Raw genomic sequence first — 72,089 nt, forward strand, 5'->3', positions numbered from 1 at the left:
TTGGGAAGATCCGTATGTCAGATTCTCGATCCGTAAGTTTCTATGGTCCTCAAATATTACGTACTATAACATATTAAAGTTTGGTGACGATCCAACGGTCGGATCGTCGATTCATATCTTTACCAAGTAACGTAGGTCCAAACGATCAACCACAATATACAATTGTCAAAACTAAATTCAAGACATCTAATTTAGCCTAAGGATAACATTGACAATTCCCTGGCTACGCGTCGCCGCGGGTGGCGGTCGGTCACCCCGACTCGCCGGAAAATCCAACTATATCAAAAAATTACCAAAATTTACAGAAATGAAGATCTCAATAAGTAGAGTAACTTTCATACCTATGACCAAGGCCAAATAAGCCGGGAAGAGCTTCAATTTCATTAAAACCCGTTGGAACCCCATACTTAGGTGTGCTCGATTCGACCTTTAAACCTGCTCTGATGCCTCCACCAATGCCTGGGCTTTGTTCCTGGGTTCTAGGGGGTGCTCTAGTGGTGGTAATTGGCTGAGTTAGCTTCATGTTTTATGGATTGCCCTCGTACACCTACACACACCACCGGTGCATTTTCCTAAAATTACCACCAAATTCCTTCTAATTTTGGATAGAAATGGAAGAGGGAGGGCTAGGAAGTTGTTTCTAGGTGGTGGTTTGCTTTGATTTGCCAGAAAAAATGACTGAATTTGGTCGTGGTGCTTGTCGGGTCGAGCGGGTCAAGGGGAAACCCAATTTTCCCCTTCATTTTCTTCTCCCTCCTTTACCTCCTTTCCCCCTTCTCTGGTTGGTCACCTTCTCCTCTCTCCTTTCCCCATTCTTCCACCCTCTCTCTTCTTTCTGATTGGGCAGTAGCCCTTCTTTTTTCTCTTCTCCCGTTCCCCTCCTCTTCTTTCTCTTCTTCCTCATCTTTAAAAATAACTAAATGATAAATAAAAAAAATAAACATTATAAAAAAAAAATATATATATATATATAAATAGTGACTAAAACAAAATATTTCTCGAGTTTACAGTTCTGTAAAACTTTAACCGTATCCCCAAATCCTCTTCTGCTTGCTCCTACGAATCCGTAATGTCGAGTACTTTAGGAAAACGCTAAAGGATTAATTCATACTTATTACTATACGCTGATCAACAAAAGTCAATACCCTTGCCTCTAAGGGCATTTTCGTAAATTCACGCTTTTAAAATTAATAAAAATGTAAAATTTGGGACGGGTTGTCACAATATGAGTGAGATGTCTTATCTTCAACATTAATAGAACCAACTATGCTTGAGCAATTTTATCCCTTCTCTCTCGACTTCTTCAATTGGACTACTTTTAGCATGCCACCTAGGGCACTCCCTTAACTTTCGGGCTAATTCTTGATGAGAATTCTCATCAAGATCTCGGTTCTCTTAAGGGTCAAAGTGTATCCAATTCCTAGGAGCATTAGAGACGTTTGATTATAGCCAACATTTCACCCTGTGGTGGAGCCTTTTGTTCTAATTACATGAGAAGCGCTTATCTACTTAAGCATTAAAAAAAATATCTTTTGCAACTCTCGATAATTTAAGCCATATCACTATGCACAAAAGTAATATATAAACATTGATATATATTAACTGCACATTTTTCTTATTTATTTCACAAGTCTTCATTAAGAAATATGAACCTATCCTATAAATTAAGATCGAATAATATGCTAAGTCGCTCGTAATTACCACTCAATATTATATTGGAAACAAATATTTATTTTTGAAAAGAATTTGTCCAAATATTTTTCCAAACACATTTCCATTTCATTTTCATGCTACATCCAATTGAGCACAAGAAAAAAAAAATTACGGGCAAAAGCTTAAACAATCATATAGTACTCATGCATATAATAGGCCTTTCATTGGGATTAAATTTGAGTTTTAGACAATGGGCTCGACAGTTAGGCCTCCGTAAGTGTGGCTAGGTAAAATCCCGGAGGGGTGGTAGCGCTAAGCTTTTAAAACTCGACCCTCTTGGACACCCAAAGTGCCTCCTTAAAGATTTTTCCTAGACACAACATCAAGTAAGAGGTGACTATTAATGAATCCCAGTCCATGTTTGATGAACATCCTAAATATGGATCATTTTCCCAAATGACATGCTCATAATAAGCCCAACAACAATATTCAATTATTCGTAATTAAATAATGAAAAATAAACAATCATATATAAATTAATTAGAAGATAATCACTCAGATAATCAATTTTAAAAAAAATTAATAAGGAGATAATCAATCCATATTAATTCAAGAGATAATAGGATAATTCTAATTCTGGTTTGATAACTAGGGTAATATGAAAATCAAATCACCTAATTAGATTTAATCTCATGAAATAATATTCTACAAAAAAACTCCATTTAAATGCTCAAGTCTCAAAAGGAGAAATTAAAATGATATAATATCCTGTGTGAATCTCAAAATATTAGAGATTATCTTCCTCCGAGACCGTATCTCACTAGATATGCGTCTGTTCAATGTGTATCTTATACCACTGGAAAGCCCATATTACGAGCTACAACTTCTATTGCAGGAATAAATTCCAATAACTGACACTAATAGAATGAAAAAGAGCTCCCAAATCTGAACATAAAATCACGTTTTTTTTTTCCTTCATTTTTTTTAGCAGAAATCCCATATTTCACAGATTCGCTAAGGCATGTTTGCGAAGCCATATGTTCTTCAATATTCGTCCACATCAGGGCCGGTCCTGAAAAAATGAGGGCTCTAGGCGAGCCTTTGAGTGGGGACCCTAAAATTCTTTGACACCCAACTCATTGTACATTTATATGTATAAGAAAATGTTTCGCTAAATACATGAAAAAATTCATTTCTACATAAAAAATCATTAGAATTCATATCCAAAGAAGAAAGATATGCAAAAATTACTTAAATATTACTCGTCTCGCGTTTTTAGATGCAAATGTATAAATTAAGTTTACATAACTAAAATTCAATATTCTGTAAACAACAAATTGACAAAGAAACAAACTAAAATTCAAATTTTACCTACTACCCAACACAAAAGTTTGATACAAATGACACAACACAAAAAGAGGCGCATAAAAAATATAGTAAAATTTAATATCGAAACTTCGAATTATCTTGAACCAAAACTAGTTAGGAAGCAAAAGTAAACAACCTTGTTAAGTGCCCCCATAATCCATTTATCTTCTCGAAGGGATTTAACCACTTTATTAAGTGCATCCACAAGTTTGAATACTTTGATTTCGCATAAACAATATGCATTAAAATAAACAAATCATAAACCCTAGAATCGAAAATCCTAATTATATTTACATACACAGCACTCACAAATTAAATTATAGAAAAAGAAGCAGGAGAGAAGAGAAGCATTGATCGGGTACCTGACCTTTGTAAGTGGAGTGGGAAAGAACCGATTCCTAGGCGTAGACTTGCTACCAATATGCTGTGCGTTAAATTCCGGAAAAAAAAAAGTTGAATTGGTGCTGAAGTTTCACCCCACCCAAGACACTTTGTACGCCAAGTTTCAAGACAATTATGTGATTTTATATTTAAATATTTTATTAAATTCAAACTCTAAAAATATATTTATATATGTTATATATATACACACATATTTAAAAAGAAATATTTTTGGGGCCTCCCCACCCAAAACGCTGCACGACAAGTTCCAAAAAAATATTTATAATTTCATATTTAGATATTTTACTCAAACTACAAAATTATATATATATATATATATAGAAAATTATGATTGGCACTCTAAAATTTTCATTCTACATTCTAAACTTTCTATATTTAGAAAGAAAAATACACTTGTGAAGAGTGTATGATGAGATTTTTAGAGTGCCAATAACACTTCCCTATATATATAAAAAAAATTTGGAGCCCCCCCCCCCCCCCCCCCGGAAATGGGGGCCCTAGGCGATCGACTACTCGGGCTACCCTCAGGGCCGACCCTAGTCCAAATGACGTGTATTTTATATGTTTTTGAAGCTTATGTGGCCAACTACAAACCCCAATAAAAAATTACAGAAAAATCAGCTCCATGCACCCTAAATTCAGCCCACTAAACGGCTGAAAAAAAACTGAAATTTTCAAGAAATCACAAAACTAGGATAACATATTTCTCAAAAGAAATCCTCAAAAAACGCAACGAATCAAAATGTGATTTTTTTTCGGGTTTATGCAATGCAACCATGGTGGATATAGTGGTTCTCGTAATTTACATCGAATTGTAAGGCAAGGAACGAGCCCTATGGCTCTAACACCACTGTTGGGAATTTGTACTAATAAAACAAAGAATTCGATATAGGACATACCTTGCGGAATTAACAAATTCTGGATCGCCGTCTCGTTTCTACAAACCATTGCATGAACCACAAAGGAGAGCCCCATCCTAGGGAGGATTCAGTTGCCTCTAGCCCCGTGAGATTGCCTACATACCTTGTGCCAATACACATGGATCAAACCACCATAGTTCTTAGTAGCCTCATAATCCTAGGATCAATGTGATACCCTAGAGGCTAAACTAAGATAGAAAAAGGTTACTGAGAGTGGAGAGCATTATCTCTCATCTTTAGAGCTAAGAGAATTGTCTTTGTTGGTGTGCTTTCTCCCAAAGCCCTCATTATATAGTGGCTAGGAGGGAAGAGAGAAAGGGAAATGTCAATGTGGGATAAATACCAATACGCACCCTAAATTGGGTGTATAAATCCTACAGGGGGACTTTGTCAAAATACACTGACTCTCCAGTTCCAGGCCACAGGCAATCAAAACAACCTACGTACCCCTTTAAATAGGGGGCACGGTTTTGAAGCCAAGCCCAGCTTCCCCTCTCTCAGCTGCCAAACTCTCAGGCCAAAGCCATAGCCAATCAAAGCAACGCAATTAGCCGCCACCTTCAATTCTCTTTATTTCTCTTTTTCCCTGGGAAGAAATCGAAGGAAAAAGAGAATCGGGAAATACCCATCCCACCGACGGCAGCAAGAGACAAAATTAACATGTCCTCTTCTGTCTTGACCAGTCATTGGCTAGTATATCGTCGTAATTTTTAGGGTAATTAGCAAGAATAATCCATTTTTGACATTTGATTGTAGAAAGATCAGGTATTGTTATATCATCATTGCATCGTCGATAACTAATCAATGTGTCACCATTGTTAAAAAATGATCATTTTGCAACCAAGTATCAAAACGTGATTATTCCTGCTAATTGCCCTAATTTCTATTTACCAAATGAAAGAATAGTACTGATAGTCGAACTCGAGTATTGCAAGTGTACAAACAAAGGTCAATGGTAGTATCTTACAGAATAGGGCATCATAATCTGCTACATTGAGACATTATTTTTGAGAGATGAAATCTACTCTTAAAGATAGTGTCTAAATTGCCTCAACTTACATTGTTGTTCGAATGAAACATCGACAAAGAGCGATTTTTACACCCTAAAAGATAAGTATTTAATATATTGTTGATTTCATTTAATCAATGGTGGCAATGAAAATTATCATTAATTTGTATTGATCTTATGTGCATTGTTGTAGAAGAAGTAGCATCAACGTCGCTAAATTTTTCAACAACAAACACCACTTGTAAAAGCATCCCTTTCTGAATGAAAATACGAAAGCTCAATAGGAGGACTAGTTAAACACTTCGTAACGCGACCAATGCTTCTACATGAAAAGGACTAGCAGTACCCTTTGAAGAGTTGTGATGAGTCGATATTATACTATATATTTTACCCTATTCTTAGTTATAGTTTATTGGTTATTTTGGTAGAATTTTGGTACTTTGGATTATATTTTTAATGTAGGATTCCTCTAGAGCAAAAAGTGATCAAACAAATGAATTTTGGAGTGATTCTAATTGAAGGATATTCGTGAGTCTTTCAAGATGATTGTATCAAAATTTCAAATTTTTCTACCAAGCCATTTGACCGTCGCAATGAAAAGAAGGCCCAGTGAGTAGCTTTCCCAAATTAACGTTTTTGGACGTTTTGGGTATTTTAGAGGTCAAAATGACATATTTTGAGGAAGATTCCTTCTGAGGATTTGTAGGGGACGTCTCCATCTTTTTTTTCTTTTTCTTTTTTTTGTCAAAATTCAAGTATTATTAAAGATGAATTGAAACGTTTACATCAGAAGCTAGAGTGTTAAACAACCACTCTGGCTCAAAATGATCCCACATATGAAACCCCCCCCACACGCGTGACATAAGAAGCCACTTGATGCGCAACCCCATTACAGGCACGAGGAGTAAACATAAACTCTACTAAACATAATTGTTGTTGAATATGGTTCATATCCCAAGGGATACCTTCCAAATCTGCCTTTGGAGCCAAGACCCCATTAATCATATCCACCAAGACCTTCGAATCCGTCTCGAATTGAACAAACTCGAACCCAAATTCCACACAAGCCATCAATGCCAATCGCAATGCTTTCGCTTCCGCCATCAAACTAGAACCACATCTTATATCTCCCAAACCACCAGCGGCTCTAAAGATCCCAGCAAAGTCCCTCGCTACCCATCCACAACCCCCCACACTCATTTGCTTACACCAAACTCCATCACAGTTCACCTTAATAGTACGAAACTGGGGCTTCACCCACCGCACCTGCACCTCCCCTCAAGGCTTCGCCTAGGACCATGTTGCCCCACAATCTACCCACCACTATCCTCAAGCTCCCGCACCTGTTGGCTCAAAAGCTCCAGCGCTCCACTCGGTTGGTTGGTCAAAAGACTGATTTTCTGAGAAGTTTGAATTTTAATTCAAATAGGAAACCTTTTATTTTCTATTTTATTATTTTATTATGCTTCCTAGTTTTATTCTAAGACTTTTTAGGGTTTTATTTTTGTAGTAGTATAAATAAAGATATTTAGCCATTAGGGTTGAAGAGGTGGGAGAAGAAAGCATAAAATTTAGGCACGCACTACTTAGAGAGCTTTTGACAATTCAAGTTTGTATTCAAAGTGTTTTTTATTCATGTTTTTAATAATATTTTGTTTTATGGTTGTTAGTAACTAGTTTCATTTGTTAGGGCGAGGTCACGAGTCTTAGCAAGAATATGTAGTTTCTTTTCAATTTACTTATGATATTATGCATGCAGGTTTTGAATTATTAATCACCGGTTTAAACTATCTAATTGTCTTGATGATTAGCCACCATTAGGGTATTTAGAAAAGTAAATTGATGCAATTTTGGAATAGGGTTGTCCCTAAAATTGGCGTTGGCTTCTTGTGATTAATATGTGTAACTTCTTAGGATCGACGACACGTCTTAAGGGTTATATGGTTTTTCAAAGGGATTTCACAAAACTTAATGAGTCTTCCATGTTCACATTTGATCTGGACGCCACATGCGGGTTGCATGTTAGATATACGTTCTATGTTGGAGGTTCCAAGTATGACCTACTTTAGGAAAACCTAACCTTTAAAATATGCATGGGTAATTCATAAGTAATTGGAAGAACTACGTATGATTGTTAAGGTGACGGCGGAACCCTAGTGCTCAAATTTATTTTCAAAACTATTTTCTTTTGTTTTATTTACTTTGCCAATTTATTTAATTGTGTTTAATTAAATTCGTTTTTTATATTTTAGGCAATAAAATCAACCTCTTCCAAACTTTGTTTTCAAATAATTAATTAAGATTTGATTTTAACATAAATTATTCATTCAATCCCTCTGGAGAACGACCTTGCTTGAGCTGCTATACTACAATAACCTTGTACTATTTTTATGTGTTTTTATCCATACTTTTACAGGTGGTAAAATCCCCATCAAGAAATTGGCGCCGTTGCCGGAGATTGTTTTAATAATGTGTGCTTACCACATTCTTAGTTAATTATTATTGTGTGTGTGTGTGTGTGTGTGTGTGTGTGTGTGTGTGTAGGCTTTTTATATTAGCACCTCACAAAATGTTGAATACACTCCACGTTAAAATTTAATGTTAAATGTTTTATTAAACCTACTATGCAATGGCAATTTTGACCTTATAAGGTAAAAAAAAAAAAAAAAAATTTCTATACACACCCTAAATCATTTTTAACATATTATTTATTTTCTTCAATTATCAAAATCCCTCTGACCCTCCATTGTTGGACAAAACCCTAACTAATGAAACTACAAACATGTTGATTGAGAAAAATTATTTTTGATAAATGAAACACGAAATCGATTTTTTAAAAGCTTCAAATGAGGTAAGACTTCATATTTTTTATTGTTTAGTGATTTTGACGATATCGATAATTATTTAATCTTACTTTTCCTGTGTTATTCAAGTTTCTATGTTCATATTCATCTTTTAGGGATCATAGAGATTACATAAAGAATTAAACATCTAAAATTACCACAAAATATTAAAAACAGATGACATGAGTTTTAATGGTGGAATTGAAAACAACCCACATATGCTTTAAATCCCAAGCGGCACCTGTTGTCAAAATTCCAGTCTGCCTTTTTTTGTCCAAATTAAAAGCTTTATAAGATTTGAGAAATGTGGGGTGTATAGAAAATATCGGGTGCATGTAGAAAATGTAAGGTGTATATTGAGAATGTAAGGTGTGAGGGTATTATGGGGAAGTATGTGGGGTGTATTAAGATAATTATTCATTGAAAAAGCAAATGTGGATGTGTATTAAGTATATGAGATTTATTCAACAATTTATGGGATGTTAATATAATAAGCCTTAATATATATATATATATATATCTATATATTTAATTGCTAATTTTATTTTATAAGTTACAATTTGTTAATTTTGAGAAGAGTGCAACAATGGCGTGGGAATTGCCATCACCAGCAGGACCACAACCTTTATGGGATTCTTTAGCAACAACAAATTGGTTTGGATTCCCACAAGAAAACACCTTGTTACAATCTGTCGATTTTGGGAGCAATTCAACGATGGGCTGGGAACTACCACTACCAGGAGGACCACCTTTATGGGTTTCTTTCGCAAAACAAGGTTTCTATGGATTTAAACCTACAATTTGTGCTCTTTGCTGTCCAAATACCCATGAAATTTTGCAATGCCCTGAAAGGAAATATTTTCCTAACTATGTGAAGGAGCATATTAATACGAGGAAAGACTCACAAAGGCGTAGGGACAATCCCACTTTTGATTACTACGCTCTAGATTTGAAAAAGCATTCCAGTTTTAGATGGGCAGGTACTCAACAGCCTTTTGAGCAGCCTAATGTGCCACAAGATTTTGGAGGAATGGTGTGTAATTCAAACACCCCAATGTGTAGTGAGTTATGACTATATGCAGAAAGATGCCAGAATTGAAGAATCACCAGGTGATGACTCTAACCCAATGGAGGAAATTACTGATCCTAAAATATCCCCAGAACCCATTCCTACCTAGATCTATACGCCACACATAAAATATCTCGAGGCTACCAAGCAACCAACAAAGCTGCATGAAGGCATTGAAATTGACATGTTCAAAGGGGTTATTCATACAAATTCAAAATATGATCCAACATATGAACAACACTTCACAAATCTACCAGATTTCGATACAGGGCAAATAGCTAAAGATAAAATAATTTTTGTTGTTGTAACAGACAATGCACATGCACAGGCAATTAAACTCGAAGAAATTCAAGATGAGTCCTACGAACATCATAAGTTCTACATGGGCACGAAGAACAAGCATAATGGCAGCCAAATTCTCCATCACGAAATTCAGCCAATGTAAAAATTGTGGGTATTAAATATAAGATTGAAGTCAGCTAAAGGGAAACACAAGCATTAATTAGGTTTTTTATTTGTGATTGCAGACTGCATTTGGAACTAATTCGGGCTAATCTCAACTACTCGTGGATTCATACATTCATCCATTCATCCATTCATCTCAGTAATATGCATTCAACCATCCATTTATCGCAACTTTGCATTCAATATCAGCATTAAAGTGCAGAAATTTAAAAGGAAATCCAACTGGAGTTTGAGTTTCAGAAACGTTACAGTGGGTTTGCAAATAAGACTCTGTACCTACTTGGACCCACTCTTCTCATTCGCTCTCAAATTTTGTAAAACAAATATATACTACAATACAAGTTTGGGGGTGAGATCCAAGTAGCACGAAGGACGTGGTACTCTAACAGAGACCAGATTTAGTATCAGGCACATAAATTTCTCAGACATTCATCAAATGGTACATGAAAGCACATGGGAAAGCAATACATAAGCATATAGAAATTCACTGATCTAACACATGCAGCAACAGATAAAAAAAGAGGGAGTCGAAAATTATACCTTTGGCTTTGGATCGAGCATTTCTTGTTTTGTTTTCCAGTGCATCGCCGGATCTGAGATTTTGTAGCAATTCCGCAGTCTCTTCCATGGTACTGACGTTAGCTCAAAGTTCCTTGCACAGAGAAAGACCACATGCATGTATTAGTTTTGGTTTATTTTCCTGAAATGCACAAATCAAAACTGAAACAAAGAAGTTTGGGGGAGAGTTCTTTCTTTATACCTTTAAGCTCTTGGATAGGACGGAAATGAGGCCCTTGCTTTTCCGTTTGCAGGCATGATGCACTCCATGATCCTCTTTGCTGTGTTGATGATGGTAGAGAAATGAAGTTCAGATGGGCTAAGGTTTGAGAGCAAGATGGAGAGAGCCCTCATGGCTCTGGGCTCGAGGCTAGAGAGAAGCAGCTCTAAGTTTTAGAAATGGGAAATTAAATTAAATTAAATTTATATATACTAAAACCAAAACTCAGGTGATACTGTTTTATAACAGTAAAATGACGAAAATGCCTTTCAAAAAAATTATTTCTCAGTGTTTTCTATCAGCTTCTCTACAATAAAAAGACGGTTGTGCCCTTTGTGTCCACGCGTCTGCCATCGCCTGTTCTCTTCGTGCGTTGGGTGGCGTTACTCACTGTTTCCCTTTTAGGCTAGCCACGTGTCATTCATCGTCGAAGGCTCTGCTTCCAATTCTTCTCGACATTTCCTTCCGTTTCCACTTCTCTCTCTCTCGACCTCTCATCTCGCTCTTCCCCTGAGGCTCTGACTCTCCTTCCCTACTGAAAGAGCCATGATCTTTCATGTTCCGCTCTTCTATTCCTTCGGGTAATTTTCCAGTACACTTTTCCATTTACTTCCCACACTAATCTCACCCTAAAACCAAACACCATCTTTTCCGAAATTTTTGAATTTTTCTCGGAAATTCTCGCCTATCCTTGAGATTTTCTTGGTGGGTCTTCGTTCTCAGGTCCCGTATGTAAAAGGGTTTTGGCTTTGGTAGCAGATGAAGATCGGTGACAATGATCGAAGTTCGTCGCCATGTGGGTGATCTCAGTGGCACTGGTTTTCAATTCTGGTGATTTCTATGGTTTTGTGTTGCGTAACATTTGGGGATTTGGTTTGGTTCTGTTGGTAAACAATACTCAGGTTAAATTTGGTTCCCTTTATTTTCTCAAATTTGTTTCACCGCATTATTTTTTGATCCTTTACTTAATCTTTCTTAAGAAATTTTAGAATCTTTATTTGTTTTGAATTTATTTATTTTTTATATTTTATTTTCAAGCCTGGCATTTGTTTTTAATTTCTCTGTTGATAAGTTTGAGGATGAAATTTATTCTTTCTTAACATTATTTAACGCAACATGCTCGATTCCAATTCTTAATTAAGGGGGATGATGCAAAACCCAGAATTTCTTTGTAAATTGGCTTCTCCTTAGACTATACAGGTATATTTATTCTGGGTGCCTAAGGTTTTGAGTTTTGAAGTTTGTGTTTGACCAATTAACCATCGAGATAGCCGTCATATATGACATTGCCAAGATTCTCAATTCTTAGTCTTTCATATTTACAATTTGGTTCGTGGTCTTTTGACATCTCTGCTGCTCTACCCATTACCAAGCACAGCTCGCCAATCCCCAGCATTAGCAAAGCATTAGCAACTATCAGGGTCCTGCAAAAATTACACAGTATGTAAGACTAAGACATGAAACCTAATTAAGATTCACAACTTCTACATGCAAAGTATTTAGAAAGAAATTCCATACAAACTCAATGCTCATCAGTCAATTTCTTTCTCTCTTTCATAATTTAACTTTTGCTTCTTATTGCCTTTGTTTTTTCTTTTCTATCTTGCAGATACTCTTTAATTTGTAGCAATCACTTCTGTCGCAACTGGTCGGCAACAGTAATAGTCAACCCTGTAAGAAGTGACATAGATTTTTCTTTGATATGTTTGATAGATATAGCCTGAATTGATATTTCTCCCTTAGCTCCCTGCGGAATCCATGTTGATTATATGGATTAATTATGCAACTTGATTGAAGTTTGATGTAATTTCATATTGTTAAACCCCTTTAAATGGATGAGAAAATATTGTTAAACCCCTCAAACTTTATTTGCGCTCTACTTTCAATTTAATTTCATATCAGTGAGACAATATAATTTTGTTTGAAAGGTTGGAAAAAGCTAATAACTCTTAGTAAAATGTCTTTATGCGGATCACAAACAAGCAAACATTATCAAATCTATGTGTATGAGTTGCAAAGATACATATGCAAAATAATAGGTGACCTCTTCATTCTATATTTCTAACGTTTATTTATTTATTTTCCAAAATCCATGATGAGCAATTTATGTTTCTCTTTCTTTAACATTTTTTTCCTTTGGTTTTGCTCACTTGATTTGATTGACACCTACTTTTTAGAATTAGAATAGAATATGGTTATAATTATCTGCAATTGTGGGGTAATTGGCAAAAACTCGAGACCCTTTTATGCCTGTTTGAAGGAACAAACAGAGTTTGTAAACCTCTGCCTTGCCCATACATGTTTTACTCTTTCATTGGCATTTAATTTATTTTACCGTTTTGGTTTAGGCATTTAGTTTGGTTTGATTTGTTGTTAACTTTGTTAATCTGGTAAGAATTACATTTTTCTAATGGCTTGGATTTAGGATTTCAATATAATTTCTTCTTTTTCAACATAATGGTTAATCTGGATAAGGAGGTAGTTTGCATTCAGGTGAGGTGGAGCGGACTTTTTTGAGAAAGAACCTCTTGGTGGAGCCCCCGGAGGACAAAATAGTACTATTTAGTGACCACGAGCTGAGAGCCCAATTTCATTACAATTTCTTCATTTTCAACGTAATGGTTATCGAATTAATTGTTTTTCCTTTAAGGGTACCAATAGCAAGCTAGACTCATACCTTTCCATTTTTTTTCTTCCAAATTCCCCAAACAATACTAATGTTGATCCATTTTTTCGAATGATAAATTTTCTACATGGAATCTTATTTTCAAATTTGTTTTATATTTTTGCTCGAAATTCACAAGTGCAGTGTTTTCTATTTGTTAAAGGCATAATAGTATATCCATTCAGTTTATGACATTTTAACTAAGTGGTGGTTTACACAATTTTCAGCATTTTCCACATAGGTTCTGATTTTAATTGTTTGGTAAAACCTATAGATTGTTAAACTAATGACAAGCTATTACTGTATATTGTTCATATCAAGGATGGAGACATTTTTAGATTACCCTAAAATATAGCTAGGAAACACCTGTTCTTTTTTATTACGGCAGACATTGATGCCCTACAATGTTGACTTTCTTTAATGCTTCCTCTGGATTCTCCAGTTTCTTTTTAAAGTTTATTTGGTTGTTGAAAAAAAAAAACTCAAAAATGAAGGGCTTTAGAGTTTGATCATTTGTGCCTCAAATTTGGTACGGTTTCTTTCCCCTATATAATTTCGATTGGTAATATAGATTTTCATCATAAATTATTGTATTCTTTTGCAAAGTTGTTCATTTTTTATACTTTTTTTTAACTTTAACACTTCGCTTGAGATCTCAACTTCAATTAGAGAAAGAGGAAGAGGAGCATAGAAGTATGTCCACTACTCCTCTGTTTCATTGGTAATATCTCCAAACCCAATTCTCAGTTTTTTGGTTATTTTCACATCAATTAATTTTGCCTGTAATATTATTTTAGGGAATTTTCCTTGCACAATTTTTTTTCTGGGTCAAATAAATAGTTATGGGTCTTCAACATGTTATTTTTATGTATTATAGTTTATTAGTTCACAACTATAATTTTTCAATATTAATGGTAAAGCTTAATTTCGGATTGCATGTCTGAAAGTTTAGCCTTTTGTTTACAATTTGAATTGCATGTCTCAAAATTTTTAGTATTTTCTTTAATTGCCAACTTAGAGCTCAGAGAAAGAGGTAGTAGCCATCGATCTATTTTTGAGCCCTTTGTTTCGTTGGTAATCAGGTAAAGCTCAAATTTTTTGAACATGTTTAATTTTGGATTAGTCTCTACATCTACACACATACAAAGAACAAATATTCACTGGTCCTTTACAATGACGATTCAATGTTTATGAATTAGTGTAATTCATGGATATAATGGATATATTGACAAAGGGATATATTGAAATATGCAGGAAATTGTTTCTCTGTAACACATTGTGAGTCGAGGAATCTCTCTTTTGAGCTGGCCATGTCGGAGTATATTTTTACTAACTTGGTCCACCATATCACATTCAGAAACTCTTTTACGTGCCCTTTTGTATTTGTGTTGAGTCACATGAAGTTCAAGATTCCAGTTAGTATATCATTTGACACTTACCATCATCTAATCTTTGGCATGTATAATCCATGCGGTTGCTTTACAAAATCTGTTCGAATAATCTCCATTAAATGACTGCTGTGTCTGTGACCTTTTACTCAAATTTTATATATATTCTCCTCTCTAATTTGTGTTTTTTGCCGTGTCAGAAGATTATTTTTGTATAAGATATAAATCTTAGAAACATTCACCCATTGTTTAGTTTCTTTGACGAATTTTGTAGTGTTAGTTCTGCACCATTTCAGTTTGGCTTGGATTGGATAAATAATAGCATTGTTTATGCTAATTTGCCAATTTCCTCATATTTTTAAGTTATCTCGAAGACTAATTCTGGGCCTTTTATTCAGTGTTTTGAAGACGTTGGGGACTTCACTGTGACAAAGAAATTGAAGACTTAGGGTCTAAATATATTTTCACATGTAAATATATATCTAAAACTATCTACATGATTCATACGATTTCTAAACCCTCGCAGCACCGCGCGGGCAAGCTTTCTAGTTATATACTAAAAGAGAAAAACTTGATACTGTTCATCCAATTTTGCTCTGAGAGTTGTTAGACCAACTCTGTTGTCTTATTTCCTCACTCATGTTATATTTACACCTACTATAAAAAGTTGTCAAAAATTAAAATGTTATTTTCTCACCCAATATTATTCCTAAAATAACCCTATATATAATTAAAGACACATTTCTCTTAAGAAAAGAATATAAACAGAGAATATTACACGTTTGGTCGGGATTGAAAATGAAGAAGCTTACTCAAGTCCGAACCCATGTTTTAACTTCTCTCAGCAGTTTACTTTGTCCTGCAATATGTTTGTCTTTAAAAGTCGATTTGCACTTGGTATGAACATGATGATCTTTTCACTTCATTAATGGCTGATGTCTTTTTTGCTTGGCATTCTTACCAGTTAGGCCCTCTATAACATTGGGAACCTTTCCTGGGGCTCGTAAGAAAACCCTTCCCAAAAAACGTTCTCTTGGTCAAAACAAGCCACTCGAAACACTTGGTTCATCACTGTCGCAATCAGGGTAAAATAAAAAAAAATGTCTTGCCTTTTTGTATTGTCATAAACTCATTAAAAAACAAATTTACTGTACGACAGTAGTATGCAACAATTGAAACTTAATTCAGCTTCAATTCTAACTTTAAAGGGAGAGAGAGGTGGTGCTTGTGGTAAGTACGGGCTAATGAAAAATCGACCAGTCTTACCGTTGTTTAGGTTTTCAATTCTAAATCAACCACGCCTACAACAGTATGCAACAAATTTACCCTAACCTAATGAACGATGTCGATAGAGCTATACTTCAATTCCAGAAATTCTCATTCAAAAACAAATTGCACCCTAATCTAATGCAAATTCAAATAAAAAATCACAAAACTATGCTTCAATTGTACGATGTCGGCAAATCAAGATGACCCATATAAATTATCTTTTACTTCTTTGACGGAAACATAATCATCTAGTTCTTCCATAGAAACGTTATCTTCTAAGTTCATTCGTTTTGCTTTCTCAAAATGATTTTGTTTTCTCTGAATGAAAGGAGATAGGAATGATGAGTTAGGGTTCAAGAGAGACAAATTTCCTAAACCTAGTGTGAGAGTTATCACGTACAAACTTTTCTTTTTTTTTTTTATAAAAAGAAAAGTAATGTAAAATGAGGTAACTAAGGTTTTTATTAGTCATTTTACAAATGAATAAATTTGTAATTAAAAATTTCATAAAAATACAAGTGGGATGATAAGACGTTGAGTGGAATTGACCGCTCTATTTTGCCATGGAGCCTTCCCCCTGGCAATCCACTATTGAATCCACGCTTTTGAACAGTAACTGCCTTAAATGAATAGTAACTGCCATTAATGAACAGTAATTGCCATTTGCATCTCCACCCTTGGAGCCCTCCCCCCCAGGCAATAGGCAATAAAATATTAGTTTTTTTGTTTGTTTAAATAATACAAAATAAAATTATTTGTAATTTCGGATAAGATTTTTTAAATCGTTCTCGTTGCGCCACGTGTCATTTTATAAAAACAAACAATTATTTAACGATGGATTTCGATAAGATTTTTATCCAATGTCATTGTGCCATGTGTCGTTATTTTTTGAAAATCTTTGACGATAGATTTTGATCAGATTTTAACTCGTTCAAAATTGTGCCACGTGTCATTATCCGAAAAGATAATTATTGGAGATCGATTTCGATTTATAGAAAAGTAAAAACAATTTTTTACAATTTTTTTCAGATTTTTTACAATTTTTTCGGATTTTTTACAATTTTTTTTTAAATTTTTATTCAAAAAATTAATCTCTGCCGTTGGATTTTAAAAAATTTGAATTCCAACACTCCAGATTGTGCCACGTGTCGTAACGGTAACTTTTCTTAATTTTAAAACTATTTTTTCTTTATTTATAAAGCATATTAATATCGACCGTTGATCTCAGATCGAACGGTTGATATTAAATCAGATTTTTTTTATTTTTTTTACCGTTGAGATCCAATGGTCTAAATGAAGGAGCCGTTGAGATCGAACTGACCGTGGGAAGCCACGTGGCTTCCCAACGGTAACTGTGAAAGGCTGAAAAGTTGACTGTTTTTTCTGAAAAGCTGTCGGGCGACGCGCCCCCACGCGCGAGTGGGGTGCACGCGCCTGACAGAAAAAAATAAAAAATAGGCTTGGAGCTCGGGCTCCAAAGCTGTCACAAATTGACAGGCCCCTTGCTCGGGCCTTCTCCACGAGCTCGGGCTCCTCATGGCTGGAGCAACTTGACAGGCCCTCAGGCCTTTTCTTCTTCCCTGTCCCCCGGCCTATTGACATGGCTGGAACTGCTCTAAGTGTACATTTTTGTGTGTTTTATACAGTAAAATGGCATTTTTGTCCCTGCAGTGCAGTGCAATAGAAATCCCTCGATTTCTTCAGAACCCGCACTCAGCTTCGCCATCTCTCTTCCATCTCTGCTCTGTTCGATCTCTGCTTCGCGCTCTTCAATCTTTGGTCCTTCGTCAGTGAGCATTGGGAGGGTTTCAAGGATTTCTGGTGCGAACGATTCTCCTTCCTCACCAACTACTCCAAGTTTGTTAAGCAGGACAAGCCCCTTCCTCCCTGGTCCGACTCCGACGTCGAAGCCTTCATTGCTCTCGACCCTGTTCATGGCCCCGCTGTAATTTCCTGCCCTTCTGTTTTTTTATTTATTCTTTTCAGTTTATAAGTGTTAATGGTAAATGGGTTTCTTTGATTTCGTGTTTTTGTGACCTCTGTGGACCTGGGTGTTTGTATTTTTGTTTTCCTTTTGATATTTTTCCCGTTTTGTCATCTGGGTATTTGTTTATGTTTCTCCTTGATTTAATTGTTGAGCTGTGCCCCTTTCTGTCATTGATGTTCGAGTGCTCAATCTCTTGGTCGAGGTCACTTGGGTGTGTCTAATTTCGGGATATGAAGGTTTTGTATTTTCTGTTTATCCTCCCCCTTTCCCCGAACGAGAAATCTGAAATCAACAACCCAAAACTCACTCATAGTAGCCTTTGGCTTGCCGCATTCCTCATATCCTGGTGGTTCATTCTCTCCATTCGATTCAATTTCGGTGAGTTCTTCGTTGATCCTTTCCCAATTTGGTTTTTTTGGGCGTCTTCAGACGTCGTTTTGATTTCGGTGAGTTCTGGGTTATTGCTTTTGGCTTCTGGGTTTTTATTTTTCGGCTGTTTGATGAATCTCTGTGTGAGATTTTGGGGGGTTTTTTAGTTACTTTGTATTTGGGGTTTTGGGTAAGCAAAGAAACTAAAAGAATTCAGCTGTAATGATCAAATCAGTTTCTTTTAAGAGTTCTGATTAGTAGTTTGGATGGCTTATACATATAAATATACAACCTTCCCCTATTCCTCCACATTCAATTTTACCAATTTTTCCAAGAACACATTAAATTCCCTCAAAATATAAGCTGAGGTATGAAAAAGCTTCAAATTCCTTGGTTTCCTCCAATTAGTATGCAGAACTCTCAAAAAAGAAAGAAGTGAGGGTTGAATGTCTACCCTCATAAATACACAGAGATATGGAAAAATTTAGAATGGTGAAGTGAGGGTTCAATGACTTATTACTCATTTGGTTCTATTTAAATAAAGTTCGCTGATTGGGTTGATTTGTGCTGTGTACATATACATCTTGGTTTTTTTTTATGAACTTATTTATTTCTGTATCGATTGCTGACAGAATGGATAGGGTGCCAAAGAGAAAGGTGGCATTAGGAATAATGGCTTTTTGATAGAATTAGAGTTTGATCTCTTCATTTGGGTTGTGCATATTTCGTTTGATCTCTTATTTTGGGTTGTGTAGATTTCATTTGAATTAATTTGGGTTGCCATTGTAATTCTCTGTTTTTTCACTCAAACATTGTTTATGAAAATTGAAGCTATAAAATGTTTCATATGATTTTCAATCCCGCAGTATCGCGCGGGTATAAGTTTCTAGTTTATATTTACTAAAACTGAGTTTTAGGATGGCACTATTGATCTATAGTGTGCGGACGGATTTGCCCCTCATTTTCTTCAGTGTTACTCTGATTTTGATGGGATTGTGCAATGAATTGACCATTTTGCCATTAATCATACGTCCTGCACGTGCCTGCTGCCCGTGTGGCTTTCGTGTTTTGTGGGAAAGATGCTGGAACCCTTTCCTCTTCTTTTCTCCTCTCTCTCTCCCCGTTTGTGTTTTGCCTTTTTCGATCTCTCTATTTCTTTCGTTTCGATTCCGATCTGGTCGTTGAGTGATCAGTATTGGCAGTCGCAAGGACACAGTGGAACTGCGGGTAAAAGTTCTTCTCTGTACAATAGTTATGAACTGCAGTTTGTGTTTGGATGGCTGTGATTCATGTTACACGATCTTGTTGATTCAATGTTTTAGATTGGATTTTTGTGGTTTTGAATTTGTGGTTTTTTATTTTTTTTTGGTCTCTGCCTGAGAAGATGTTATCCAATGGCAGATTGACCATTTTTCCTCTTTCTGTGAGACTTTGTTTTGTCTTTTTTTTTTTTTTGCTCTGTACAACTTTTGTAAAAGTGAAGTGTTCATTTTCAATTTTGAGATTGAATTGAAGTGTGTAGAATTTAATTCAAGCAGATTTGGTTTGGTTTCATAACATTTGATTGTTTGATCTGTACTGCTAGAGTATTAGATGAAATCAAAATTTAGTTTAGAGATTGGAGTGATGGATTATATTAATTTCTTGGCAAAATTCATGTTTTTATCATTATTAAAGCAAATACATATACTTGATGCAAAATTTGGATTCTTCATAGGAGCAGATTATAGTTTTTCAGTTTGATTTATAGTTTTGTTTAATTAGGAATATAGTGAAAATGAAAATGAACAGAAAAGGGTTAGTGAGAAAATAAGTTTTCTTTGTGTTTATTACAAAATTAGTAAGTTGAAAATTTTGACAGTACATTGCTTCTTGGAGCAGGTATTGTTTCGAGAGTGAATCCCATGTCGGGAATTGAAGTGTTATGTAAATAGTTTGAAATATCTCGGGTGTCTCCACCCGTTGCCAATTGGTTTCGGGTTGGATGCTCGATTTGTAATAGAATAAAAAGTATTGTTGTCTTTTTATCATCTTTCATTGTTTGAGTGGGGAATATAATCTTTATACAAATTGCTTCCTGATAGTGTTTGTATGGTTGTATTTATGTGTGTGATCCTTCATCCCGACTTTGAATGCATAAACTAGCTGGATGAAGAGGTTTTGTTGTTATTGCCTTGCCCAAAACAAGGATTTCATTGAGGGCCAAATAGATTTCTTTTAACTGGGTTCTGATGTCGTCAGGGAAGGTTAGAGTTCTTTATCCTTTTTCGTATTTCAGTCAAATGATGTATCTTTTGACATCTGTGTTAAGTGCTTCGTGATTCCTATCAGTAGACCTGTAAATGGGTCGGGTTTACTGGATTTGGGTCGGGTTGAATCAGACCCATTAATTTAACGGGTCATCCGAACCTAACCTGTTAAGCTAACGGGTCATCTGAACCCAACCCGTTAAGCTAACGGGTCATCCGTTTCAACCTGTTTTACCCGTTAACTTTTTATTTTTATTTTTTATCCAATTGTCCTCTCATAGACATTTCCACAAACACAAGCTGTGCAAAGTCTTTGGAATCGCTCTGCTCAGGTTCTTGAATTTTCTTGAACATTTTATTCTGCCCGATTTATGGTTTTATACATCGATTCATAAAGTACCAATCTTTTAACTTCTTGACGCCATGAATGCGAATTTTCAAGAAATTTTGGCCAGGATCGCCAGAACAATCCCTCCTCTCCGCAGCTCAACAATTTCAGAGATTTCTCCTCCTCCTTCTGGTAATTGGTCTCAATTACTCCACGATTTTCTTGGATTTTTACCTTCAAAAATGTATTTATTGTTGTGGTCTATTTTATCTGACAGAGAGAGTAGGGCCGGCGGCAGAGGGAGAGAGGAGAGAGATGTGTGTTTGTAGAATTGTAGGGGAATGTGTGTGTTGTTATCCCTCCTACATTGTGCCTTTATTTATAGTAGTAAAGGGGGAGAAGATATTCCTTCTCCTCCAAGTAATACAAGTTGTAATAGGAAAGGATAACTAGAATCAAATATTATCTAGGATTTACACAATCATACTTAAACTAGGAATGTTTACAACACTCCCCCTTGAGTGGGTAAATACTCAAGGTAGATTCAGCATCATGCAGAAGTTGAGGAAGTCGACTCGTCGGCATTGATTCCAAGGAACAACGCTTATTCTCAATAAGGTAGGAACTTGCATAAGTAGTAAGTCTCACTAAAAAAACCCTAAGGCTATGGCAAAAACCCGAGTAGGGACAAAATCCATAGTTTAAGGAAAAATGCGTGAGAAATGCAAAGTCAAAAGAAACGTCTACAGGACGTCATCAGGGATATGACCAGCCCAAGGTGGGTGCCTCGTTAAAACCTAGTTAGGTAGCAAAAACCCAGTGGGAAAAATGCTCCTAATCGTAGGGAAAAAGAGTACATTAAGATCAAGCAAGTATCCAGAAGATACTCCCCCTGAGTTTGACATAATTCCAAAGAGAAATAGCAAAGTTACAACTCAGAAAGTTTACGCATACCAATTCCATGAACAAGCTTCTGAAACGTCGCCTTCGGTAGTGATTTGGTGAAGAGGTCGGTCAGATTGTCTTGTGATCGGATTTGCGTGACTTCAATCTTCTGATGCTCTTGTTGTTGATGTGTAAAGAAGAACTTCGGCGCAATATGCTTGGTGTTGTCTCCTTTGATGTAACCCTTCTTGAGCTGTTCGATGCAAGCTGCGTTGTCTTAAAAAATCGTCGTCGGGGCATTAACGGCGGGATGAAGATCATAGGAGCTTCAAATATGGCCCACTACTGCTCTCAACCAAAAGCATTCCCGAGTTGCTTCATGTAAGGCGAGAATTTCAGCATGGTTAGACGAAGTGGCAACTAAAGTCTGTTTAGTTGACCTCCAAGATATTGCGGTGCCTCTAACGGTAAAGACATAACCCGTTTGAGAACGCGCCTTGTGCGGATCAGATAAGTATCCAGCGTCGGCATAACCAACAAGGCGAGAATCAACCCGATGAGCATAGGGTGCGGCATCACTCGAGGATTCGTAGGGATAGAATAAGCCCAAATCCGTAGTACCCTTAAGGTAACGGAAGATGTCTTTCACGCCAGTCCAATGTCTGCGTGTTGGTGCATTGCTGTATCTTGCCAAAAGATTAACAGCGAAGGAGATGTCGGGTCTAGTGCATTGAGCTAAGTACAATAAAGCGCCTATCGCACTTAGATAAGGAACTTCAGGCTCCAAAATCTCTTCATCATCCTCCTTCGGACGGAAGGGATCTCGCTTTGCATCTAGCGTACGAACGACCATAGGAGTACTCGAAGACTTCGCTTTATCCTCATTAAAACGGCGCAACACCTTCTGGTGTAGTTCGATTGATGTACTAAAATTCCATCCGAACAATGCTTTATCTCGAGACCGAGACAGTATCGAGTCTTACCTAGATCTTTCATCTCAAATTCCGACTTTAGGTGCGAAGCTGTTCTCGCGAGCTCTTCAGGAGTTCCGATGAGATTCATGTCATCGACATATACTGCAACAATTGCAAATCTGGAATCTGACTTCTTAATGAACACACAAGGGCATAGTTCGTTATTCACATATCCCTGACTAGTCAAATACTCACTTAAACGGTTATACCACATTCTTCCGGATTGTTTCAAACCGTATAGTGAACGCCTCAGCCGAATTGAGAGCGTGTTCCGGGGTTTGGAAATATTTGAACCAGTCAATGTAAGTCCTTCGGGAACTTTCATATAAATTTCCGTACCAAGATCCCCATAGAGATACACGGTTACTACGTCTATCAGCTGCATATCCAGTTTTTCGGAAACTACCAAACTGATAAGGTATCGAAAAGTAATCACATCCATAACGGGTGAGTAAGTTTCGTCATAGTCAATCCCGGGGCGTTGTGAGAAACCTTGTGCTACAAGACGAGCTTTGTAACGCACAATTTCGTTCTTCTCATTACGCTTTCGAACGAAAACCCACTTGTAGCCAACGGGCTTCACATGTGGAGGAGTAGGAACTACAGGTCCAAACACCTTACGTTTCACAAATGAATCAAGTTCGACTTGGATTGCTTGTTTCCAGTTTGACCAATCAGCTCTACGTCGACATTCATCAATGGAACGCGGTTCAATGTCATCGCTCAACATGATCTCAGTAGCTACTGCAAATGCTAATGCATCGTCGACAATCATCTCATTTCTACGCCACACATCATCTAAGCTAGCATAATAGACCGAAATCTCACGATTCTCGGGAGGAGGATTCGTCTCTTCAAGGACGCTTCCATAATCTAGAATTTCCTCATGAGTTGGGTAAAATGAGTAAGCGATAGTCGGATTCACGGTAGGCTCTTCAGGACTTTGTGCCGTGGTTTTCCTCTTCCGGGGGTGTGAATCCTTTGAACCAAGGGGTCTGCCACGCTTTTGTGTAGGGGCAGATGATTGGCTAGCCGTTAATGTACGTGGATCACCAGAATTGGCGTCCCGGGCTTCCAGGAGGGTAGTCCGTCGTACATTTGGTACATCCATCTTTGCAGGCGTATTCGCAACTGAAATATGTGATCTTGTCACGCGCGCTAGATCGGTGAAAGTATCTGGCATGCTCTGAGCTATGCTCTGGAGATCTAATATGCGCTGCACTTCAGCTTCAGACTGAGCGGTGCAGGGATCTAAATGAGACAAAGTGGGAGTCGTCCACGATAATTCACGTCGTTCATTAGGAACGTTGACGTTCTTATCTCCCCCTAACGACGGGAAGACTGTCTCATAGAAGTGACAATCCGCGAAACGAGCGGTAAACAGATCGCCTGTCAAAGGTTCTAAGTAACGAATAATCGAAGGAGAATCATATCCGACATAGATTCCCATCCTTCGCTGAGGCCCCATTTTTGTACGTAAGGGCGGCGAGATCGGCACATAGACCGCACAACCAAAAACGCGCAGATGCGATATGTCGGGTTCGCATCCGGTGACCAACTGAAGGGCACTAAATGGTTGTGTCGCAACAGGCCTCATGCGGACCAACTTTGTTGCGTGCAATATTGCATGGCCCCAAGCAGCGATCGGGAGCTTGGTACGTATGACCAACGATCGAGCAATCATTTGTAAACGCTTAATGAAAGCCTCTGCCAGGCCGTTCTGGGTGTGAACATGGGGTACAAGATGTTCAACTTCAACCCCAACCGACATGCAATAGTCATCAAAAGTTTTAGATGTGAATTCTCCAGCATTATCCAATCGAATAGATTTGATCGGATAATCAGGGTGGTGAGCCCTGAGCTTGATAACCTGAGCCAACAGTTTGGAGAATGCAGCGTTCCTTGTGGACAACAAGCACACGTGTGACCAACGTGTAGAAGCGTCAACCAAAACCATAAAATATCTAAATGGTCCGCAGGGAGGTTGAATCGGTCCACAAATGTCCCCCTGAATCCGTTGTAGAAAAATGGGAGGATTCGAACGAATCTTGTCATAAAAAGGCTTAGTAATAAGCTTTCCCATAGAACATGTTTGACATGCAATTTCATGGATCGAACCTAAGCTTCGGGTTAGTGGATGCCCGTGTGAAGTTTTGAGGATATGGCGCATCGCTATTCGTCCAGGATGTCCCAAACGATCATGCCAAAGTGTAATTTCGTGCGCGGTCCCTGTGGTAGGGCCGGCCACATAGTGGCATTCTATGGGGCGTATGGTCGTAGTATACAGACCACTCGGGTTACGCTCCATCTTCTCTAGAATACGCTTCTGGCCATATTCGTAGGAAGTTACGCACAGAAATTCAACTCCGTTTTCTACGTGGGTTTCAGCGTGGTAATTTTTATCTCTAATGTCCTTGAAACTTAGTAACGTTCTTCCGGAATGTGGAGAATAGAGTGCCTCAGCAATGGTCAAGATTGTACCATTGGACAACATTATGCGTGTCTTACCGTATCCTTCGATCAGGTTGGATGGGCCTGAGAGGGTTGTCAGAGGTGCATTCTTAGGTACGAAGTTAGTGAAATAGATGCGTTCACGCAAAACAGTATGCGTGGTTGCACTATCTGCCAGACAACTAACTTTCCCACTAGTCATACCTAGAATGAAAAATTAATTTGAATCGGTCACATGCATAAAAGTTTATAAAAACAAGTATCAATTCAAAATAATTTCATTTATTCAAGTATTAAAAACTTAATATCCAAAATAAATCGCCAACTAATGATCCAAAACATAAAGGAAAATTGTTCAAAATCAACCAAAAAACAAGGTGGGGTTCGGCCACAAGGTGGAATTCGGCCCCAATTGTATTATTTCAACTGAAAAATAAGTCTATGTCTAAGATTCTAATCTTCCATAGGAGTGGTATCCTCCTGAAAGTCAGAAACCTCCATCTTTGTAGTCTCCGGTTCGTCCACTTGCAGGAAGTTTGATTCAAACTTCGTACGACGAGAATGATATGCATCCACAACCTTCTTGGGAGCACGGCAAATACGGGACCAATGGTCCTTGGAACCACAACGATAGCACATATCGTCATTCATTGTGGCAGGTGCTTTGCCCTTATTCTTGAAGTTCGGGGCCTTGGGAGCGAGGTTTGGGCGCTTCTGGGCTTTGTTTCCTCCCTTGGATGGGCCTTGGCTCTGTTCACCTTGGTGGGATGGCTTCTGGCCGCCCTTACCATGCCTCTTTTGGCATTTTGGGTGCTGATTAGTGCTATAATGTGCTTCAGGCACAACAGTAGCCCCAGTAGGTCGAGCTTGATGATTCTTCATCAATAGCTGGTTCTGCTTTTCAGCAAGAAGTAAAACAGAGATCAAATCCGAGAACTTAGTGAACTTCTGAGCTCTATATTGTTGCTGCAGAACAATATTAGAAGCAGAGAAGGTCGAGTAAGTCTTCTCCAGGAGATCCTCTTCAGTCAAAGTTTCATTGCAAAACTTGAGAAGTGATCGGATTCGACAAACTTCAGAATTATATTCATTCACAGACTTAAAGTCTTGGAAGCGTAAATGCTGCCAGTCGTGTCTTGCTTCAGGCAAGAATATGTTCTTTTGGTGATCGAAACGATCAGCCAAAGCGACCCATAATGCACGTGGATCCTCCTCAGCAAGGTACTCAGTTTGCATAGCGTCATGGATATGTCTTCGGATGAAGATCATAACAGTGGCTTTTTCAGCTTCGCCAACAGGTTTATCTGTTGCTTCTTCAATAGCAGGACGCAAATTCTTTGCAGTGAGGTGGAGCTTCACATCTTGAACCCACTTGAGGTAGTTCCTTCCAGAAACCTCCAAAGCGGTGAAGTCGAGTTTGTTCAAATTCGACATGTTCTTATCACAAAATGGATGAACAAGATGTGGTTAGTGTAATGGAGAAAAATCAATCCATTCACATAGGAGTAGAACATACAGGTTCTAATAGACATGTATTGGTTTAATTTTGCATGAAAAACTTCGGGTTTCATAGGTGATATATTTAAGTGAAAACTTCGGGTTTTCAAACAAGGCATGTTTAGAAGAAACTTCGGGTTTCAAAGTAATTATGAACTTCAGGTTCATATATTCCTGCAGACAAACACAAATATATATATGCAAACAAATATGCAACAGATATATGCAAAAATATAACCTTTAGGTGTATAATTATAATTGAATTAATTTATTTGGACTTTGGGCCAAATTAAAATGTGGGGAAAAAAAAAATATAAACCCATTGGGCCTAAAAATAATTAGGCGAATAAAATTTGGGATCCAAAAAAAAAAAAAATATGGAGCAGTGGATGGCTAAAAAAAAAAGGGTCTGTAAGACATATGCCCAAAAATTTGGGCAATGGAGGGTCTCGAGGTGAGCTGCAGGCTCACTGGGTGGGGAGAGGCAAGGGGCCGCAGAAAACAGGCCCTAAAAAAACGCGGGCCGCTAAAAGCTAACCCCTGAAAAAAAAATTTGCACTCGGCTCTCTGCAGGAGGGCCCAAATATATATATATATATATATATATATATATATATATATATATTTTTTTTTTTTTGTATGTGGAAGAAGAAGGCTGCAAGCTCTTCTACTCGGCGTGGAGACCCCATCCTCAGGATGGTGGTCACGGGTTCGAAAGAACCCAAGTCCCAATCGCAAAAAAATGTTTTTTTTTTTCAATTCAATTATATTATATGCATGTATAATTTTAATGAATCACATATTTACGTTGATGCATATGCAAATAATAGATTCAATGCATGTACATATGTAAGATTCAATTCATGGCAAATATCAAATTCACATAATTGTAGCAATTTTGGTTATGAAGCATACACAATTTATGTAGAATCTAAAATACGTTAAACGTAAAGTTGGGTCATGCATCATGGTGAATGTTCATGTTATCAGGGCTTGCAAAATATCGAGTTAAAAACCGTTGTTTGGAAAGAACCTGATTGCGTGATGATATGGATGAACTGGTTTGATGCAGAAAAAAAATCTCCAATGTCAGATTCCTAAGCGCAGCGGTAGGAGCGTGCTGATAACGTGTTGTGGTCTATTTTATCTGACAGAGAGAGTAAGGCCGGCGGCAGAGGGAGAGAGGAGAGAGATGTGTGTTTGTAGAATTGTAGGGGAATGTGTGTGTTGTTATCCCTCCTACATTGTGCCTTTATTTATAGTAGTAAAGGGGGAGAAGATATTCCTTCTCCTCCAAGTAATACAAGTTGTAATAGGAAATGATAACTAGAATCAAATCTTATCTAGGATTTACACAATCATACTTAAACTAGGAATGTTTACAACATTTATCATTTAATAATTATTATTACTTGTCTTTGAAGTGCATTGGGATTCAAGAGGGATGCGAAAGAAAAAGAAAGAGAAGAATTCAAGAGCAACAGGCTGCAAAGCAGAATTCTGGTAATTGGTCCCAATTACTCCACGATTTTCTTGGATTTTTACCTTCAAAAATGTATTTATCATTTAATAATTATTATTACTTGTCTTTGAAGTGCATTGGGATTCAAGAGGGATGCGAAAGAAAAAGAAAGAGAAGAATTCAAGAGCAACAGGCTGCAAAGCAGAAACACTGCAATGCGAGACAGACTCCACAAAACTGCAAGTCTGCAATGCTTATAATTGACAACTGAAATTACACAAAAGCCCTTAATAACGGGTGTAACGGGTGGTTAACGGGTTTCGCGGGTTCACCCAAAATGATCCGTTATTTAACGGGTGCTTAACGGGTTGACCTGTTAAACACTCACCCGAATACTCATTTTAACGGGTCGGGTCGGATCGGGTTAACGGGTCGAGTTTGAAATGCCAGGTCTACCTATCAGTCAATTGATGTATTTTTCAGTCAGGGAAATGATATTATGAATTGGAGTGTTTCCTATTGTCCTTGAGTGAGGAAATCCCTCTGTGTTTTGTTTTTTTCCTATAGGTCTAGGATTATTCAAATGATGCAGCACTGAACAAGAGTTAGCACTGCAACTCAGTGTCGCAAAAACTTACTACCAATAGAAAGTTTGTAAGCACTTATACTCCAACTTAGATCCTTACTGAAGTTATTTTGAAAGTTGAAACGATATAGCAGTAGGCCCAAGGTTATTAGATGAAATCAAAATTTAGTTTAAAGATTGGAGTGATGGATTTAGTAAATTGATACATATCTTGCCAGTTAGATTATGTATTTGAAGGAATTTTTTTTTAATTTAAATAAATCCCTTATTAAACACGTTTTAACAATTGGTCTTTGGTTCTATATATTTGTTAAAAAATTGAGTGCAAAGAGTAACCGGTTTGATTGAAGTGTGTTATCACCATTCTCTTACATGCTTAAATGAATTGCCACTAAGTTCAGACATGTAAAATTGTGTAATCATACCTCAAGAAGAGAGCTAAAGCAGGGATTTAAACCATGAGGACCAAAGCATAATCTTGACAGCTCCAAAGGAACAACTTGAGGAATGGGTGGATAAAAACTTTTGTATATAACAATCTACCAAATGTTTTCAATGTATTAATGTTTTGCAACATAATCTTTTATATCTTGCACGCATAATCTTTCATACAATTTCCAACCCTGTAGCAATGTGCGGGTACAAATTTCTAATGAGAACTAAAACTTGGTTTATATGTGAATCTGCTAGGGTTCCCATCAGCACGTGTGGCTCGTGTGAAGAGGCTCAGCGCTTCAAGCTATTCCAGCAGGTCACGGGTTCCAGTCCAGCACGCAGCACAACTTTTGGGATTTTATTTTTCAGCGCCTTCTTTGATGCTCTCGTGTCCCAGGTTCGATCCCAGGTGTGTCCTCTTCCATTCCCTTTATTTTATTTTTCGTTTTGTATCATTTTATACTTTGTTCTGCTTTGTCTTTTGTTTTATTTTCTAGTTTTATTTTTCATCTTTCTATTTCTAGTCAATTAAGGTGGTGTTTTATTTTTATTTTGTTGTTTTAGTTTATTTTTGTTTTTCTTCTACTTTCCACACCTTGAGGATAATGTGTGATTTAAGTTTGAAAGTGAGAAATAAGAAATTTTAGATTTTTAATTTTTGAGTTAAATTAAAAAATTTCATTCTTTTTAAGTTAATATCCATCGTTTATTTTAAACGTTAGAACAAATGAACATAGTGAAGGTTAATCTCATAGTAGAGTCTTTTCTATTTATCATTGCTTAGACACTAATTCATGAGTTATATTTTGAAAATTTGCATGTTCACTTCAACATGGTTTATGGGGAATGAGATTGAAACACTTACTTTTAGTCTGAATGTATTTTAATTTTTGTTTTTAGTAAAGTTTAGTATGTGTTACAAATAAAGTAATAATTGTTTCACCTGAAACTTTGCTTAGTAATCGGGCCAGTCCTGCCTAATTAGCAGTGATTCTCGTGTAAGACGGTTAAGTTTTGGCATGGGGTAGGATGGTTAGTTGGTTTTGTAGTCTTTTCAGCTTGAGTTAATAAGTCCTTAGGGGTGTTCTACATCTAATGCCCTAAAGCCTTTGTGGTTTGGGAGTCATTAACCTAAAGCTCGTTACATGGGTTGGATCGAAAGCTTAAGGGAACTGACATTGCACGACTACTACTGTTACTAGAAGAAGAAAAAAAAGCGAAAAAAGAAAAAAAGAAATATATAAAGTTAGTATGTATGGAATAAAGAGTACGAAAGGTAGAGATTTTAGTCGAGTCTCTTTAACATTGTTGGTTCACTTTACATCAGATGAAGTTCATGAATTCTTTTCTAATTTTTTCTAAATGGCTTATAGACTCTGTGGTGGGATCAGTTGGAACTTTTGGAAAGATGTTTTGATTTTTAACATTTGTTATCTATTGCAACTTGAAGATGAAAATTTTGTTTTATTTGAGTTTTAATAAAGTTTCTAGTTTGTTAGTTTTTAATTTGTTTTTGAGTTTTGTTTTGCTTGAGGACAAGCAAAAAGCTAAGTTTGGGGGTTTTTTGATGAGTCGATGTTATACTATATATTTTACCCTATTCTTAGTTATAGTTTATTGGTTATTTTGGTATAATTTTGATACTTTGGATTATATTTTTAATGTAGGACATTCGAATTCCTCTGGAGCAAAAATTGATCAAACGGATGAATTTTGGAGTGATTCTAATTGGAGGATATTCGGGAGTCTTTCAAGACGATTGTATCAAAATTCCAGATTTTTTACCAAGCCGTTTGACTGTGGCAATGAAAAGAAGGCCCAGTGCGCAGCTTTTCCAGATTGATATTTCTGGATGTTTTGGGTATTTTGGAGGTCAAGATGGCATATTTTGAGGAAGATTTCTTCTGAGGATTTGTAGGGGATGTTTCCATCTTTCAAAAGAGACCTTTTGGGACTAAATCGGAGTTGATTTGGTCGGTCAAAAGATTGATTTTCTGAAAAGTCCGAATTTTAATTCAAATAAGAATCCTTTTATTTTCTATTTTATTATTTTATTATGTTTCCTAGTTTTATTCTAAGACTTTTTAGGGTTTTATTTTTGTAGTAGTATAAATAAAGATATTTAGCTATTAGGGTTAAAAAGGAGGGAGGCGGACGCATAAAATTTAGGCATTCACTACTTAGAGAGCTCTTGACGATTCAAGTTTATTTTTAAGATGTTTTTTTTATCTACGTTTTTAATAATATTTTGTTTTATGGTTGTTAGTAACTAGTTTCATTTGCTAAGACGAGGCCACGAGCTTTAGTAAAAATATGTAGTTTCTTTTCAATTTACTTAAGATATTATGCATGCATGTTTTGAATTATTAATCACCGGTTTAAACTATCTAATTGTCTTGATAATTGGCCACCATTAGGGTATTTAGAAAAGTAATTTGATGCAATTTTGGTGGAGGGTTGTCCTTGAAATTAGCGCTGGTTTTTTATGGTTAATATATGTAACTTCTTAGGATGTACGACACATTTAAAGGGTTATAAGGTTTTTCAAAAGGATTTCACAAAACTTAATGAGTCTTGCATGTTCACATTCAATGATGCCATGGATGAGTTGTATGTTAGATATACGTTTTATATTAGAGGTTCAAAGTAGGACATACTTTAAGAAAACCTAACCTTCAAAATATGCATAGGTAATTCGTAATTGGAAGAACTACGTAGGATTGTTAAGGTGACGACGGGATCCTAGTGCTCAAATTTATTTTCAAAACTATTTTCTTTTGTTTTGTTTACTTTGCCAATTTATTTAATTGTGTTTAATTAAATTCGTTTTTAATATTTTAGGCAATAAAATCGACCACTTCAAAACTTTGTTTTCAAATAATTAATTAATATTTGATCTTTACATAAATTATTCATTCAATCCCTATGGCAAACGACCTTACTTGAACTACTATACTACGACAACGAGAGTCTTTCTTCCTAGATGAGACTTCTTCTCTCCTCTTGTCTGAGGTTTTCCTTCTTGATTTTCTGTTCAGCTGCCGACCCTGCTATGTCCAAGGTCGGTGGCAATCGTTTCCTATCTTCTACAGTTTTTTCCCTCGTTCCTTTCTGTTACTGCTTTCCCCCTGTTATCCATCCCGATTAGTGTGACCTATGCACCCTTATTACCATCATTCCTACTCAATTATGTCCTCAGATCCATCCCTTCATCTTCATGTCCCCCAGTCATCCTCTACAACTCCGGTCAACCCCACAAATCCGATCTCCTCTATCTTCGGCTTGGCTCTGCCTTTCATCAATTTATTCTCATATTCGATTTGCAGTCACTTTTAACCGCGTTCTGTCGCGGTCCATTGAGAAGGTGTGTAGAGTTCCGGTATGCATATTAGCTCGGGTGTCCACACCACCTCATTCTCTCAGTCTGCCTTTATTGGCAGTGTCCCTTGTGGGATCCACCATTGATGCTGCACTGGCTGCTTACCACGTCTACTGGTTACACATGTTCTGCTTGCCGCAGAATACGATTTCTAGACCACCACAAAGACAATATGAGCCTCATGAAGGAGGGCAAACTACCCCTTGGACATGTCAATCGCCATTCGGAATAGCCTTTCTTTAATGCTACGAGATCGCAACAAACTTATCTGAAAAGACAAGGGACTAACAAACGACATAGACCTTTTTATGTAGAGAACAAACGACATGGAACTTTTTATGTAGAGAACAAACGACATGGAAATTTTTAAGTAGAGCCTCGATGGGCTTGCACATACCCTGTTTTCCCTCAGCCTGTTTGCCTGCTTGAAATTTCATTTCCAAATATTACTTTGCTTCCCTCTTTTTTTTTTTTTTTTTTTTTGTTCCGTCAAATAATTTATTATAATGTTTGTTTCTTGCATTTCTGGATTTGACAGCTTGGCTACATGATTTTTTTTTTCTTCGCATACGACTTTCTTGTTCTTCAATTTTTTTGGCGTTAGCTTGCTCAAATGGTTTGCGTGGAACATTGTAGTTTATTTTACTATGTTTTCGGTTTGGTAGGTCGCTTAAACTCTACTTGAACCAGTGAAACCTGCTCGGTGATGTGAGCTCGAATTACCTATAAATTGAGGAGAAGAGGAGAAATCTTGAATTACACAATCGCTCAGAGAAGAAGAACACGATTGCAAGCAAGAAACAGAAATTCTTGATCAAACTTGAAGAGCGGAAGTAGAAGAAGGATCGAGAAGAATCGTGCGAGCAGTTATGGTGATGGATACCATGTTAATGTACACAGAAATTGAAGAAATAGAGAGAATCAAGAACTAGAGAGAGAAAGATATAGAGAGAGAAAGGAGACTGAATATTCTTTGTTTTGATTACTTAATGATCAAGTCATTACATTGAAGCTTATATAGCACAGCTAACAAAGACAATATGAGCATCATGAAGGAGAGCAAACTACTAAACTCACAATCTAATGACAAAGTGTCACAATCTTACACTATTTAATATATCCTAACACAACCTACTCCTTGGACATGTCAATCGCCATTTGGAATAGCCTTTCTTTAAGGCTACGAGATCGCAACAAACTTTTCTGAAAAGAGAAGGGACTACCAAACTACATGGAACTTTTTATGAAGAGCCTCCATGGGCATGTACATGCCCTGTTTTTCCTCAGTCTGTTTACTTGCTTGAAATTTCATATGAAAAAATTGCTTTGCTTACCTCTTTTTTTTTTTTTTTTTTTTTCTTCAAATAATTTGTTAAGATGTTTGTTTCTTGCATTCTGGATTTGACGGCTTGGCTACATGGACCCTTTTTCTTCCTTGGGCATGTGATTTGCTTGTTATTTTACTATGTTTTCGGTTTGGTAGGTCGCTTAATGTGGAAATTTTCAAGTCGACGAGCCGAGGGCCCACTCTAACAACATTGATACTATCCCCACTTAACCACCTGCACAATCCTCAGGTGTGGGATTTTATCACAAAAGACATCGATATTAGTTAGAGTGGAGTAATTCTATTTAAAGTACTATTTCTCCTTCCCTCTGTCCGATGTGGGACAATTGGTTTCAACACTCCCCCACACGTGAGACCCCATTTATGGATCACACGTGAAATTTCACACATCGGCAACCACGTGGAGCCATGTTGGGACTCACCCAATCGTGTGGGGTCATTGGGGACCCACCCAAACACGTGGCATCTTTGGCCTACGTGGACAATCACGTGGGGCCAATGGAGACCCACCCAATCACGTGGCAATACGAGCCCGTCCCTTGGCTCTGATACCATGTGGAAATTTTTAGGTCGACGGGCCGAGGGCCCACTCTAACAACACCGATACTGTCCCCACTTAACTACCTGCACAATCCTCAGGTGTGGGGTTTTATCATAAAAGGCCTCGATATTAGTTAGAGTGGGCTAATTCTATTTAAAGTACTCTTTCTCCTTCCCTCTGTTCGATGTGGGACAATTGGTTTCAACACTTAAGCTCTACTTGAACCAGGAAAACCTGCTTGGTGATGTGAGCTCAAAATACCTATTAATCATATAAGTAAACCCAATTTTAACTTGCAAGTGCACAAGACCAATTGTAGTATAGTAAGAGCAAGTATGAAGTTGTTCCCACGAGTATTCACTAGTGGAAAAAATAGCTTGCGCGACGAAACATTTTTTGTCACATAAGAGGCACTAACGTGACGAACAAACATAGTCGTTGCGCAAAAATGGCAGGAAAGGAAAAAAAAATTAGGTAATGGCTGATTCGGGAGAAGGCGCTCGTGAAAGGAAAGTTGTATTGCGAGTAGAGAGGTACCAACGCAAGCAAGTTCCCTATTAATATTTACATTGATTATAATATGTATTTGGGATAATAAATTAGTTTTGTTAATTAATTTGGTAATGTTTAATTAGGTTTGAGTTTTTTTTTTTTATTTAGATGAAAAAAAAAATTTACATTAATAATTTATAAAGTAAACGAAAAAAAAAATGTAGACATGTGCAACGAATGATATATTAGTCGTGCAAAGTGTATTTGTGCGACGAGCACAGTATTCGTCACGCAAAATCATTCGTCCAAAAGTTAACTTCCATTTTCTCTCAATTTCATCATCTAATACTCCCTCCATCTTCTTCTCTAGGTTGATCGAGATAATTACATTATGTTGAAAATTATGTTGTTATGTTTATATTGTGTTGTGAAATTATATTTATATTATGTTGTAAATTTGTACGTGACGTACAAATATGTGTTGTGATGTACGGAGTTAATTGTGATTAATTTCGTACTTGTTTTTTTTTTTTTTTTTTTTTTAGTAAAACTTAGTTTTCTGTTTGAGGATTAATTAGATGGAATCGAGAATTTTATTGAGTTTTCATGTACACACAACCTGGGTGCAATTAGAATCCGGTGTCCATGTAGGAGGTGTAACAACACGTTAAGGGACACAATTGAAAATGTTCGATTTCATTTAGTAAGGAATGGAATGGTAGATACTTATAATACTTGGAACCACCATGGGGAACAATTAGACAATGCTTCGTCTTCAAACGCCACAATAGTGGGCAATGTTGAACCTATTGTGGATCCTAATAAACAAGTCATGGATATTATAAATGATGTTTTTCTATTTGCATCAACAAACACCAATCAGGAAGGGGAAGATGACGTGCCTACAACAATGGACCGTGCAAAGTTCGAACAATATGAAAAACTATTAAAAAATGCCAACCAAGAGTTATACCTGGGGTGCGAGAGCTTTTCAGTTCTCACGGCTATTGTGGAACTAATGCATGGAAAAATAAAGTATCATATGTCGAACCAGTGTTTCGATTACTTTTTGGGGGTTTTCAAGAGAATGCTTTCAAAGGACAATTGTTTGCCGAAAGACCATAGACATGCACACAAGGTGTTGAATGGTCTTGGATTGAGTTATGAAAAGAATTCACGCTTGCAAAAACAATTGGATAAATGCCCTGTATTTTATTCCATAGAGAATGAAGCATTGGATAGATGTCCTGTATGCAATGAGTCGAGGTTCAAAATGACATATAAGAATAGAATGACTAAGATTCTACAAAAAGTCATGCATTATATGCCTTTGAAACCTAGGTTGCAGCAATTGTATATGTCGACGCATACTGCCATTGACATGATATGGCATAAGGAAAAACCGGTAGACGATGACGTGATGAGGCATCTTGCAGATGGGGAGGCATGAAAAGAGTTCGATCAAACGTTCCTTAAGTTTTATGTTGACCCTCGAAATGTTAGATTGAGACTTGCCATTGACGGATTCAATTTGTTTGAGGCTCTAAACCTATGGCCGATTTTCGTATTTTCATATAATTTGCCGCCTTGGAAATGCATGAAAAAATAATACATGATTATGACTCTTTTGATAACTGAGGATCCTGGTAGGTCAATCAATGTTTACTTAAGGCTGTTGGTAAGGATTTATGGACAAATGGTGTGCGCATGTACGATAAGTGTATTGGGAAGATGTTCACTTTGCGAGCAGCAATTATGTGTACTGTGAACGATTTTCCCACATATGCAATGGTTTTTGGGTGGAGCACTAGGGGTTATATGGCATGCCCTGTATACAAGGATGATGTAACATCTGGTTGGCACGTCGAAAAAGTTTGTTACCTTGGTCATCGGAGATAGTTGCCATGGGACCACGAGTGGCGGGAAAAGGATAAAGAGTTCGACGAGAAAATAGAGCATCGCCTTAGACCTAGAGAATGGTCCGGTGATCAGATTTTGAAACAGCTTAATTGTTTGGATTTTGCTCCGTTCGGGAAAATAGTAAGCAGGACTAGACCTTCTACACATATGAACTAGACGCACAAGTCTATGTTTTTTGAGCTCCCGTATTGGTCGAAACTAAAATTGAGACACAACCTCAAACGTTATGCATGTTGAGAAAAATGTATTTGACACATTGGTGGGCACCATTCTAGATATCGAGGGCAAGACAAAGGAAATGATCAAAGCTCATCTTGATTTGGAAATAATGGGTATATAGAGGGGTTTATGGATGAATAGGGGCAATGATAAAGTTAGAAGGGATCTTGCGTTTTTTTCCATGAAACCGAATGACAAAAAAGAATTTTTAAAGATTGTATCGTCTGTAAAGTTTCCCGATGCGTATGCATCCAATATTGCGCATTGCTTCAATGTTGATGGGGGTAAATTTGCTAGACTAAAGAGCCATGACTGCCATGTGGTTATGCAACGCCTAGTTCCTGTGGGTGTTTGACACCTATTGCCGAAAGATGTTGTGAAGCAAATCATGTTGCTGTCCAGATTTGTTTCCTAATTGATGGCAAGAACGTTACGAATGACAAACGTTAATCAGTTGCTCCATGACATTGTCCAAGTTCTATGCAAGTTTGAGATGATATTCCCTCTAGCTTTCTTCACAAGTATGATCCACATGATGGTTCACTTACCGGAAGAAGCATTTCTTGCTGGTCCTATAACCTATCGCTAGATGTATCCAATAGAATATATATAATCCTTATCATTTGTTTATTCATCATTAACCCACGCTTGCTAACTTGTATCGTATCGTTTTATTTTGGCAGCCTTCTCGAGGAGTTGAAAAAAAAACACAACAGGGCGAAGCCCGAATGATCAATTATAGAGGCTTGGGTTCAATATGAGTCGCTTACATTTTGTGGAATGTATTTAGAAGATGTGGAGATGACTTTCAATCGTCCTCAGTGCAATAGTGACAAGGGTGTGAGAAAGGAGAAACTTTCAGTTTTTGCCCAATGTGTACGACCCTTTGGAGATCTTGTAAGAGGCGAGTCGTTTTCCAAAAATTACATGGAGGTAGCTCATTGGTTCGTACTGAATAATTGTGACGAGACAATAACATACCTAGATGAGTATGAAGAGATGATGAAGCGAAAACATCCATCACATTGGTATGCCAAGAAACACTGAGAATTATTTCCACAATGGTTTCTCGAATATGTAATTTATAAATGTGTTGTATTCGACATATATATTGTAGTATTTAATTTTCTAGAACTAACAGGTGTATGTTTTTGTATAATGTTAGGTGAATAAATTGAAAGCCTCGAATTCCCCCACTTACAGTGAAGAGTTATATAACTTGGTGTTCGGCCTAATTCCGCTGAATTGTTCTCGGGTTGCTATGTTAATGGCGTAAAGTTTTTGGGGGCTGTATGAGATGACAAGTTGTGTATGCAAAATAGCGCAGGTGGAGGCGAAAGTACGGACATTGATTTCTATGGCAAACTAACAAGTGTCATGCAATTGCTTTACAAAGACAGATGCCAAGTGATCATGTTTAAGTGTCGATGGTTTGATACAAATCCAAATGGGTATGGAAGTGTTAAAATCGACCATGGCTTGCTATCTGTGAAACACTAATATAACTTGGTACAATGAAGACCCTTACATTTTGGCAAACACGGAAAAACATATTGTGTACCTAGATGACCTTAAATCAGGGAGAGGTTGGAAAGTTGTTCAGAAGATGGATCAGAGGAATGTGCATGCTATACCAGAACAGGACACTACTGACGACGATGTCGACAACGTCCCTGACCAACGTTTAGAATCTTCAATGGAAAATGATGCGGAAACATTTTGAGATACAAATCTTATCCAAGAATTGTTCCATATACAAGGAGTGGCTTCAATTGAAATACAGATTCAGTCAATTACAAATGACCTCGGTAATCTTCTGCGATACGATAGTGTAGTGGGCCTGAATGACTACGATGACGTACCTATCAAGGAAGAGGATTGGGAGATCGAAAGTGATGATAGCGACGATACTGAAAGTTATTATAATTCGGATGATGAATAATGCAATTCATTTATGAATTGCTCTGTAAAACATATTAAATGATTTTTTTTGGTTGTAATTTATTTATCTTATGTTATAAATAAATTGTTTTTATTTGAATAAATATAAATTAAAAAAAATTTGACCCTTAAATTTTCAGCTAATTGCGTGACGAACAATGAATATTCAGAGTAACCATATACCTGAATTTTGAGCCTCCACTCTTATCTCGAATACCCTTGCAATAGCACATATCATAATTGACAACAACACGACATCTTGAGTCTGGAATTTCATCAAACACATTGAGAGCAAGATGAGTTTTCTCAGCAGGTACAATAAAGGGGTCAGCTTCCTCTAAAAAATTCCTCTTTTTTCGCATTAAGAACAAAACCCAAACCACAAATTGCCAGAAAATCAATTGAGTTGAATTCAGAGAGACAAACAGTTCCGTCTTTGTTATATGCAGTAGCATTTTCAGATTCATTTGTACAAGAAGAAATAAGGATTGTACCAATCTTGTACCTGAATACTCCTGAATGGTCCTTCCAAATCTTGTCTTTTGGTAAACCTCCACCTTTGTCACGAATGCCTTTGTGGGGCCTTTGGTTTAGGCCTTGAGGCTCACAATCAAAGCTAGTAAGGATATGAGTGTTCCACAATTATCTTTTTGTATAACATATTGTTGTATAACTGTGAGTTAGGTCGATTACTTGCGCCTTAAGTTATTTAGACTTCTTGTTTATCAAAGGATTGTCATAGATGGATTAAGTTTGTATAAGGTTAGTTTCTTGCCTTGTAAACAAGGACTTTTACTTATAACATTGTATGTCCAAAATAAAGGCAGTTCAGGGCCCTTCCAACCATTTCCTTGATCCAAGTTTGCTTTAATGAAAAAAAAGTTCATTAACTTATCTAGATTTGATTACAGATGAAACTTTTGAGTGGAAAAAGTCGAAAATGACTTAAATGCACCAAGGAAAATGCATTAAACAACAAATCTACTATATATAAGTACAATGAAAAGAGATTCAGGCAAGATCTAACCTTGTCGGGCAAGGTCGAACTTCTTGCAACCACTTCTCTTTGTGTTTACAGGGGTTTGTATATTGTGAGGGATGAAAAGTAACTAGGTTTTACTAGAGAGATTCGATATTACAGCATGAAGAGAAGGTGGCAGAGCTTTTAAACTTGACAAAAAATGGCTTCTGTAAGGGAACTATAGCTAAAAAGGACATAATTTGGACAAAGTGCAGCTTTGTGGGTACAAACTTGTTTAAGAGCAAGTTTGTATGTCTTTTCATTGAATGGTTGAGTGTCCTTATCTCTGGTGTCCATTTTTGCTTTTATAAACAATTTGGCCCCACTGTCCAAGCCTTGCCTTTAGCTGATAGTTCTCGGAGGGCAGTGAGTCATCACCTATTTACTCATCCATATCCTTGAAAAGTGCTTTTTGGTTGTGGTGAGGTGCCTTCTATTGCCCATGACTTCAATCACAAGCATATAACCTATGCCTTTGTTGAAATAGCTTCCAATTCTTCTTAGGCCTATTAGCTTTTCTGAGTCCAGTCTTCTCCTTGCTTTTGCATCTTTGGGCCTCCATTATCACAAAGACCAGAGTCAAATATAAACCCAAACAGTGCCCCTTTAATCATTGTTAAGTTTATTAACCAAGACATTGTTAATGATTAAAATTAATTGAATGCTTTAACTGGGGACTTGCGCCATTTACTCAGCCATTTTCGAATAAACCTTTGCACTAACCCTGGATCACCAACGTTAACTACCTTAAATAACTTCCATTTAAATTTCCTTGGCCATTACCTTCAGCAAACCCATCTCTCTGAATTTCCAGAATCCTTGAATCTCTTGCATTCTTAGCCCTTTCTTGCCCTAGTTTCAATCACTTTTCACTTCACTCTCTCGAAATCAATTATGGCCCCCAAATTGTGCCCTGTATGTGAATCTAGAAAGAGAATCGTTAACTTACACCACCGGCTCAACGGCCTTATCACCCTCGGGCTGGCCTAAACCTGTCTATCTTCTTCGATGAGGAAAAGGCACACTATCTAGGGCATGCTTGGACTGCCCGAGTCCCAATTGTAGTGGAGCACAACATGCCTATTGCCAATTGGTTTACTCCCACCTCTACTTCGTCGAGGCTGGGATTTCTACCTCCAAATGGTTCGAATTTTAGGAGGGGCTTTCCTCTGATGAAGGACGAAGCTTGATCTCAGTGGGTGCATGAGCTTGAGCCCATCTGGAAGCAAAAATGGATGGTGAATGGAATCTACGAGCTCATTATGATGTCAAAGATCGTTGTTCCAATTAAGCACGAGTTTCTATGAACTGCCCTACTCTTATGGAAGAATAGGACCACACATTCGACCTTAAAATAGGTCCCATAACCCCTACAATCTTGAACATGGCTCAAGTCTTTGGCCTAAGGCCTTTAGGCAGATATGTGGATATCACACACGACTGGTCCTTCCTCTCTTGCCTGATCGCTGAAAGCTCGGAGACCTCCAATTCAATCACTCTCTTGGAGTACAACTCTTCCATATTCAAGAGCTATGGGACATCATTCGCAGACTTCATTCCTTTCCCCAAGAAGATGTTTAGCCCACCCTCTTCCACCGTGGATAGAGCTCAAGTACACATGTATTTCCTCCTTTATTGGTTGAACAAATATGTGTTCCTCAACAAATCGAAGGGGGTGAAGTTAGAGTAGATTCCACTAGTGGATGCACTACACTCATTTGATGATGTCATCACGAAACTATTCATTTTGGCCCATCTCTACCACCTCATCTACGAAATGACAAAGGGAGATCCCTTTGAAATCAATGTCAATAAGGCCATTTGGATGGTGCAGCTTTGGCTCTAGTGGTACTTCCCTGAGTTTCGGGCTGCCAACCTAGAATTCCCTGAAGGCGTAGCTCCATCCCAAATTTTAGTAGAGGTTTCTACCACAAGCCACTCCACACTTGCCTGCCTTTATTTTTTCAGAATTTGTCGGACTCGGGCAAACTTAGAGTAGGATGCCTCTGTGTTTAGGAGCTACCCTTGGTTCTCAGACCAACTTTTCTAGGACTCATTCGGGGATGACACCAGCAACTCGTGCAAAGAAAAGTTTATCAGCTGCATTCAACAAAGGGACCTGGCTTGGGGAGTACGAAGTGACAGAGTGGGGTACGAGTGTGGGTTAGAGGCCTACCACCCTAACTTATGTGGTAAACAAGTAGGATTCAGGCGGGCAATCCCAGCGCTGTTCTTCGACTCCCTTCACTATGGGACCTTCTATCGCCTCCGTTCTCCCTTTGAGGTTACTTTTTATGCAAGTTGGCAGAGCTTTGAAGTGTTGAGTAAGATTGCTCACAAGCCCTTGGCTCTGAACTTCAAATGTACCTCCCAGTTCACTACTTGGTGGAAGACTAAGTGGTCAAAGAAATATGATGGAGATATTAGGGAAGCCCACGATAAACTCTTCGAGCAAGTCTTCTTCAAGTCTTTCCCCAAAAAGGATGAATTCGAGAGCTGGAAGATGGTTATTAACCAAAAGAACCAACTTTCACTTATTGGTAAATCACATTGCTTCTGTTTTCATTTTCCACATCATACTTTCATAGTTTATGGTTTGCTAACTCATTTTCTAACTTTGCAGCCCAAGGCAACATTGAGGAAATGGATATTGGGCAAGAAGGGTTGGCTGCTGATGCCTTGGTCATCTAATAGATTGCTGCAGAAGCAGTTAGGCAAGGAGTAGGGTCAAGCCATACTTCTGGGGATGTTGAGGACATCTCCGAGTTGTTCAATGAGTAGGAGACTGAGGCTGGGCCCTAAGTAGAAGCTATGGCCCCTCGTCTAGTAAAGGCTTTCGTAGCGTAGTCGTCGGAGTTCGAGCTCGAGGAAGGACCCCAAGCTCAGCTTACCTTACCTGCCTCAAGAGTTACTTCCACGAAGAAGGATATTGGGTCTCAGACTTCCTAAGCTTCTAAGTCTTCCTCTGCCCTTCCCATCGAAACAGGCAGGAAAAAACAAATATCTGCTAATAAGTGACCCAACCTTAGCTTTTTCTTCCCTTAGTTTCAACTCTTCTAAGTTTCGAGCTAATCTCTCTTTTCTTTTCTTACAAGCAAGACTTCCTGCCACTAAGAAACCTGCCCCTACTCACCAAGAGTCACAGATGGGCGAGGAAGTGCAATCGACTGACAAAGAGGTCCTTGCCAAGATTCTTGAAGAGTTGAAAGTATAATCTCTCAAACTTTGAGTACTAAGGCAACTCTGAAGTTTATCTTCTTTAACACTTTACTAATTCTTTGTTGTTTTCTTTGAAATAAGATACCAAAGTGAAAGGAATTTCCTAGCCCGAGCCTTCTTCTCATCCAGCCCGATCGATGCATCATTCTCCTTTTCGGGCTAAGTCATCAGAGGTACAATTCATTCTCTCAACATTAGTTAAGTTTTGTTTTCTGAATTTCAAAGCTTAACATTCACTTCTGTGGTTTTTTAGGCAAGGGGAAGTACTTCAGTACCTCAGGTCGGGCAAGCATGAGCTCCTCCATCTTCCACTCTTACCCCAGCAATGGTGGTGACCCCTACTTCCCAGTTTAATCTAACAACTGAGGGGATGCTTCACTATGTAGAGGATGATAACACTTTTGTAAGTTTTCATTCTTTAAGCTTTTTCTAAGTTTTCTTTAAGTTTCTTCATTAACTTACAATCTGTGTGTTGTCTTTGCAGTCTTCTCTAGTGGATGAGACCACCAATTAGCCAACACAACTTTTGAGGAGCCTATAGTCCTCGAGATACCAGTTGTCTCTGAGGTGACTAGCCATAAGGCTTCCCAAGCTTCATTTTGGGCCAGCCAGCCTACTTTTTCTAAGGTAGCAGCATCAATAGAAGCTCATCCCAAAGCTCAAGGGTCTTCTCAAGTATACAAGTGCTTTCATTCTTGTTATTTCTTTATCTTAGGTATAGACTAACCTTCTAACTTATATCTTTCTTGGTTCAACAAAATTCTTACGAGAGCTCGAGCAAATCCCCTCAACTTGCAGTGAGCAAGGTTATTCTCCATCGACCTCTCAAGCCTTTTGGAGTCATAGAGATTCCCCATCCCTCGGCCCATGAAGGTTGCTACATCTGAGGCTCTCCTAACTATCACTTATGAGGTTGCCACCGCTGCTACTGCCTTTAGAGGTGCTAGAGTGATGCCTTTTCCCTTAGCTTCCATTCCTACCATAGCTTTTTTGCCCGAACTAGTCAGAGAGTTTGGGAAAATTCGGACAAGGATGATGTTTCCACGACGCCCTTCTAAGCCTCAACACCTTCAAGATCAATGATGGATGCAGAGCGATTTCTCGGCCTCCTTCAGTCTCAGGGCACTCTAAGAGGTTGAGAAAGCTCTTACTAAGTTGTATAAGGCTCAACAGATGTCAAAGGTTCAATACGAGTCATTCCTCTCCTTCTTCGAGAATTTGAGGGCACTGAGGGATTAACATCTTCGGGCTGAGAGGCAAGCTAACATTTTAAAGTGCTACAAGGAGAAGCATTCCAGAATTTCTACTTCCCTGCAGCATCTGGTGGAAGAGGGCTCAACCATGGAAGACAGAATCATGGTAGTGACCTCTGAGATCCAAAAGTTGGAGGAGCAACTCTCTGCTTTTAAGGCCAAGCAGATGACCCTCTTAAGCAAGCTCTATCAAAAGATTGAAGAAATGAAGGAGGTCAACCAAGAAGTGGATGACTTTGAAGCTCAACTAGCAAATAACAACATTGCCTTAGAAGAGCCGGGCATAATTTTCACTATCATGCAGACCTATCATTCCAGGATAGCTGCTTTAGCTAAGGATGTAAAACTGTTAGTCTAGGGTTTCTTGTAACTTCCTTCTTCACTTATCTGCTTATTCACTTGCACTTTAATGCTTAAGTACTTTAAATACATAAAAAGGCTTCACTACTTTTCCTAGTGTTTAAACTTCATCAATGTAATAATCTCTAACATCCCACAGAGTTGGGCGATACTTATTTAAGAATTTAGCATTGATTGAATGTCTTTGCAAGTTTCCTTCTAAATTTGCCAAGTAGTATCCCCCTCTGTCTAACACTTTGTTGATGATAAAAAGGCTTTCCCATGTGGGACTCCATTTCCCAAAACCCCTGATTTGAGCTCTTAAGGGTAGAACTACCTTCCATACCAACTCTCATTCTTCAAAGGTTTTGAGTCTCACCCTTTTGTTGTAGGTTAGGGCAATAGCCCTCTTTCCTTCCTATATCTTGTTTAAAGCTTCAACTCAGGGTACATCCAAATTTTCAATCCCTTGACACATGGCCTAGATGAATTCTTTACTATGTAGACCGAATTGGTTCTAAAGCCTTATAGAACTTACGTTGATTTACATAGAGAGTACAACATCTTGCCCGAATGTTAATGCATAAGGAGTAGTACCAGTTCCTGCTGTTTTTGAGGTTTTGTAGGTCTAAAGGGTATCTCCCAACTTCTCATGCCATCTTTCTGGGCTTTCTGCCACCATCCTCCTTATAATGTTCGGCAAGATCTTATTGCTAGCTTTTGCTTGACCATTGGATTGGGGATAATAAGGGCTAGACTGGATCATCTTTATTTTAAACCTATATGCAAACTCTTCTACTTCTTTTGAGATAAATGATGGCCCTCTGTCTGTAACACTTATCTGCGACCCCATATCTGTGTAGGATTTTGGTCTCCTTCTTCACAACAGTTGAATTAATGGTCTTCACAGCTGAAGCTTTTACCCACTTAGTAAAGTAATCAATTGCCATAATTATGAAGGTGTGCCATTTGCTAGAAGCTAGGTATATTTGCCCGATGAAGTCCATTGCCCACCCTTTAAAAGGCCATGGCTTCACTACTGGATTCAAGGGTACTGATGGTATATTCTGGAAAGGTCTATGTTTCTTACATTCTTCACACCCTCTGGCATAGGCCTTAGAATCTTTTTCAATGTAGGGCCAAAAGTATCCATATCTTCTTAGTAACCACCTCATCTTTGTTCCGGCTTAATGTGCCCCACAAATACCTTCCTATACTTCAACAATTACCCTTATTGATTCCTCCAAACCCAAGCATTTCAACATAAGTCCATTTGGAGTCTTTTTTAGCAAGGTCTTGTCCCACGTAACAAACTTAGTTGCTTGTTGTCTAACCTTTTGACATGTGGGGAAGAGGGGTATCTTAAGTATTGAACGATGGATGTTCTCCAGTCTTTTATCTCAGGCTTTTTAGCCATTATATCTAAGCTAAATCCTCTCTCAAAGATAGAAGGGAGATTTTTCCTTTGTACTTCTACATTCATCTCAAACCCTTTTTCTTGAATCTGTGCTCCAAAAGCCATATGTGCAGTTTCATTGGTAATTAAATTTGCTTCTCTAGGGACATGATTGATTGTTAGTTCACTACCCCAATAGTTTAGCAACTGAGTAGCTGCCAAATAATAACTTCCATTGTGAGATGTCTGCCCTTGTATTCTCCATTCAACTGATTAATCACCAACTTAGAATCACCATATATTTCTACCTCAGTTACCCCCAACTCTATCAGGATTTCTAAGCCAATGATCAATGCCTTGTTCTCTGCCCTGTTGTTGGTAGTATCTTGGTAATCCATAAGGAATGAGTAGCAATGTTGGTTTCCCTTTGGATTAATGATGACAATCCTAGCTCCTGCAACATGTTGAGTGTAAGACCCATAAAAATAGAATTCCAGTGGGGGATCCATAAGCTAGTTATTCTCTTTAGTTCTTGTTGGATCCATTCTTTCCTGCCCGAATGAGATTTACTAGGTGGGATCTAAAGGCTGGCCACTTCCAGAGTTCCAGGGATGTTGACAAGTTCCTCCTTAAAGTCTTGGTGCTCGGACATGAAGTTTGTAATTGCTTGCCCCTTTATTGCCCTCTGAGGTACATACTGAAAACTGAACTTTGATAATGCTAGAATCCATTTCCCAATTCTCCTAGTTAGCATTGGCTTAAATATCATGTACTTGATTACATTAGTCTTGGCAATTCTATGGAGCTGGGAAGGCAACATGTAATGCCTTAATTTGCAGGTAGTGAAGTATAAAGATAGACATAACTTCTCAACTAGGGTATATCTTGTTTCTACCTCAGTAAGGATTCTACTGAGGTAATATATTGCTTGTTCCTTCCCACCTTCATTGTTTTAAGCCAATAAAATTCCTGTTAACTTCTCAGATGCAGAGATGTAGAGTTTCAAAAGTTTCCCCTTTGGGAAGGCATAAGCACTAATGGATAGGCCAGACAAGCTTTTACTCTGTCAAAAGCTTCTTGGTGTTGAGGGCCCCACTTGAACTTATCTTGATTCTTTAACCTTAATAAAAGAGTCAACGATTGGATCTTACCCGCCAGATTAGCAATGAATCTTCTTAAAAAGTTGATCTTCCCCAACATCTTTTATAATTGTACTTTGTTGGTGGGGGGAGGTGATTTCATTATAGCTCGAGCTTTGTTCTTGTCTATCTCCACACCTATCTGATGAACTAGGAATCCTAAAAAGTTGCCCGATCTAACCCCCAAAGGCACATTTCTTAAGATTCATCTTCAACTTGTGGGTCCTCATTCTCAATAAGGCTTGTCTGAGGTATTCTAGGTGATGTTCTTCAGTTTTTGGCTTTACCACAATATCATCAATGTATACCTCCATGCTATGCCAGATTAAATCATGAAAAATAGCATTAATTGCTCTTTGATAGGTAGCACCAACATTTTTCAGCCCGAATGACATGACTACATATTCATTAGCTCCTATATGTCCTAGGCATCTAAATGTTGTCTTATGTATGTCTTTTTTAGCCATTTTTATTTGATTATATCCAGCATTCCCATCCATAAAAGATAGAATTTTATGTTTTCCAACTGCAGCTCTGGACAGGTCAACCATAGACATAGGGTATTCATCTTTAGGCGTGGCTTCATTAATGCTTCTATAGTTGACACAACATCGGACGGTGTTAGTTACAACTTTTAATACAGGTACAACGTTAGCCAACCACTCCACATACTTTGTAGGCCTAATAAATCTTGCCTTTACCAGCTTCACAATCTCTTCATTGACCTTCTTTTCTATCTCTTTTGGCATCTTTCTTAGTGCTTGCTTTATAGGTTTGTACCCTTCTTTAATGGGCATTTCTATGTAATGCCATGCAAAAGAGTCCTTGAATTCATGCAAAAGGTCAACTATTTTTGCCCAATCTTCAGTTTCCAACAAGCCACTGAGTTGTAGGGGTGGGTTCGGTTTAAATCGGTTCGGTTTTTTGCCAAAACCGAAACCAAATTGAAATTTTGGTTAGGTTCGGTTCGGTTCAATTTTTTTTCGGTTTTTTTTTGTTCGGTTTTTTTTCGGTTCGGTTTTTTCCGGTTCGGTTTCGGTTTTTTGTTTTTATTTTTTTTTCAAAAAATGAAAAACATTGAAATTTTAAATTTTAACATATCCAATACAATCATAACATAAACATTCTAACTAGAATCAAAGACAATGAAAATAAAACATTTAAAGTTGAACTAAAATCATCAATCAAGTCTTTCAAAGTCCAAACTAACAACCTCACAACACAAAAATCACACAAAAATCGTACAAATGACTTAGAAAAGTTAAATTGTATGATGTTGTTCAAAGATCAGTGTTGTTTGCTTGTAACTACATGTTGACAACTTGATTAGTAAAGGTAATGCGTGGGTGGATTTATTTAGTGTGTGTTGGATTCTTTTCCATCACAAATTACCCAAGTAATCTACTCGAAATAAATGTTTATGGATTATGTTATATGTTATATGAAAGTAGATTTGGAAAAGAAAGCTGGCACAGAAGTAGACAGTGCTATGGAGATGGATGTAGGTACTTCGGGAAGCGGTTTGGTTCCGGAACCTTATATGGGGGAGAAATAATAGGTTAGGGTTTAGAGTTTTTATAGGCCTTTTTTTAATATTTTGAGCTTAAAGTTTGGCAACACATTGGGGTAGCACATTTTAACTTACAAATTGGGTTTAGAAAATAATACCCAAAACAAATAATTAAATAAAAAAATTAATTTAATTAATTCGGTTCGGTTCGGTTTGATTCGGTTTCTAGATCACTAAAACCGAACCGAACCAAAAGAATTCGGTTTGGTTTTTTCGTTCGGTTCGGTTTTTTCGATTTCGGTTCGATTTGGTTTTCGGTTTTTTTCGGTTTTCGGTTTTTTGAACCCACCCCTACTGAGTTGTATTAGCCTTGAATCCTCCTCAATCCCGAAATTAATGGTTTCCAATGGGTCTTGTAATTCTGGTGCTAGTTTGTCAGGCTCTATACACAAAAATTCGACTGACTTTGGGGCCTCGGGTTCATCATTTAGCCAGTTTAGGTCATATACACACTTTGTCATGTCAATGGCTGCTTCCACTTATTCTCCCAAAATCTCTTTTCCTTCTCTATCCTTGGTGCCCGAAGTTCCTTCTTTCCACTCATCCAACTCCTTTGATGAACTCTCGTTAATCTCTCTTCTTTCTCTTCTATATTCCAGCAATATTTCAATTAAGGACCTGACTATTATCACTTGGTCCTTCCTCTTATCTAACATCATTAGTGTGGGTGGGATGGGACAATATAAGGCATGTCTTATTCCTCATTGGTGAAAAAAATTCCTTATTCTAGGAGCTTCCAGGCCGTCACCTTAGTAGGGTTGCCGTTCTTATAAGCACCTAGACATTGTAGGATCCGAACACTAAGATTGTAAAAATTTGCTTTTACAACATTGGCTGTGGGGAGAAATGACCATGATTCAGGCTCCACTCTCTCCCAAAATCATGGCTCATCCGTTCTAGCCTCATGGTAAACAGCAACTTGTTAATGCAAACCGGATGGTACAAACAGACTCTGGTGGATCCAATCTCTCCCCAGTAATGCCCCATAGGTAAAGCTATTATCCACCACAAAGAATGCTAGCATAATCCTCTTGGATCCCAAATTTACCTCGAAAGGCAATATCCCATAGGTTTTGGTGATGACCCCAAAGAAACTAGATACTGTGAGATAAGTGGGAATAAGATTTTCCTCACTTCTGCAAAGCCTCATCATCTGTTTAAGTGGGAGCACATTAATTGCAACCCCACCATCTATCAACACCTTTTCGAATGGGACTCCCTCCAGATGAGTTATCACATATATGGGCTTCAGATGGTTTGCTAAAGCTAGACTTGGCTTGCTAAACACCATTTTGTTAGAATAAACCCTCTCGGGCTTTTTTCGTGTAAGGTCGGGCAAGTCTGCCAAGCTTGATACTTATTTCCCAGCTTCCTCAATGTTCACAAGTGCCATAATTGGTTATGGTGCCAAACAATCACCCTCCATTGCTGCTGGCTGATCTAGTTCTGCATAAAACATGGCTGATAAGACATAGGTCATGTTTACATGGAAGTTGCTGGGTCCAGGTACTTTTTATTTCTTCTCTTCAATCTGACACATAAATTGGTCCATCGAGGCATGGGCATACTTGGTTAGCATCAACTCGGGCACTTCCTCTTTTTCTACTATATCAAAGTTATGCAACTATCTTGGGATTTCACAAGGAGCATCTTCCAGTAGAGGTGGAGGTATCCCCCTCTCAGGGGAGATGGTCCCCAAATAAATAAGCTCTGGATCCCATCTTGGTGTAGGCATCATCACAACACTCTTTTGAGCTCTTCTTAAGATTATGTACTTCCCTAGATGGGGGTTTTGAGGTGCATGGTCTCCCTCTCCTTCAGCTTTACTGTTGGCTTTCTTTATCTTTTTCTTACTTCTCCATTGGAGTTGTCTTCTTCCTTCTTGGGTGGCATTTTCAAACTTAACATTTTCAGAAGCTTCTGAAATGACAGGGATTTTCAATGAGTTCATATAAGCCTTATGTTGCTTTTAAACCCTCCTTATCATATATGTCCTTCTAACAGGTCTCTCATCTTTACCTACTATGTACCATTTTCGGGCGAGTCAAGCTGAATCTTTCTTAGTAACTGGGGAAATTGGGTTCATGGTTCTCTCTCGCCATCCTTGTCTTACGCTGCTATGATAACTTGGCTGGGAAGGTTTCACATCCACCCATCTTGGCATTTTTGCTTCCTTATATTCAGCTTCTTAAAAGGCTTCATAGTTTCTGAACACCTCAGATAGGCATTTAAGTTCTAAATCTCCTCCCAATTTCTGGAACACATTCGTGGTGGTTTCTCTCTGCAGCCCTAACAATACTTCTACAGGGATCTTGCTCCTCTATCTCTCTTCTTCTGATTAACTCCCGATCAATAATGAAACTCAATGTGCCACGCTGACACTTACTACATAAAACCACTCATTTGACCATAGCTGCTTAGGGTCTGTCGGGCAACCTTTTAACACCTTTTGATGGCCTAATAGCTTGCCTTCTCTCTCTCCATTTTCATCCCAGGTAGCCTTTGTTTTTCCTTTCTCAATCCAATTAAGGTTGATCATGTTGAGTGAGGCTTATGGGAATGGATCTATGTCAATTATCATATTAGTTTCGGGTTTCTCTAATAATAGTTTTCCCTTGACTATGAGATCTTGGATCCAATCTCTTAACTACACAAAATTAGTTATAGAGTGATTGAAGGTGTAGTGAAGCTTGCAGTACTTCTTCCCTCTAAGCTCTTCAGGTTTGGGCATCTTCTTGGTGCTGTTGGGTAAGATTACTTTAGCCCTTACTAGTTCTTCATAAATGTCTGCAACCTTGGTTAGCTCAAAGGAATACGCCTGGTACTTTGGGGGCTTCATGGGCACAAAACCTTCACCATTCATTACCACATTCTGGTCCTTGATAGGTTCGACCAATCCCTTCATTATTAAAGGTTTGAAAGAAGTGGTCATCTCCGCAGCATATAACTCAATCCCTTCTCCCAAACTACTATCATTTTCTCCCTGCTCTAGGCCTTCAAGCTCTACCTGGTGTATTAGGGCTTTGTTCTTATAGAAATGAGGCACTTTAGATGAGTGCTTCACTTGTTGTTCCTCTGTCAACAACTTCTCATACTTAGTAGCTACAATCACCAACTCTTGAAGCTCGTTAAAATGCACATAATAGAACTTCTTTCTCAAAGGTAGCCTTAGAGCATTTTGGGCAATAGTTATGAGCTGAGCATGGTTGAATCGGAACTGGCACCTCATCCTGGTTCTTCTGAACCTCATCATGAAATCTTCCGTAAACTTATGTCCATACTGTTTTACCTCTACCAAATCATTGATGATCATCTCTGGCTCCATCCTATAGAACTACTCATGGAAGGCTATCTTCATTTGCCCATAGTTGGCAATGGAATTAGAGGGTAACAGAGAATACCACCAGGAAGCCAAGCCTACCAATGAATTTCCAAATAGTCTCAGCTTGTAGTTAGGGTTATCTCGAATGCTACACAGTGATTTGAAAACTTGAAAATGTGGTCTCTGCAAGACACATTACAGTCTTCTCCACTGAAAGTTGGGAATGCAGGCATCTTGAAGTTGAAAGGGAAAGGATTTTGCTCATCAATATACCTAGGATAAAGCTTCTGGTATGTTATCCTGAACATCGGGTGAACCTGTGGCAGAGCATTATGTACCACCATCATTCTTATCTCTGCCAACTTATTCATGAGTTGTTGATTAGCCATGTTGTTGTGTGGGGTATAAGAAATGCCCCACTTCGGCCTACGATCAATGCCTGAGAAATCTTATCTCTGTGGTTCTGGCTGCCTTCACCTAGCTTCTTTTGCCTTGTTAGCCAACGGTGGTGGCCTATAAAAGAGAGGTTTGCCCGTAGCTACAGGTAACCCTTTTTCGCTTGTCTCTCACACTGGATTGGTCGCCATTAACTTCACTCCTTCCTGCCCGATCTGTCTGCTAACATTTAGTGGAAGTGGTAGAGGATCAGGCAAGCTTATGTCTTGAACTCATTACTTCTGGCCGACTGGTCCTAGCATCCTCTTTCTTCTTCCTCGTGTTCGTCTTTTCCCCGAGTAAGGGGAATAAATGAATCACCGGTTCATTCTCTGGGCTTGTTTCCCTGATTATCTCCCTGGCATAGCTATCCCTTGATGTAGAGTACTCTAACTCCAGCTTTCTTTGTAGAGTTCCTGTTAAAGAACAAAGTCTGCTAACCTCTTATTTGGTCTCCAGAGTGATCTTCTCTATACTTCTTAATACTTGCACCATAGTAGCTTGCAAGTCATTGTTAGTAACTTTTCCACCTGACTTTTCAAAAGAAGTCGAGCTCTCTAGAATTGCAGGACCTCGTAGTGAGGGAAAATCTTCTGGGTGATCTGTTATGTTTGCTTTGTCAAACAAGGGGGTTGCCCAAACTCTGCTTTCCATATAAAGGTTTGTTCCTTCCTTCTTCTTGGCATACAAGATTATCAAATGGTCCCACCGAACATGCCAAAACTATGCTTGGCCTGGATTCTGGATCTGGTCCATCGCACAGCTCCTTAGGGCCCTAGCTCTTTCTTGCTTGTCGGGCAAGATCTTGCTGTTTGGTTTGTTGCAATACGAGTTTATTGTTAATTTGAAAGGTGCCTTTGTGGGGCCTTTGATTTAGGCTTTAAGACTTACAATCAAAGCTAACAAAGATCTGAGCGTGTCACTGTTATCTTTTTGTATAATAGATTGTTGTATATGTGTGAATTACGTCAATTACTTGTGCTTCAAGTTATTTAGACTTCTTGTTTATCAAAGGATTGTCATAGATGCGTTAAGTATGTATAAGGTTCTTTTCCTGCCTTGTAAATAATGACTTTTACTTATAACATTGTATGTCCAAAATGAAGGGAGTTCAGGGCTCTTCCAACCATTTCCTTAATCAAAGTTTGCTTTAATGAAAACAAGTTCATTAACTTATCCAGATTTGATTATAGATGAAACTTTTGAGTGGAAAATAGTCGAAAATGACTTAAATACATGAAGAAAAATGCATTAAACAACAGATCTACTATTTATAAGTACAAACAAAAGAGATTCAGGCAACATTTAACCTTGTCAGGCAAGGTTGAACTTTTGCAACCACTTTACTTTGTGTTTACAGGGGTTTGTATACTGTCAGGGATGAAAAGTAAATAGGTTTTACTAGAGGGAATCGATGTTACAACACTAAGGGAATGTAGCAGAGCTTCTAAACTCGACAAAATATGGCTTTCTATAAGGGAACTACAGCTAAAAAGGACAAATTTGGACAAAACTTGTTTGAGAGCAAAGTTTGTATGTCTTTTGATTGATTGGCTGAGTGTCCTTGTCTCTGGTGTTCCTTTATACTTTTATAGACAATATGGCCCAACTGTCCAAGCCTTGCCTTTAGCTGATAGTTCTCGGAGGGCAGTGAGTCATCACCTATTTACTCATCCATACCCTTGAAAAGTGTTTTTTGGTTAGTGGTGAGGTGCCCTCTGTTGCCCATCACTTCAATCATAGGCATATGGCCTATGCCTATGTTGAAATAGCTTCCAATTCTTCTCAGACCTATTGGCTTGTCTGAGTCCAGACTTTTCCTTGCTTTTGCATCTTTGGGCCTCCATTATCACAAAGCCCAAAGTCAAATATAAACCCAAACACAAGGGACTAACAAATTACATGGAACTTTTTATTTAGAGCCTCGATGGGCATGTACATGCCCTGTTTTTACTCAGCCTGTTTACTTGCTTGAAATTTCATATGCAAACATTGCTTTGCTTCCCTCTTTTCATTTTGGATTTGACGGCTTGGCTACATAGACTTTTTTTTGGGCATGTGACTTTCTTGTTGTTCAATTTTGTGTGAACATTGTAATTTACTTTACTATGTTTTCAGTTTGGTAGGTCGCTTAAGCTATATACTTGAATTAGTGAAACTTGCTCGGTGATGTGAACTTGAAATACCTATTAATCATATAAGCAAACCCAATTTTAACTTGCAATTTTAACTTGCAAACCCAATTAATCATAGTAAGAGCAAGTATGAAGTCGTTCCCACGAGTAGGTTTTTACTTTAATTTGAGTCTCAACTCAAATTCAACAAACTTTTAATACAAATAGGGCTGAAAATTTTACCTAGAATGAAAGAGCCAAGGAGATCTCAAACCCTAAATCACGAGTAGGTGGGAAGAATATTTGAGTGCTTGTAATTGTTTCTACATATGCTTCTACAGTAATCAAGGGTCCTATCATTGTGCGTGATTAGTTTACTTTTGTGTTCTCGATCGCATGTATATCATTTTGCACTCATTGGTTTGAGGAAATTAAGGCTCAGACTTCGTGATATTTTCATGGTTCTTTAAGAAATCCATTGAAATCTTACTAAATTGTCTAACAAATGAGCAATTTGATTCTTACTGTTGGAGGAAAGATTAGCAGTTTTCAATTACACTGCAGAAAGGAAGAATACAAGAGAATATATATGGAGGATGACTGGATGAGTTTTGAATGGGAACTAAAATTTACATAACTTTATTGCTTTTAGATTTTTATTACAACACTTGGCCATCTTATTGGCTATCTATATTAACATTCAGACCTTTAGATGACAGCCATAACTCTTGAATTAGTTTCAAGAGACACAACTCTACATTACAGAAAGTGCATTACGTTTAACACTTACATCATTGACATGATCCTAGTTGATCTAAGGTTGTTACATATATCCTCCTTAGGTTCCTGAGTAATCCTCTCTAGTTCCTGCTGAAATCTCTCCATGGCCGAGAATGGCAAGCACATTGGTACCAATATTCCATCCTCAGTGTTGTTTTTGTGTTGAATGTAGAAGCTAATCAAATCCATGGCCTTGGCGGGTCCAGCAAATACCGGCTGTCCCCATCCAAAATTGACATCTCCAACACCTACACGAGTTAGATCAGAAACTAAAAAATTACTTCCTGTCGATGAATATTTAGGTCGCCCTCTTAGTACCAAAAGATCTGCCACTGATCTTAAGTATTCTTCATTCATGGTAGCTTTAGCCTTCTTCACCAACTCTAAAGCATATCCCAGTGGATTTTTGCATAGAAGTTCAGCCTTTGAAATTGCAGCTGGAAATGCAAATGCATTGCCATAGTATCCCAAGGGAAGACGTACATTGTGGTGCTTTCCCCGTGCATTGACAATGCAGGAAACTCGAACAGCCTGTTTTGGATTAACTTTAAGTGCAAGAGTGCGACATTTCCACAAACAAGCTGTGATCAAGTCAAATGTGGAGCAAGTGGAAATTAGGTGGGGTGGAATCTGTTTTCGAAGGACTCTCATGTTCTTGGCACCAAAGTAGAAGGATCGTTGAACCATGTTTGACTGGTTACTGGATGCGTATGAGCCATCAGAATGATCAATCACGTCTTCATATTCATGATGAGCACATGCAATTCTTGGTGGATCTCGGGCAAACAAGAGCTCTCTCTCCCACACTGGTATAATAGATGGTGCATGTATTACGCCTCTTGCCATCTCCGCAACGGCGGTCAGGAACTGGAGAAATCCAGGTGCATCACACATTGTGTGGTTTAGGCGCAATGCAAGTATGAAACCTCCACATTTAAGACGGGTCACCTGCATATTGAAAAAGTTAGTTACTAGACTTTTTTCTTGATCATCCTATTCGTGCTAGTTAACAATTCCTTAGAAAAGACCAAAAAAACTATCTAAATTGGATGATCTAATTAGGAAACCAAAATTTCATAAAAATCAGGAATAAAATTCAAGAAAGATGGAATCTCTTCGAAAGAGTCTCGTGCATGTTGTAGTTACTTGAAAAAGTCTTTATAATACAGAGGAATTTAGACAAAATGCTTATAGAAGATAGAAAAGCAAAAAACCTAGAAGAAGAATGGCATAGGAAAACCTATGCAATAAAGGTGATGTGAGACTGATAGAAAACCTAGGACCTATTACCATGTAGAAATGTAATTTCCTCGATCCGGTGTGTACACAAATTTTATAATATATAGGGTTAAACATAAGGATTGTCGAAGAAAAATCAGTTTTGAAAAATAACAAAAAGCGTCTCATAATCTTTTCTTTCAAAACAACCTAATGAATTTTCTTTAATCACATGAACAAAGAGGTGTGGTAGTATCGTAGATAAGTTCAAGTTTGGGTGTAATGGCAATATGATAAATTTTCATTTATGAAAAAGGTTGCCAATTTTATGAAAAAGTTAAAAACAGTTGCGATGCCACCAAACTTCAACTTATTTACAATATTATTAGCGCTTTCCTGTTTATGTCCTTATTTTCAGTAAAAATTCATATGTTGTTGATTGCATTAATTTCTTACAAAAAATCTCCGGCGTATGTATGTGATCTTAACTCAAAAAATACTACTCTTACCCTTAACCTACTTCAATTTTTTTGTAAAGAATTAATGGCTATGACCAAATATGAATACGAAAACCTAATTAACATGTTATTAATAATTAATTGACTCACTTGAACCAGCAGCAAAGGACAACCAATAATTCCATCAGAGCCTGGAAAATTAAATAAAAACTCCTCTAAGAGTGGACAAGGGGGTAGAATTTTGTCTCCTAGTTGCTCAAGTGTGACATCAGCAGAAGCCTCGACAAACAAGATACCTTCACCATTGCAATCGACCATGAGCATTTTGTTAGGCCCTTCCTTAAGCCTACCAGCTAAAGGGTAGTAATACACTAATGCTCTACTTAAGGCTTCCCTAATCACCTTAATGGGATTACGATTTTCATTAAGTGAAGGGTTGTCTTTGTAACACATTATGACTGGAAGCTGAAACCTCAAGCCTTCTTGGTCGTCAATATCTGAGAGAAACTTTGTTTCTCGAGGCGTTGACTTTGCCGGAATTATAAGTTCCGGCTGCAATCGTTTCACCTGAAGTACTGAGGATGACATCATTTCAGTAACGAGCTTAAGAACCAGCAAAAGATCAAAGGATTTGGAACTTTTATTTTGTGGTATGCATGCTAACTAAAAGTTGATAGCCAGTACTTATATAGCGTTATGCAGATGCTCTAGGGTTCCATCCAAGTTTCCACACATTGTGAATGTGATTCTTTTCTTTTCCATTAAAAATGTTGTTAGAAAGAAAGTTTAAATCACGCAATCAACATGGGCTGCAGAAGAAAAAAAAACAAACAATAAAAAACCCTAGATTCGTACGTATACATTAATGCTGAATTTCATTTCAACAACAGAAAACTGTACACTAACAGGGATATGATGACAGGTGTGCGGTAAAAAACCCTTCATAGGAATGGAAGGAAAAAGGCCACGTCGTATGTACCTGCCCCAATTACAGCTGTCACTGTTGTAAAACATCGATCAGACGTCCGCTCTAAAGGAAAACGTTGTTATTTTATAATAACTGGCATACTACTAGCAGGGGAGAATATTGTTTCACATTATTATTAATTTTGATTGATCTGGTATGGTGACTACTCAATTATCTCATGATAATAGTTTGTTATGATAAAGAAAGATGAGGCTTCGTAAAATTAAGGGATATATTATCCACACATTTTATTTTATTTTTCACACATTTCTTGATGATTTTTGTTCGTTGATCTTCTTCAATTTATCTGATCCAACAACAGAAAATTAAAAATGTGTGTGAGAAGTAAAATGAGGTGTATGGATATTACACCCCAAAATTAATTAACAATATAAGGAGCAGTTTAATCACTTATAAGCAGATGCAAAGTCCTCTTTTATCCGATTTGGAATTCACACTCCCAATATGCACTTTCATATGTGACGAATTTTTAAGCTTAGCACGTGAAACATAAACCATGTGTGACGAATTTGAACCACATTACTGTTAGTCAATTGTGAGTCTAAGCCTATCATTTTCCCCTCAGTGTAGATAATGTCGTTTGTTAAAAATAAAAATAAAAAGTAGTTGAAATTCCATCATAAAACTAATTGAAATATGAAGAGTAACTCAATTACTTATAAGCACATGCAAAATCCTTCCCTTACCTAATATGGGATCCATACTCTCGACATTTAACTGTTAAGCAAATATGCACAAAAACAAAATGGAACAAATAATTCGATCACTTGACAAGATAGAACTCGCTAAAGACAATATTATGTTTGTTAAAGATATGACTCACTAAAGACAACATTATGTTTGTTAAAATGGAAATGGAGCTTCTGATAACACCTAACTTTTATCTCCTCACCCAATAACTCCTTTTACTCTACAAGATTTTAAAAACTTAACATCCACTCTCCGCACTCACCAAATCTTCCAAAATTACCCCTTCCAAATCCTTCTCTATCTTATACGATATATCTTCTCATCCAACAACCTCACCTTCAATATGGGGCTGCCGAACCCACTTTTCTCCATCAATATTCGGTTCTTCATCAAGCTATGCACACACTTTCGAGAATTCACCTTAATTATAAGGAATATGAAACCAGCAGCTCTTTGCAACTATTTGTGAATTATGTCTTTATTTGCGTGTTAGCCATCAAATTGTTCTTTCCCATCAATTTTTAGAAGAAATCAAACCAAACTAGACTTGAGTGTTCATATATTCATTGGAGTTGAATATAACAATACGTAAAATTCTATCACTACGAAACCAAATTGTATCAAGACTTTGTAACAACAGCACGAAGGTCAGGAGTCGACTTGGAGGAGAAGATCACGAGTGGGTTCGGCTAGCACTGGTTAACCAAACCCCCGATTCCATGTTCATGGCTATCGGCTAATCCTCAACTCTTATGTTCGGTGTTTAACTTTCGAACATTGAACTTTTTGTCAAATTTTGTGTTCGGTATGTTCAAATACATGATTCAATCTAGTTGTATTTATTTAAGAAAATAGAAACAAACCCAAGAGGATTTCAAAGAAAAGTGACGGCTTAGGGCAGAACATCGCAGCTCAAACATCGCTTATATACTTCAATGATTTAGGGTTTGGGTCACAATACCACCTTACATCTCATTTAAATTAGCTAGCTAACAAAAGCCTTCAAGACCCCAGTTGTTAGCTAATATAAACCTCACACCAAAGCAAACCTATCTCAGCCCTACACTTGTAATTTTGGACTGAGTCAACATATTGGCTGTTACAAATTTAGAAAAAACCAAGCCATTACTTTTGTTTAATACAAAAAATTGGACGCTAGAAATCAGTTTAGGCATCAACACTCTCCTTCAAATTGTTTCTAGTTTTGACACCACGCACATCCCTGAGGTATACAAAACTCTCTTTTAGCGTACCCTTAGTAAATATATCAACAGTTTGATCCGCATATTTGCAATAGAGTAATTCAATCACATTATCTGACTTACAAAGAAACTCTAATAAAGTGATGGTTCCTCTTGGCATGTTTTGTTTTTTAGTCAATCATAGGATATCTTGTCATAGCAATTACAAATGTGTTGTTGAATTTTATTGATATAGCATCTACTTTGAAAAAGTAGTTGGGTCGGGGAACCCAAACCCAATAGATAAATAATCTCAACTAAAATTCTAGACGAGGATTCAAGTATGGTTTCAATCATACTACATAATAGTGAAGAACAAAATGAAATAGAGAAAAATAACAAAAGACTCATGATATAATTCATGGCCACACAACCAATTAAAGAACCATTGAGAAATAAGTACTTTGACAAGACTCAACAAGACAAACATCTACTACACTTGAAGTTTTCTCTTGTACTTTTAATCTTGGATGAACACAACGCACACAATAGGTTCTCCTCACAACTAAAGAGATTGCACTCAACTTCATCACATAGATGGACACAACGTCTTCACACAAATGAATATGATGAATATAATATGAAAGGTATGAAGTGTTTCACTAAGATCACTCTTCTAACCTAGCACTCAAGAACTTTGCTTTAAACCTTTTACGCTCAAATCTTATAACCAAGCAAAGATGAATGATAGGCTTGATTTCCTATGAAACCAACAGCCTTGAATAAAAGAAACTGGAATTATGTACTAGAATAAAATCAAATTGGTTTTATTTCTTAAAACTAGGCAATTAAACTGATCTTATAATCTTCAAGATATGCAATGATGTGATTGTGATTCTCGTTTCCTATATGAATGCACATGATACTCCAATATATGCCTTGATGTGCACGTTTTCAATAATTAAACCTAGAAACTACGACACGCCTAAAATATAGAACTAATATATTGCAGACCCATTAAACTTGTCTAGGAAATTAGCCAAATACAAAAGCTTGTACTTTCACACTTGCATTCAATAAAGTCCTTAAGAACAAACCTCAGCCAAATTGCTTGAGAAGTAGCCTCCAGCACCAAGGAAGAACTTCACTTCGAACAATAGTCGTCTTTGACTTTGGGCTTAATCAAGGGTTGTAATTCCAATTCTAATGGTGAAATTGGGTTAAGATAAAAAATACTTTTTTATTTAACAAATGATATTATCTATACTAAGGGGAGAGGGTGGGCTAAACCTCACAATGTGTTAGCATAATGTGGTTCAAATTCACTTTTATCAAGAATCGAACCTAAACTTCTCATTTACAAGTGAAGAGAAAAACCACTAAAACGTAGTAGTAAGTGGCAATACTTTGGGTTAGTTTGGTATTCCTATGCTTTCTAAAAAAAATGTGATTTGTTGTCCTCTGAGAATAAAAAGTTGTAAAAAAAGTTATCGAGTGTTTGGTAAATTTTATTTATTATTTATTTTTATTTTATTATTGAGTGTATGAATATTTGGTAAACTTTTATATAAATTGATGTGAATGTGTTAAATAACTAGAAGGGATATGGTATGTAGTGTGATATAATAATTGTCAAAGACAATAACGTAGGGGCAAAAATTATAATTTTGTAAAATATGTAGGGTTGTACTTGTTGTTTGAAAATTTTATTAAATGAGCACTAATTAATCTATTTTGACCAAAAAAAAAGGCACGACAATTGTTAAATTATTTTGTATAAACTTAGCATCCATAAAGCATTTTAAGTTCGGAAAGGGATCCTCGCTGGATCCTTTTCCTAGGAATCCTAAGGATCTCGTGATCGTGACCGTTCATCGTACATCATGTGGTCAGAAATCATTTCAAAGTTTACAATTTAAAATTAAATATGAATAGTACCTAACGAAAACTAATCGCACAATGTACGATGAACTGTTACGATCACGGGATCTCAAGGATCCCCAGGAAAATGATCTGACGATGATCCTTTTCACTAGCAAGAGCATTTAAATTGTAGGGAGTAGAAGACAATTTTGAGATCAATCCCAATCATGTTTCGAATTCAAGAGATAAGTCATTTTTTTTTTGTATTCATTTGATTTATTCAATTTGAAACCCAAATGTCTTATTGTTGTCCTTTTCAGAATACCTTCACCCCAATCTCCTTGCTCTATATCTTGGGGAAAGAAATATAGATTTCAATTTTAAGCCAAAATGTTTGGTTATAATGATTAACAGATTAATTTTGTTGGAATATTTACATTTTTGCAATTTATTTACAATTGAGTTGTAAGGAAAGACATTCACTATTCTTCCAAGAAGAGGCCAAATTCAGATTCATAATTTGAATTGAGAGCCCAAATGCAAAGCGTGAGGAGACGGTGGCTATCAACAACAGAGGAAGCAGAGAGGAAGTCGGAGAATTGATCCTGCCTTCCTCCTTGCGGTATTTCAAAATACAGTCTTGTGTAGGCATTTGTTTCCTCTGTTCTACATGGCAAATTATTGATCCTCACAAAGGTGCACAACAATGTATTCCGAGTTGATCCCTTGCATTATTTTATTTTGTTTAATGCTTCAACGTGTAACACATTTTAATCTTCCATATGAATCCCTTAACAGTCGTTGGTAACTTAGAACCTGTCCTTTCCTCTCTTGACCTGTCATTAGCTAATATATCGTTTAATTTCTAGGGCAATTAGCAGGAATGATCACTTTTTGACATTTGGCAATAGAAATGATCAGGCGTTGTTATGTTATTATTGTGTGGTCGATATGTGATCAAAATATCGCCGATATTAAAAAATGATCATTTCTGCAACCAAATGTCAAAAAGTGATTATTCATGCTAATTGCCCTAATTTCTATTTACCAAATACAAGAATAGTACTATTAGTCGGACTCCAGTATTCCAAGTGCACAAAAAAAGGTCGAAGGTAGTACCCCATAACTTGCTACATGAGACATTATTTTTTAGAGACGAAATCGACTCTTAAAGATAGTGTCTAAATTGCCTCAACTTATAGTGTTGTTCTAATTAAACATCGGCAAAGAGCGATTTCTACACCCTAAAAGATAAGTATTCAATATGTTGTTGATTTCATTTAATCAATTGTGGCAATGAAAATTCTCATTGACCGTATTTATCTTTTGTGAATTGTTGTAGAAGTAGCAGCATCAACGTCGCAAAATTTTTCAACAACAAACACCACTTGTAAAGCATCCCTTTCTGAATGAAAATACGAAAGCTCAATAGGATGGCTAGTTAACACTTCATAACGCTACCAATATGCTTCTACGTGAAAAGGACTAGCAGTACCCTTCTGAAGAGTAGCAACCAAAACAAGACAGGTCCCTTCCCCATCCCTAACCACCCTAATGCCACCATTACCACTGCACTCGCAAAAACCATAATACAAAATAATATTAACCCAACTGTGACCCAGAGGACTCCACCATTGATGCTGCACTGGCTGCTTGCCCCGACTACCGGTCACACATGTTGTCCTTACTGCAGAATACTAGTCCTCGACTCCTCGACTACCACAAAGACCATATGAGCATCATGAAGGAAAGCAAACTAGTCCTTGGACATGTCAATCGCCATTGGAATAGCCTTTCTTTAAGGCTACGAGATCGCAACAAACTTTTGTGAAAAGACAAGGGACTAACAAACTACATGGAACTTTTTATGTAGAGCCTCGATGGGCATGTACGTGCCCTGTTTTTCCTCAGTCTGTTTACTTACTTGAAATTTCATATACAGAAATTGCTTTGCTTCCCTCTTTTCATTTTCTATTTGACGGCTTGGCTACATGGACTTTTTTTTTCTTGGGCATGTGACTTTCTTGTTGTTCAAATTTGTGTGAACATTGTAATTTACTTTCTATATTTTCGATTTTTACTTTAATTTGAGTCTCAACTCAATTCAAATTCAACAAACTTTTAATACAAATAGGGCTGAAAATTTTACCTAGAATGAACGAGCCAAGGAGATCTCAAAACCCTAAATCATGAGTAGGTGGGAAGAATATTTGAGTGCTTGTAATTGTTTCTCCATATGCTTCTACGTACAGTAAGCAAGGCTCCTATCATTGTGTGTGATTAGTTTACTTTTGTGTTCTCGATATCATTTGCACTTATTGGTTTGAGGAAATTAAGGCTCAGACTTCGTGACATTTTCATGATTCTTTAAGAAATCCATTGAAATCTTACTAAATTGTCTAACAAATGAGCAATTTGATTGTTACTGTTGGAGGAAAGATTAGCAGTTTTCAATTACACTGCAGAAAGGAAGAATACAATAGAATATGGGATGTGCTATTCACACACCTTATTTTAATTCTCACACACCCCTTGATAATTTATGTCCGTTGATCTTCTTCAATTCATCCGATCTGACGATTGAAAATTAAAAAGGTATGTGAGAAGTAAAATAGGGTGTGTGGATATCTGAAATTTACTTAACTTTATTGCTTTCAGATTTTTATTACAACACTTGGCCATCTTATGGGGCTGCCTAACCCACTTTCCTCCATCAATATTCGGTTCTTCATCAAGCTATGCAAACTCTTTTGAGAATTCAACTTAATTATAAGGAATATGAAACCAGCAGCTCTTTCAACTACTTGTGAATGATGTCCAAAGGAAATCAAAACCAAACTAGACTCAAGTGTTCATATATTCATTGGAGTTGAATATGTTAAGGAATCTCCTACATCAAAGGAGATCAGTTCGTCAACAACACAATCTGCTCCATCTACCGCACAATCGACTCCTCCGTATGAAAGTCAACTATGATATATGCTATGCTGTCTTTCCTATTCTATTTGATTAGGATAGATTCAGTCATTCAAGTATGATTGTATTTACCATATTAGGATTGTATTCAAAGTGTATATAATCACAGACCTGTACCTATAAACATATCAATGAAATATACCCATTCTATATGGTATCACGAGCCTAAAAACTCCAACGAGCAATCTTTTTTTTTTCTGATCCCTCTCTTCCCTGTCTTCATCCATGGCCACTGACGCCTCTACAACCAACCCTCTACCAGAGCTCAACTCCACTACTCCCACCTTGATCACAATCAACGCTACAACCCAACTACCTGTGAAACTCACACCCACCAATTACCCATCCTGGCGTGCTCAGTTCAACGCCCTCCTTTACGGCTACGACCTCATGGGTTATGTGGATGGTTCTAATCTCTGCCCATCAACTGCTCAAACCGTGCTTTGCACCTTTTGGATTCGGCAAGATCAACTCCTCCTTCATGCGATTCTTGCTTCCGTCTCACCGCAGGTCATCTCCCTTATTGCCTCTGCCAAGACATCCAAGGAGGCTTGGGACAAACTTCTCCATCTCTTTGCTAGCAAAGCCCGTGCCTGTGTTCTTGGCCTCAAAAAACGTCTTACTCTCCTGCGCCGTGAGAACAAGCCTGTCTCTGAATATCTGCAAGAAGTCCGCGTTATTGCAGATGAGCTCGCCATCATTGATGTCCCCCTCTCTGATGACGATCTCCTCCTCTACATTCTTAATGGTGTTGGCTCTGACTTCAAGGAAATTGCTGCGGTAGTTCGTTCCCGCGACACCTCAATCTCTTTTGAAAACCTGCATGACAAACTGGTTGAACATGAAGCTGCTCTCAAGCGTGATGATACCGTTGTTGCAGCCCCAGTGATCACTGCCAATGTCACTCAGACATCTCGCTCCCACACCTCAACCCGTGGCTACCACTCTCACAACTCCAACTCCAACCGTGGGTCCTTTGCCTCTCGCAATCCTTCTCGTGGTTCCTTCGGGCACCCCCACACATCTTCCATTGACACCAATTCTTGTAGTTCCTACAAGCCCACCCAATAATCTTTCACCGACAATGGGCGCCGCTCTACCAACATGAACAACACAGGTTATCGTGGTTTCTGTCAATGGTGTGGCACTCAAGGTCATAGTGCCAAATGCTACCCTCAACTCCAATCTGGACCTCACAGTCCGCCAGTGGCCAATCCTACCACCCATGGCCGGTCCACCTCTTCTCCAACATGGTTGCTTGATTCCGGTGCCTCTCACCATGTTACCACCAATGTCAACACTCTTTCTGGTGCCTCTATATATGATGGTCCTGATGAAATAATTATTGGTAATGGTTCAGGTTTGGGTATCACTCATGTCGGTTCAACCACTTTACCCTCCTCATCCTCCCAATCTTTCAACTTATCAAACGTTCTGCGTGTTCCTTCTATGCAAAAAGACATTATTTCTATCTCTAAATTTAATAAACAAAATAATACCTCTATTGAACTTTTTCCTGATTTCTTTCATGTCAAGGATCTGAGCACGGGGGCGGTTCTTCTTCGAGGCCCGAATAAGGATGATGTGTACGAGTGGTCTCCCAAATGTTTTTGTCAACCACAAGCTATGGTGGGTGTGGTGGTCTCTCCCAACCTTTGGCATCGTCGTCTTGGTCACCCCAGCCACCAAACTCTCCAACAAGTCCTTCGTATGTCTTCCATTAATGTGTCTTCCAAGTTGTTCGAGTTTGTTTGTCATTCATGTCTATGTAATAAAAGTCATCGGCTCCCGTTTGGTACTTCGTCTCTCACCAGTCATGGTCCATTAGACCTCCTTTATAGTGATGTTTGGGGCCCTGCTTCGTACTCTTCTATTGATGGTTTTTCCTACTATGTTATCTTTGTTGACCATTTTACAAAATACATATGGCTCTACCCTTTTAAAAAGAAATCTGATGTGTTTTCCACTTTTGTCACCTTCAAAGCACTTGTCGAAAATTACTTCAAAAGAAAAATCACTAGATTATACACTGATGGTGGGGGCGAATTCATCAAACTCCAACATTTTCTCTCATCCAATGGCATCACCCATCTTCTTACACCACCTCACACTCCTCAACACAATGGAGTCGCCGAACGACGACATCGTCATATTGTTGAAACTGGTCTCACCCTTCTTCATCAAGCTTCTTTACCTCTCACCTATTGGTCTTCTGCCTTTAAAACAGCTGCCTATCTTATCAACCGCATGCCTACTCCGCTTCTTCATAATCTCTCCCCATTCACTCAACTCTTTGATGAACAACCCAATTACTCCCGTCTTCGTACATTTGGGTGCTTGTGTTTTCCTTGGTTACATCCTTACAATTCCAATAAATTACTCCCTTGTTCCCGCCCATGTCTCTTCCTTGGTTATTCTTCTAATCAAAGTGCTTTTCAGTGTCTTGATCTTTCCTCCAACAAACTTTTTATCTCTCGGCATGTTCAATTCGATGAATCCACTTTTCCTCTTGCCAACCTCCCTTCCTCCATTCCCCATGTCACTGTTGATAACTCTCACACTTGGGTCTCCTCTCTTTCTCCAGTTACTCATATTCCTGTACACTTCCCCACCAGGCCTGTTGAGTCGGTTGTTTCTTTTTCGCTGCCACCACATGTCACATCATCATCATCAGAATATGCCCTTGTCTCAGAACCATCACCATCCGCTGCCCCGACCCCTATTACTACTGCTACCACTCATCTCTTACCGTCACCCAACCACCAGGCCTTGGCCCCTACCTCTACCACACCTCTATTCACCCCACCACATTCTCCAGCCCAAACTGACCACGTCCAGCTACCTCCTCCCCTCAACCCCGTTCGTACATACACTAGAAACCCTCATAGGACTGTTGTCACCTTTCCATCCTCTGACCCACACCCCCCAACCCCCCCGTACCTCATGTGCTCCCCGATCATTCCATGATCACCTGTGCCAAATCCGGTATCCATAAACCCAATCCTCAGTATGCTATGACTGCTACTAAACATCTCATTCTCTCCTCAGTTGAACCGACATGTGTTTCCCAGGCCGTCAAGGATCCCATTTGGCGGTAAGCAATGTCCAATGAGTTCAATGTGTTAATTCGCAATGGTACATGGGAGCTCGTTCCTTCCCTCCCCTCTCATAATCTTATTGTTTGTAAGTGGGTGTTTCGTATCAAACGGCATCCTGATGGCACTATTGACAGGTATAAGGCACGCTTAGTTGCCAAGGGTTTTCACCAACGCCCTGGTGTTGATTTTTCAGATACTTTCAGTCCGGTGGTCAAACCTACTACCATACGCATTGTTTTGCATCTTATCGTAACTCATGGGTGGCCAATTCGTCAGTTGGACGTTAACAATGCTTTCCTTCATGGCACCATCCGTGGAAATGTCTATATGGTCCAACCGCCTGGTTTTGTTGACTCTAATCATCCATCTCATGTGTGTAAATTGAGGAAAGCCCTCTATGGCCTCAAACAGGCTCCCTGGGCATGGTACAAGGAATTACACTTATTTCTGCTCTCCCATGGCTTTGTTAATGCCATCTTTGATGCCTCACTCTTTCTCTTGAAAAATGGGACTGCTGTAATTTATGTTTTGGTTTATGTTGATAATCTTCTTATTACAGGCAACGATTCCTCACTTGTAGCAAAGTTCATCCAACTATTGGCAACTCGGTTCTCCATCAAGGACCTGGGCTCATTACATTACTTTCTTGGTGTTGAGGTTCTTCCCACAGCCACTGGCCTTTTCCTCTCTCAACACAAGTACATTCATGATCTTCTCGTCACTGCCAAGATAGATGGTGCAAAGGCTGTCAGTACGCCTCTCTCCACCACTAACTCACTCATGCTCCATGATGGCTCCTCCCTAACGGATGCCACTCCCTACCGTCATCTTGTTGGTGGTCTTCAATACCTAAGCCTTACACACCCTGACATCTCCTTCGCAGTCAATAAGCTCTCTCAATTCATGCATTCTCCTTCCGAGACTCACTGGCAGGCACTTAAGCGTCTTCTTCGCTACTTGAAGGGTACCATTTCCTTTGGCCTTCATCTTTGTCGTCGCCCCTCTCATCGTCTCTATGCCTTTTCTGATGCTGACTGGGCTGGTGACCGTGATGATCGCAAGTCTACGACTGGCTATGTTGTCTATCTCGGTGGAAATCTCATCTCTTGGAGCTCTCGTAAGCAGCGGTCTGTCTCTCGTTCCTCCACCGAAGCCGAATATCGGGCCATTGCTGCCACCACTGCTGAACTCATATGGATTCAGTCCTTACTGCGTGAACTTGGCATTCCTCTCCCCACAACACCAGTTGTTTCTTGTGATAACATTGGAGCCATGTTCTATTGTGCTAATCCTGTCCTACATTCCCGAATGAAACATATCGATATTGATTTTCAGTTTGTCCGGGATCGTGTCACTCGTGGTCTTCTTCAAGTGTCTCATGTCTCCACTACTGATCAGCTTGCTGACGCTTTCACCAAGTCCTTGCCACGTCCTCGTTTCCATCTCCTTCGTTCCAAGATCGGTGTCTCCGATGGTGCCACCGTCTTGCGGGGGCGTGTTAAGGAATCTCCTACATCAAAGGAGATCAGTTCGTCAACAACATAATCTGCTCCATCTACCGCACAATCGGCTCCTCCGTATGAAAGTCAACTATGATATATGCTATGCTGTCTTTCCTATTCTATTTGATTAGGATTGATTCAGTCATTCAAGTATGATTGTATTTACCATATTAGGATTGTATTCAAAGTGTATATAATCACAGACCTGTACCTATAAACATATCAATGAAATATACCCATTCTATAGAATATAACAGTACGTAAAATTCCATCACTAAGAAGCCAAATTGTATCAAGACTTTGTAACAGCAGCACGAAGGTCAGGAGTCGACTTGGAGGAGAAGATCGTGAGCGGATTCGGCTAGCATTGGTTAACCGAACCCCCAATTCCATGTTCATGGCTATCGGCTAATCCTTCACTCTTATGTTCGGTGTTTAACTTCCGAACATTGAACTTTTTGTCAAATTTTGTGTTCAGCATGTTAAAATACATGATTTGATCTAGTTGTATTTTATTTAAGAAAATAGAAACAAACCCAAGAGGATTTTAGAGAAAAGTGACGGCTTAGGGAAGAACATTGCAACTCAAACCTTACTTATATACTTCAATGATTTAGGGTTTTGGTCACAATACCACCTTACAGCTCATTTAAATTAGCTAGCTGACAAAAGCCTTCAAGACCCCAGTTGTTCTAAGCTAAATCTAAACCGCACACCAAAGCAAACCTATCTCAGCCCTACGCTTGTAATTTTGGAATGAATCAACGTATTGGCCTTTACAAATTTGGAAAAAAACTAAGCCATTACTTTTGTTTAATACAAAAAATTGGAAGCTAGAAATCAGTTTAGGCATCAACACTCTCCAAATTGTTTCTAGTTTTGACACCAAGCAAATCCTTGAGGTATACAAAACTCTATTTTAGCGTAGCCTTAGTAAATATATCAACAGTTTGATCCTCATATTTGCAATAGAGTTAATCAATCACATTATCTGACGTACAAAGGATCTCTAATAAAGTGATGGTTCCTCTTGACATGTTTTGTTTTTTAGTGAATAAGAGGATATCTTGTCGTAGCAATTACAAAGGTGTTGTTAAATTTTAGTGATGTAGCATCTACTTTATAAATGTAGCTGGGTCGAGGAACCCAAACCCAGTAGATAAATAATCTCAACTAAAATTCCTGATGAGGATTAAAGTACGATTTCAATCATACTATGTAATAGTGAAGAAGAAAATGAAATAGGGAAAAAGAACAAAAGACTCACGATATTCTTATACGTGGTAAAACCCCACACACAATGGGGAAAATTCATGGGCACACAACCGATTAAAGAACCATTGAGAAATAAGAACTTTTACAAGACCCAACAAGACACACATCTACTAAACTTGAAGTTTTCTTTTGTACTTTTAATCTTGTAGCACACATTCCTTCTTTTGCTCTCTTTTGGATGAACACGATGCACCCAGCAAGTTCTCCTCACGACTAAAGAGATTGCCCTCAACTTCGTCACATAGATGGACACAACTTCTTCACACAAATGAATACGAGGAATAATATGAAATGTATGAATTGTATCACTAAGTTCACTCTTCTAACCTAGCACCCAAGAACTTTGCTTTAAACCTTTTATCCTCAAATCTTATAACCAAGCAAAGATGAATGATAGGCTTGATTTCCTATGAAACCAACAGCCTAGAATAAAAGAAACTGGAACTATGTACTAGAATAAAATCAAATTGGTTTTATTTCTTAAAATTAGGCAATTAAACTGATCTTATAATCTTCAAGATATGCAATGATGTGATTCTCGTTTCCTATATGAATGCACATGATACTCCAATAGATGCCTTGATGTGCACGTTTTCAATAATTAAACCTAGAAACTACGACACGCCTAAAATCTAGAACTAATATATTACAGACGCATTGAACTTGTCTAGGAAATTAGCGAATACAAAAGCTTGCGCTTTCACACTTGCATTCAATAAAGTCCTTAAGAACAAACCTCAGACAAATTGCTTGAGAAGTAGCCTCTGGCACCAAGGAAGAACATCACTTCGAAAAAAGTCGTCTTTGACTTTGGGCTTAATCAAGGGTTGTAATTCATTTAATTCTAATGGTGAAATTGGGTTAAGATAATTATTTTTTTTTGTTTTATTATTATTTTTTTAACAAATGATATTATTTAACCCTAAGAAGAGAGGGTGGGCTATACCTGACAATGGGTTAGCATAACGTGGTTCCAATTTGCTTTTGTCAAGAATTGAACCTAAAACCTCTCACTTACAAGTAAAGAGGAAAACCTCTAGACCGTAGTATTAAGTGACAATACTTTGGGTTAGTTTGGTATTCCTGTGCTTTCTAAAAAAAAATGTGATTCGTGTTGTCATATGAGAATAAACAGTTGTAAAATAAAGTTGTTGGATGTTTGGTAACTTTTTTTGTAAATGTGCTTTTAACAAAAAAAATCAGTGTCAGAGTGTTTGGTAAATTTTTATGTAAATTTTTGTAAATGTGTTAAATAACTAAAAAGGATATGGTACGTAGTGTGATATAATAATTATAAAAAACAATAACGTAGGGACAAAAATTGTAATTTTGTAAAATATGTGGAGTTGTACTTGCCCTT

General features: G+C 37.9%; 3 protein-coding genes and 2 long non-coding RNA genes across 5 annotated transcripts; 3 read left to right on the top strand and 2 right to left on the bottom strand.

The window, feature by feature from the left end:
• Window positions 1-9,886: 9,886 nt before the first annotated feature.
• On the bottom strand, window positions 9,887-12,251 carry LOC139196975 (uncharacterized). Its single transcript, XR_011581896.1, has 3 exons — window positions 12,090-12,251; window positions 10,490-11,931; window positions 9,887-10,381 (listed from the first exon to the last, which is right to left on the bottom strand). It is a non-coding gene; the product is annotated as an uncharacterized lncRNA (long non-coding RNA).
• Window positions 11,806-15,149, top strand: LOC108172594 (uncharacterized). The gene is made up of 2 exons (XR_001789149.3): window positions 11,806-11,947; window positions 12,117-15,149. It is a non-coding gene; the product is annotated as an uncharacterized lncRNA (long non-coding RNA).
• A 2,330-nt stretch (window positions 15,150-17,479) lies between these two features.
• On the top strand, window positions 17,480-31,093 carry LOC103409426 (uncharacterized). Its single transcript, XM_070823361.1, has 3 exons — window positions 17,480-17,774; window positions 29,308-29,461; window positions 30,720-31,093. Exons 1-3 carry the CDS (start codon window positions 17,764-17,766, stop codon window positions 30,942-30,944), a joined length of 390 nt encoding a protein of 129 aa, XP_070679462.1. The 5' UTR covers window positions 17,480-17,763; the 3' UTR covers window positions 30,945-31,093.
• Window positions 17,774-31,093, top strand: LOC139187706 (uncharacterized). The gene is made up of 6 exons (XM_070823360.1): window positions 17,774-19,412; window positions 20,067-20,431; window positions 20,716-20,766; window positions 20,890-20,954; window positions 27,994-28,072; window positions 28,165-31,093. The coding sequence occupies exons 2-6, from the start codon at window positions 20,417-20,419 to the stop codon at window positions 28,300-28,302; spliced, it is 348 nt and encodes a 115-aa protein (XP_070679461.1). The 5' UTR covers window positions 17,774-19,412; window positions 20,067-20,416; the 3' UTR covers window positions 28,303-31,093.
• A 24,216-nt stretch (window positions 31,094-55,309) lies between these two features.
• Window positions 55,310-57,811, bottom strand: LOC103436805 (alcohol acyl transferase 2-like). The gene is made up of 2 exons (XM_029104401.2): window positions 57,307-57,811; window positions 55,310-56,428 (listed from the first exon to the last, which is right to left on the bottom strand). Exons 1-2 carry the CDS (start codon window positions 57,745-57,747, stop codon window positions 55,487-55,489), a joined length of 1,383 nt encoding a protein of 460 aa, XP_028960234.2. The 5' UTR covers window positions 57,748-57,811; the 3' UTR covers window positions 55,310-55,486.
• Window positions 57,812-72,089: the final 14,278 nt, after the last annotated feature.

Source organism: Malus domestica, chromosome 06 (genome assembly GCF_042453785.1).
Source record: "Malus domestica chromosome 06, GDT2T_hap1".
Classification (NCBI taxonomy): domain Eukaryota; kingdom Viridiplantae; phylum Streptophyta; class Magnoliopsida; order Rosales; family Rosaceae; genus Malus; species Malus domestica.

Bases quoted from the DNA above. Each gene is read 5' to 3' on its own strand.
- LOC103409426 (XM_070823361.1), top strand. The intron at 29,462-30,719 runs GTGTGTCCTCTT...TTTTTAATGTAG, and splicing joins TGTCCCAGGTTCGATCCCAG to GACATTCGAATTCCTCTGGA.
- LOC139187706 (XM_070823360.1), top strand. The intron at 20,767-20,889 runs GTTCTTGAATTT...AATTTTGGCCAG, and splicing joins TTTGGAATCGCTCTGCTCAG to GATCGCCAGAACAATCCCTC. The intron at 28,073-28,164 runs GTAATTGGTCCC...TTGTCTTTGAAG, and splicing joins GGCTGCAAAGCAGAATTCTG to TGCATTGGGATTCAAGAGGG.
- LOC103436805 (XM_029104401.2), bottom strand. From the start codon at position 57,747: ATGATGTCATCCTCAGTACTTCAGGTGAAACGATTGCAGCCGGAACTT. The intron at 56,429-57,306 runs GTGAGTCAATTA...TTCAATATGCAG, and splicing joins GTCCTTTGCTGCTGGTTCAA to GTGACCCGTCTTAAATGTGG.